Raw genomic sequence first — 72089 nt, 5'->3', positions numbered from 1 at the left:
ACTTTATTGCTAACATTTTATTGCTGTCAATGAAAATTATTTCTAGGGATTAATAAATTCATTATTACTATTACTATAATACATATTTACGGATTCTGTTGTAATGATCAAGTGTGTATGTCAGTAATATTCTTTATGCACGAACAGTAAATAAATTTTCGTTTCATCAATTTTTAGCTGGCAAAAATAAGTATTAATTGATGCCAGGTATAGTCGCTGCTCCAGTGAAAATTCTCTGTCTGTAAATCGAACATGATGGCTCCATTAAATTAGCGATTTGACCTATCAGGTCAAAGAATGCAGTTTCAGATCAACTCGTGTATGGAAAAAAAAGTCGGACATCGTATCCATGTGACCGAAATCATTTATTTACAATGAAACTAAGTTGCCTTTCATAACAATTCAATGAATTTATTTGTTGTATGTTATTCTAATCACTACTTAGTAATAATTACCAACTGCAACACTTCGAAAACAGATAAGTTATTCACAAGTGAAACACAGCATGACCGGATTGTGCTACCGCCATCATTTGCTACTAAGCAATGCATTTGTGTTTGTTTTTATTTGAAATTTCTTTTAAATTATACTTTTTAAGTTTCTTATAATGTAATATTTTTTTTGGACTTTCACTCTTCCCTGACGCATAAATTAGAGTGACGCCTAAACTAGAGATTTTACACTCTACTCATTCCAAGGTGTGATCCTACCAAATATGAATAAAATCGACACGGTGGTGGTTAAGATAACAACAAATAACTGCATTGATCTAATTTGCATATTTTGGGAGGGCGTGATCATTACTGTCAGACGTATATTGACTCGTTTGAAGGTGTGATCCTACCGCATATGAACTAAATTGGCTCAATGGTTGCTGGGTAAGAGCAAATAACTGCATTGATCTAATTTGCATATGTTTGGGAGGGTCTGGTCATTACTGTCAGATGCACATTTACTCGTTTGAAGGTGTGATCCTACCACATATGAACTGAATGGTTGCTGGGTAAGCGTAAATAACTGCATTGATCTAATTTGCATATTTTTGGGAGGGTCTTGTCATATTGATAATAACCTAAAAGATGACCTCCAAAGATGAGGAAGTAAGTTTGAAATTGAGTTCTGAGAAGTTGGTTCTGAGGTTCTGAAAAGTTAGTTCTGAGGTTCTGAAAAGTTGGTTCTGAGGTTCTGAAAGGTTGGTTCTGAGTTCTGAAGCTTTGAGATTCTGAGTTCTGAAAAGTATACATTACCCTTCACTTTAGTACTAGCGCGTATTTTGCTGTTATAATTATATTTTTGTATTTTTTTTTAATGCAGTGTAACACTTTCGGTGATCTTTTGTTGGTGCGCGACTTTACTTTGTTTTACGTTGCTTCATCAGCGTTTCTTCCAAAACAGATCCGGCGTTTAAGATGACCTAATCGCATGAATTGGTAGAACAATTTCTGCAATACTTGCTAGCACGGAAGCATGTATTATACTTACATTGATAAAGGCAACAACAGCTATTACAATATACAAAGTGATCATAAATAGTACTAGGCTGTATAGAAAATCCACAGAGCCATGTAAAGGCAACTAGCTTATAGGGAGCCAGTTCCAACGTGGTTTATCTACTTAATGTTGCTGAATCCAAGTAATTTGAATCCCGCATCCGACACCTGAACCTTCACCATTATAGCTAAAAGCTATTTTCATCTATATTTTGTTTGAACGTTCTTTTGATACAATTAACGTCATATGCAGCATTCATGATATTCACAAGACATTGAGTCAATTTATAGTTGTTTTGCCTAAAGTTTATTTTCTTATATATTTTTTTGTGATTAAGTGTTAAAAATCTTAGGGTGTCACCAAGTCACAGACTTACATGTGAGATATACTAAGCAACGATTGCAAGATAGACACTTAATCTGTTTTGAACTTGAGCATTTCCCATTAAGGATCATTTGTGGTGCTCGGCAAACTCTTGGATTGTTTTCCCGTGCACTCATCAAAATCCATACGTTCATTATTTTGCTCATATTGTAACTTCAACTTCGAATTTTCCGTTCTTCCTGGGATAGCTTTGTTCAGGACCAAATTAAAGCAGAATTCAAAGCAGCAATGTATGACGGGATTAATTGTAGTAAAGAGCTATGATATTGCGGATAACATTATGTTAATAAAAATATACTTAATTCATTCGAAATATAATCATTAAATATGAGAATTATTAATATGTGCATCCACTGATTGGGTTTGAACGGATTTGTCAATGTGTCACTGAAATTTGATTATTTATCTTTTATACTGTCAACATTCTCATTTTGCTAAATTGTTGGCGTAAACAGTAAATCAACCTGGCTGGTCGAAATCGAGGAGCCCTCAATTGTAGCAACAAAAACAAAACAGGTAAATACTATAGGGTAAATATGACAACGTGTTTAATAACTGATAGCTTTCCGGTCACTCATCATTGCTTAATGAGGACAATTATTAGTAAATTATGTGAGTGTACATGATGGTCTACAAACGTCTGACCAAATTTCGTTTATGGAAAGTAAACCTTGTAACGTGTAATGTTATACTCTGGTGATATGCATTCCACAAATGTCATGTGAGAACATGTATGTGATATGGCACCGGACTACATTCCGGGTTTGTTCACGGACACGTAATTCAACACAGTCAATCAGGCGTGAAACAGCCAGCACTACCTGTAATTTGGGCATAGGATTATATTGACCAGAATTAAAATTTAAATTTAAACAAAATGGCGGCGCCCATGAATCGTGATATTTGTGATGATAAAATTGCAAAAGTGTTCGGTGTTGGTGCCCTCAAGCCTAATCAGGTACAGGCAATCGACGCAGTTTTGTGTGGGAAGGACGTCTTCATAGCGACAAAAAAAGGAAGCGGAATTTTGTTTTATAATTTGGTACGTCCAACCTGATTGGGCTCCTTGTTTCAAGGCGCGTCCAATCAGATCTCACTGCTTAAGATACGCAAATAGCCTATGCGATCCCGCACGGTAGCGTGTAGAGACCTATAGGTCGAAGACACGGGATCGTGCGATTCGGACGATGTTCACAAACCGGCAGTAATCGGTTAATGTCACGTGTAAGAGATCAATTACCCTGAGATGACAATTTTATAATAAGGTTATATAAGTTTATAGCTATTGCGTAGGGCTGCTTTCGTTTGTCATTACAACTACATTGTACTACAGATAGTTATATCTATTTGCGTCTGATTCCATCGGTGAGGGCGCATGGCTCACGTTAATTGTCCGTGTCATCAATCTGATACCAACAAAAAATTAATATGCTCCATTTTCGTAATATCAAATTCTGACGTCACCTAGTAACATGATTATCCTTAAAAAAGAACTTAGATTTGAACACTAGATATAGAGGAAATTGATACCTGGCTTTAGTAGGTAACGTTCTCGACATGTGAGAAACTGGGAATCCATTAAAATGCCTAGAAACAGTTTGTTATACCCAAACATAGCAGTGATACGTGGGATCAATTGAAGCTGTTTTCAATGCACTGTCAGTAAAGCCCCTTTCACAATTGGCGCCTCACTCGTGCGATAATTTTTTTTTTCGAAAATATTTTTTCCGTCCTGTTGTAGAAGTGTTGTCTTTGAGTCGCAAGCAATATATAAAATCGTACGAGAGGTGAACGACCACTGCACCAGGATACAACAGTCGTGAGACGTAATCGTGCGATTATTTTCATGTTTCCGGGTGCAACAGTCGTAAAACGGCTGCAACGGTTGGACGATGATGCGAACAAGTAGCACGACATATGCGTTTTGTAGCGCCATATGTCGCGCGACCTAGCGACCCGTTGTACGACTACTACAACCGATCGCACAAGGCTACGACCCATTGTGCGACACACCGCACCACCTGTCGCGCGAGGTGTTGGCCTATACGACACGCTATGCGACTTTCTTCATTACAACCGCTGATGCCTGACGAGACGCTGCTACAGTAAACAAGACACAACCAAAATACAAGCATCGGCATCAGATTATCATACTGTCCAAACAGCACACGTCTCTCAATCCAGGGTTTGACCCACCACCTTCTTCTTTGCCTTGCATGTCTTTGACGTCTACGGATGAGTAAGGCCATCAATATGACATGTCTGTCTTGAACGTTTTGGATTTGCCTTCTCAGACTTAGCAAATGTAAGAGCCTCCCATGAGCTATTGGTCGAGCAGCAGCCATGTTTACAGTATGGATGGTCCAGACATTTGGGATGAAAGCTCAGGTGTTCTCGAGCTTATATTGGGGGTGAAAACAAATCGTACAACAAAGGGGGCAAGACAGGTCTTCCAATAGTCTTAGGGTGGTACAACGGACTCGTACGACAGGACGCATCATCGTACGACGTGAAAATACTCGTGCAACACTCGTTCGGGGTCTTACGAGTGCGTGCAAAGTCGCACAACACTCGTACTGCCTGTCGTGCAATTATTTTTCATCGCGTCAGTCGCTCAAAATATCGGAGCAGCACGGTTTTTTTCCCGACCGAGATGCGACCATTTTGTCGCATCTGGATCGTACAATAAGTGGTACAACGGCTACAACGAGTCGTACAACGGGAAAAATTTCGAGTCGCAAGCCGTTGTAGTCTGTTTGGCAACAATTGTGAAAGGGGCTTATTTCAGGGGTAAATTCTCCTCTCTCGGGGTTCTCCACACTTGTCAGGGGGGAATCTCGTCTCGTCTCTATTCTCGTCCCCTTGAGGTACGGGATCGGGAAAGTCACTTTAACTTTACAGTCAAATAAGACACACACAACGAAATACGTTTCAACTCTCGTCTTAGTCGGTCAATCGAGCACTCTATAAGACACAGCGCCCTGGGGAAAAAATCCCCAAGACTCTCGCAAGGCTGACCCAAGACTAGCCCAAGACTGGACTGCCTCAAGGCTCGCCCCTGGACTCTCTCGGACTGCGTCTGTCGTGGAGTATTCGCCAAGACCAACTCAAACTCTCTTTATTCATTTTCAAAACTCTAACCAATTACAAAGCAGTAAAAAGACTCTAGGGCGTAACCTTCAATCATAAAGCCAATCACACTAAGTACTGAATACGTCATATCTTTTGATTAATCGTTCACTACATTAATAACTACGGATGTCAGAATAGCGACGGTATCTCGTAATTAGTTCCAAATCACTGAGCCAAGTTCCGTCCAAAACTTCAATTAGGCCTAGACCATGACAGACATAACACAGCAATTCAGCTAATAATCAACTAATTAAGTCGGTTAACAGATACGCAAAAACAAATTCATGACACTTAAACCACATGCTATGAATTTTAAAGTCGTTTATGTTATGTAGATCATGAATAAGGTTCGTACCATCATATAGATCATTATGCACACAATTATGCACACGCGAAAGTATTACTGTCTTGAATATTGTCCATATGTCATAATTCTAGTTCAGATCAGATTTATTTGATTTGTACAGTTTTACTATAACACAGATTTGGAATCTTTCTGAAAAAGAGCAAAATATAATCATGAACAAAGCTACGTCGTTTGTTAATTGATTGTTGAATCGTTGTGCGTTCAAGTTTTTTTCCATAGCCGTTTTTTTTTTTTTTTTTTTTTGATATCCTTATTATCATATAATTGCGTAATTTGGCAAAAGGATTCACATCCTGTCAACAAGTGATTATTTCCTACCTACATAGCACCTTTTCAGTGTACGTGGCAGCCTTAGCAAATTACTGTTTGGCTGTATCGAAAAATGTACATTTCTGAGTAACCTAGGGGATTTTATTCATTCTAGTATCAAACTCACACACTGCAATGTTTTATAGCTTTTATGACTTTGTGTTATCAGACAACGTTCTTTGTTCATATGTTTTACTGCGTATTTCGTTATAAAGTATGTTAAAGTTACCTAGCAGACCATTGTGCACAAATTATGTAGTAGTGACTCACATAGATCAATTCACCTTCTGAACAGTTAATAAATAAACGCTGCTCGGACTGATAAATATGATATATAGTAGATAATATTTGGTAATCGTAGTCCTATGTAACTATTAAACATAGCTGGACGTTTCGAGCCATGGCTCTTTATCGATAGCATAGAAGTAAATGTTAAACCGTATAGGTAGAACATAAACACGTAAGAACACGCAGACAATTTTTGATTTCCAGTTGGAGGAAACTAGCAGAAAATAATTACTAACATACGTGTGTGACTCGGCAATTAGAGTTAAAGTTAGTGACAATGTACCCTGTATATTACGATCCTGACAATGCGGATAATGATACCTTAGAGGAATAAGTCATGGCCAAACATTTTCTTTGTTTTTATTTGGCTGCTTAACTTTGAACTTCGGTCATAACGTGATTATACATAAACACTATTTTTTCATGTTGTTTATCCAATTGTATAGTATATTGGAAGATTGATGACTCGTTCGCAACACAGAGCGATGCATTTATGAAATCGAAATACTGGTACAAAATATTAAAAATAGATGAATAAAGTCGCTCTTTGTGATCGCGACAAATATAAAACATGTGTCATTTTGTGACACAGGCTCAGAAGAAAAGTATGGGATTAATATTTTTCAATACTTACGTAATTGAACGTTCGTTGAAACATGGTCATTTCATTTTAAAGTAAATCTGAGTACTAGTAAAATATACTCGGTCTTCTCAATAACACTGGGTGTAAATACATTCAACACGAATGTGAAATTAACAATAGATGGAATTGTTTGGAGGTTTGATCAGAATATTATTAAGAATTGTTTGAAAATAATTCTTTTCGTTGTATATATATTTTTTCGCCCATTATGGGGTTTGACTTGATCGTACATTTTACAAGAATTTAACGAGAAAACCCAACTTCGCAGTGGTTGTTACATTTTAAAGGTATTGCTCATTATATCTGAATTATCCACATTGTAGTTCTTTGAAAGCCCTAAACAAAAACAATAATTAAATACACACTATCGCTTTTTGTGCAAAGCTGTGTAAATTTTGTTAAACATAAAAGTAATTGTTTTCTCATTTTGATGCCGTATGTAACTCGTTCAATCCTAATTGAAATTTAGATAACTGAACATATTTTCCTCCAATCGCATCATTGTTAATGAGATTCGTTAAAATTGTATACTGCCGCAGTGACATATATGTAAGCATAATTAAGTAAAAGTGTTGTATACCTTTATCGTTTCTACGTCACAAATATATTGATTTAGGCACTAGGGCGTGGTGACGTAAAGTCACGTGGTTAATGCATATAATACTACTTGTAATTCATTATGAGAGTTTTAACGAATCATTAAAAATGCTGGCTTCACTGAAAAATGAAGTGAATACACTTTCAGTACCTATATAAGCATTAGATATTATTTCAATTCGTTATACCGTTACAATGCCTCTGTCTACAGGAGATGCCACTTTTGCTGTAATATCAGCGATTGTCTACATAACCACAACAGTAGTTGGAACATCAGAAAATGTACTGGTCTGTTACATGGTATATGCCAACAAACCCTTACGAACTGGACCCAACTATCAGCTGGTATCATTGGCGTTATCAGACATTATAGTATGCTTAATACCATCTTCGATGCGGTTCATATTGACATTGGAAAGTCTTTGTGGCAGAAAAATCAGCATTACTGGTATGACATGTGAGTTTCAGTTATTCATACTCTATGCATCTCTGTGTACCACAGTACTTATGTCGGCAAGCATAAACATCAATAGGGCGATTAGCGTCACCAACAAGACATCTCTCAGTACCAAGAGGAATCTCAACATCGCTTTCATAATTGTGTCGTGGATTGTAGGCAATGCATACGGAGTATTCAAGGCGATTGCAGGTGAAGACATCACGTGCAATACATTCCAACCATTATCACCCATATCTCCACTTGCAACAAAAACTGGCGTGGGTGTGAGTTTCATTTGTTTTCTTAGCATATTCGCTTCTTATATTGTCCTCTACTGTATAACACACAAACACGAGCTTGCCGTAGCGGCATCTTTGCAATGTCCAGGTTCGCAGCGTCGGAGGAAACCACTGGATATTGCCACACTAACGACCGGTGTTCTCTTGCTTGCTTTCTACTTAATATCATACATGCCTTTTACTATTTTGAGTTTACTCCTGGATGTTGGCTTAGCGGACAGGGGTATACACTGCGCTAATTTCGTCGTATCCCTGGCATGTTTTGGTAGCCTGATCAACCCCTTGATCTATACTTTAAACTCTAATCAATTCAATGCACGTCTACCTTGGAAGAAAAACGCTGTTACTCCCATCGTATGAAGTAGAGCGGTAATGAAATATTTTAGCATCATGTCATCTGTCTCCTATTTATTCTATTATAGTTTGTAGAAAATTTTTATTGTTGATGCAATGTAAGAAATGTATTCCCTTTTTCTCATTTTCATACAACTTGAATTCAAGTAAGAAGTGCATTTCGTCTTCAATTTCATTTTGGTTACAACTAGTGCACTTCCTACCACTGCAATATATTTGTTTGTTTTGTCCTTTCTATATTTTCAAATTCTTAATTTTGTCAACGCTGCTCTATGTTACTATCGATAGATAATTTTCATCATGCGTTTGTTCTTGTTTCTTGTTTTCGAATAATTTTAGTTTGTTGTAAATTATTTTGATTTGATTTGTGCCACTATTTGGATCATTATTCACATAAATAGTGCAAAATATTTGTTACCATCATTCATTACCATCGATCTCTATACCAAGTCTGTATTCTTCATGAACTAGTATGTTTTCATTCTTTGTCTTTATTTTTAACTAATATTTTCACATTTATTCTTTACTAATAAGTAAAATATGCTGTTTATCTATTTCAGTACAGTTTACCTGTAAAATGTATTTTCAAAGTGGTGTAGTGTTGCTGTCTGATGCACGTTCATCATGTGGAAAATCCTTTCGTTAAAAACTAGCTGACTAGAATTTGGACACATCGCAGTAAAGAATCTTTTCCATTTACTTGCAGTTTTGAGCGAGGAACTATCTGATTTAAAAAAAAATTGGGATAAGTGTCACTTACAGAAAACAAAAGCAGAATTAGAACAATGGCGACGAGGCAAAGCAAGTGTCACACGCAACGTAATATTACCGTAATTGATATAGTACAGGTAAGAGGCAAGCAACAGTAACAGAAAGACTTCCCTGGTGGCGATGATAAAATACGAACACGGAGCCAACAGATGAGGTTTCAACTGGTACTGGTATTATTATACTCTGCAAACATCAAGTACAATAATGCGGTAAAACTTCACTACTCCAATAATTAGATAATTAAACTCCAATACAATTCAACGAGATCTCCGATCTGATCTCAGTGCTGAACAACTCCCCTATATATACCCACACTGTCTATAAATAGACCATTACATCAGCATACATAATGAGTCTGGAACTTACTACCAATTTCTATAATGTTCCACTACCTTCTATTGCCTACTACAGTGTTCTATTACCTATTCAACCAGTTTCTAAACAAAATCTAGAGTATTCCACCCAGACTCAGTACGGTTCTAGAACATTCTCAGTGGCACGGAAGTGGTACATAAGTCGTATGCGACAGCAAGATATACCCAAAACCGTACATATAGTGAATACACATGCATATTGTGTGACGTGCGCTATGAACATTCACATGATTTCTGAACCGAACATCATCCTATTGTTCATATGAACAAAAGAAGTTACATAATATACGCTCACGGCAACCACGGAGGGGTTCGTAGAAAATTCACCAAAAACCCGACTATAAAAACAAGCAAAATTCTCCAAATTCGTGGTATAACACAGTAAATACCCATATTCATGGAAATGAATTGTATTGTTTAGAGGACTCTTAGGTGCAACGCCCTTTTAGTTTTACTAAAAACAACTTTATTTATTTGCATAAATATCGTACACGTACGATATTATAGTACGGCTTTTGCGGCCCGAGGTCGTGCGGCGGAAGCGCCCGAGCTTGCGAGGGCGCGTAAGCCGTACGATCGAGGGCAGCAAAAGCCGTATCCAGTCCATAAAGGTTTTATCATATACCTTATATGAAAAAAAAAAGTCTTTAGTTATGTTATTTTTCGCTCGTCTGGCCCAAAAGAAAACCTATTCGATTTCACCCGGGTTTCGATACGGGCCTTTTTACTGGTGCGGATTTATACGGAGGATTCTAAATCCTCACACGACCGGTACCACATGACGTCAGTGACAGGGATCTATAGACAAACGAATGTCACCAAGTATATCCACAAATTACGTTTTAATGAAACAGCAAATGGACATAAATTTATAACAATATTTTAACGGTAATAAATACGAATTCATTATAAACTTGCCTTCTTAAGAATGGACACTACAGTCCAGCTAAGTTGGTCATTTACTGACCGTCCGACAACGGACGATTTCTTGGAGCTGATGTTGTAGCCACAGGTAAAGACGGGTAAAGACACGTTAATTTCACAGTTGTTCAAACCCGTAGTCGGTGAACGAGAAACAATTGCTTGACAAGAAGTAGTTTGGTTTACAGTTCCAGATTCTGGCGTAACCAACAATATCTGAAATGCGCCGACGCTCTTCCGTTGAGAGACAGTATCGTCAGACGGTCAGCTGGCATCGGTGTCGCTGGGTGTATCCCGCGACACCGATGCCAGCTGAATGTGAGTATCGTAGTGCTGTAAACTTGACACGTTTTTGTGACCAGTTATATTTATGATTGGTTGTGGTGGAATGTCGGCTTTCGTCAGGGTAATAATGAGTCCAACTGGTGTTTTCGATATATTTTCCATCCACAGAATAATATCGTCAGCCATTATCGAAGCACAGACGCAAATTACGCGCGTTGTTTATAAACAGAAAGTAGTTCCAGGAAATAGACGCGTTTACCAAATATGGTAAACGGGGCCCGGGCGTGATATGGAAAATTATTGCACGGCTCGCGCATCGGGATTCCCATAGCGTTACGAGGCCGGGCAATACCAGGTATATGATAAATAGAAGATAATATTTGGTAACCGTAGTCCTAAATAACTATTAAAAATAGCTAGACGTTTCGAGCAATGGCTCTTTATCGATAGCATAGAAGAAAGTGTTATAACGTACAAGTAGAACATAAGAACGTAAGAACGCGCATGAACTATAGGTTAGAATCACAAAAAAATCCACAATAGAACAAATAACGCGCCTTAAGTAGTGAGCTCAACAAATGAGTTGAACTGTTTGTTAATACCATGGGATTCTTTAGTTCCAAGGCGGAATATAGTTTCCTCCTCGACACGCCTGAGCTGATTTTCGTTGCCATTGACAACACATACACCAGAAATAGACATATCTGTAATATTATGTCCACTAGAATTAAAATGAAGTGAAACCGGAAAATAACGATTTTCTGTCTAGTTTGCCGTGGATGCTCAGCAAACCGATCACCCAGTCGACGAACTGTATAACCAATATAAAGTTTCCCGACTTTATTACATGAAACGCAATATACAACATCCATAGTGATACAACTGAACGGATATTTGACCGCAACATCTCCCTTGGGACCAAATATACGATTAGAGTCTGTAATAAAAGGACAAGTATTACACCTAGGACGATTACACGGGACAGAACCATATTTCTCAAGGTCTCCCCTTTCACCCGTATGCACCAATAACCTCCTTAAATTAGTGTCACGGCACCAGGCAGTAGAAGGCATTAGTGGAAACGTAGAACTTGTCTCCTCGCTGGTCTGTAAAATGTAAAAATGTTTGTACATAATGTTTTTAATCCTGACATTTAAAGGATGGTACATAAGTCTTCTATATATCATATTTATCAGTCCGAGCAGCGTTTATTTATTTATAAACTACTCATACACATACGTTTACTATCGGTCAACCAACGGGTTATTAGATTTAACCAACTTGTTTTCGGAAAATCGCCTGGGACCCGTGTGGCTCAAAGTTGCTAAAAACAATACAGTTCAATAGGTTTAATCCGGTAGCAGCATCACGACGAGTTTAGGTGTTTGTAGCCACGCCGTGGTTGTGTTCAGTATTTCCTTTTGTATGGAAGTGCAATTGAAACCAGGGTAATTTTACTGTTTCTTTAAATCTATGTAATTATCTTTATATACCTTGTTATAACGGGCCCGTGCGGTTTTTTTATTACGGTAACCCGTATTTGTGACATCATGGAAAAGTGCCTCATAATTGACGCTCGTTGAGACTCGATGCGGTGATTGGTGCGTCCAACGACGTCACGCCACTTCGGGCGCAAGAGGAAGGCTCTGAACAGAGGAAAAATATGGCAGGACCTGAAAGCGGTATAGCATTGGAAACGTGAACACGAACATGTTTTGGAAAGCATCAAGTCGGCGTACGAAAAGCTAGGAAAGAACTGAGTTCAGAGTGTTTCAGCCCGCGGATGAGTTGTCAGATGAGTTGTCGTACGAAGTTTTTGTTATTCCCGTGCCGGAAGAAATCAAAGTGACTGTCGAACCTGCGTTGCAGCAACTTGATGACATCCAGCGTTGGACTGTGTCGTCGTGATCGCTGGTGTGTGAAAGTTCATTTTTTCAGAATAACGGATACATGTAACCGAAATGCATTTGACTCATAAAATGTTTGAATTGTAATGTTGAGACAATGATTATGAATCTATATGTGATATTATTTGTACACAAATGTCAATCAAAGAAAAGGTAATTTAATCTCCATTTGTTAACATGCATATTCTAATAACAAAAGACGATGAATACATTATTAGGTTTGGTAAATTGTTAAATTGCATATATGAAGTGAATTGTGCAATATCGAGTCTGATAGTAGTTCTTTCTTGTTATATCATGCCAATTCCAATTCAAATGTAATTTTGAAAATTGCACATAAGTTTGAAACATTCAAGACACAAGAAAACGTTGTAACCGGAGTCGTGTTCAATGAAATAACGATTATAGATACATTGATCGGTGGCGAAAATTCGCATTCGCATTTTGGTGTTGCAAAGTTTTTTCGTGTAATTTCTTGTTAGCGGCAATGTTTATTGATGCAAATTTCAATAATGATGCCTTATGTCCAATTATTTTTTTGAAAAGCAGCAGTGTGTCCGGGTTCACAAGTGAGCCACGTAATTTTGATTTTTATTTAAATTTTTGATGCATCTTTTTTTCTTCTGAAATATCCTACGGATGTCCGCCGTTGCGCAACATAATATTTTTGCCGATATAATTGACATCACAATATACTACTACTGTATGTTAGTCACGTTTGAGGTTTACTTCAAACAGACGCACAAATGTATATTGCCTAACGACAACATGCGTAATTGGAAATCACCCTCTCGGCCAATCATTATCGCAATGGTGGTACATGTTTAATAAACCAACAACAGTCACGCTTTGTGATCGTGACAAAAAAATACGTCATTTCGTGATAAATTTAGAAGTCAATGACAAGACTAATAATCCCGCAATGTTACGTAATAGTCTTTAAACGCTTGTTAACACTTCAAAGGGGCGTCATTATATTTTAAACGACTATGTATTTTGTCATATGATTCTGACGGTAGTGTTTTAAACGTAAGTTGGGGGTCTCTAACCGTAATTGCAACCCAAGTTGTTATCTACCGTTACCGTTAAGTTTTTTTTTACATTACGCGCATCTGTCAATTGTTTATATCCACACACGTTGTTTTCTGTAACTGTTACTTGTTATTCTGTAAACGAAAACAAATCTTATGTTTGATTTCGTTGGTAATGGTACCGTCTCAACAAGAAGAAGAACAACGGGAGCAGGGGCAACAGTTACAGTAATTATGGGCCGGGAAATCCCTGTTCCAGAAGCACGGGCCGGGAAAAGACGACCGCTTCAGAGTATTGTTAAGGAAAGTTACGAGGCATATCTGGCTGTTATGCCGAGATTACCCATACCCAAATTTAGAGAAAACTGGAAAATATCAACAATTCCTTATAACCAAGTATATTGTCTTTACCTAAACAAAAACAATGCGTGTCATTTTCTGTTTGCAGTTTATTATTCACGAATGCAATATTTCATGTCATTCTGTTGGGTGCAGAAGCGGATGCAGATTCCAGACATTTACAGTGACGATATTAACGCAATGTATTGGCAAAAGTGTGTTTATGATTGAGAAATTATTGCCAAAATACGTGTATTTACAGTACAGGAATACCATTCACAAATGACAGATCACCTACCCGTATTTCTTTATGACCCTTTCAGATCCACGAAACTATTCCTCCACAATTGATTGTGAAGAAAATATGTATGTTCAAACATTCATTCATCCCTAAAACATTCAATAATTGAAAGCAACATAACGCTGCATAATGAGGGACGAGAAGGAAGTCATTTTGTTTCAACCAATCTTGAAAAAGATATAAAGGAATATATATATATATATATGAAGGAGATTTGTAAAACAGTTGAATCCCAGAGTGAATTTTACAGTGGTTATGCATATTATCATAGCTGATAATCGGTGCAATATCGCCGTTCTGTTCGCTTTGCTTCTGAAGACTGTTCCTGGCGAGGCACTCCACGTACACGTCCGAATGTAGACAAGGCAGATCACTGCACGTGGAATTAGCCAGCTATTGAACAGTTTTGAAATGATTCTGTATTTCAGACATTATATATTAGGTCTTTAATAAGCACCCGTAGTAGTTCACGTTCAGAAAAGTGTCAATACATTTATCCGAATTCTCTTATATTCTCCGCTGTAAAATTTGAGATTACATCGCGTCGCAATTATACATTTTTGATCGCTCACAGGCTTTGTTCCTTAGCGAAATATTAACAAGGGAATCACGAAAGCCATTTTATGTGATCTCTACAAATATAAAACATATGCGACACATATCAGATTATTATTAATAATCACACACGAGATTATTGAACCCTAGTTAACTCGACAGAAGAGTTATATAATAGTCGTTAAACGTCCGTTAATACTTAATATTCACGGCACGTTCTCATTATGTTGTTTGTCAATGAGTGAATATAAGCGACAATTGATTACATTGTGTCGATGTGTCAATGGGATAATGTTACGAATAGTTACATGGTTACAACACTACTGCAATCAAAGATATTTCATGGAATATTAGGTTGTACTTGTAATACATGCAAGATTCTTGAGCGCTTGTATTGGTTTCACCAAAACTGTGCTTAAAATGTCTTTGCTCTTGACATACGCATTATGGTTCATTTATTTTAATGATTTATTTGTATCATCGAAAATCGGTTCTTTTCCCTATGACAAAAGTTCAGCAGCAGGATGCACTGCGTATTTTTTGGACACGGAGTTGAAAACTAATAATCATAACCAGGCATTGACACTTTGCATGTGAATTCACATGTATATATGAATATTTGAAACAACATCTGTTCCATGCTTGTCTCTGTAAAGATTGTTTCCTGCTTATTAGTCCCCGTTCGGACGCAGTCCGAAAACGGGGACTTATGTTTTGCCCTGTGTGCGTCCGTCCGTCCGTGCGTCCGTGCGTCCGTGATCACCTGTATCTCGAACATGCATGGACCAATTAAGTTCAAACTTCACTCATACATCACACATTATATGGGACATATGCACATGCATTTTTTTCATGATCCGATTAACGATAGTCGAAAAGCGGCCATTTTAAGGCCGAAAATGCATCAAAATCGCACATTTTCACCATTCCGGACCCGGATCTCAGTTATGCATGGACGGATTTCATTCAAATTTGGTACATACATTAAACATAATAGGACCTTGATGCACGTCATTTTTTTTCGGATCAAGTTCGAAATGGCCGACTGGCGGCCATTTTGTTTTAAAGAATTCAGTTCTGGATCCGTATCCGAGACATGTCTGGATTGATCAAGTTCAAACTTCACACACACAAGGTACATCATGTCACAAATATGTATGTGCATTTGTTTCATGATCTCATTAACGATAGCCAAATGGGGGCCGCTTTAAGGCCGAAAATGCATTGAAATCGCACATTTTCACCATTCCGGACCCATATCTCAGTTATGCATGGATGGATTTTGTTCAAATTTGGTACATACATTAAACATAATAGGACCTTGATGCACGTCTTTTTTTTCGGATCAAGTTCGAAATGGCCGACTGGCGGGCCATTTTGTTAAAGAATTCAGTTCTGGATCCGTATCCAAGACATGTCTGGATTGATCAAGTTCAAACTTCACACACACATGGTACATCATGTCACAAATAGATATGTGCATTTGTTTCATGATCTGCTTAACAATAGCGGAATGATGGCCATTTTAAGGCCGAAAATGCATCACAATCGCGTATTTTCACAATTCCAGAACCGGATTTCAGTCATGCATGAATGGATTTTGTTCAGATTTAGCACAATGTACATATGCAGGTGCATTTCGGTCATGATCTGCTTTGAATGTATATGTCACTGAAATATGAACGGAACGGGGACGTGTCATTGACAATGACTTGTTTGTTTTGTTTCACGCAGAAGTTCCCATCTCATTTCTACGGTTTTTAAAATACACATATATTTGCAGGGAAACGAAACGGGGAGAGGAGTTTAAAATTAGACAGTCTCGTCTCACATGGAGTCCAAAATACGACGATATTATGTTAAATTTTATAAAACATTCCATAAAAAAATCATTTGATTTCACGCATTAACGCGAAATGTGATTGTTGAATATATTTACACTTTACACTCTGAGATCATTCATAAGTTGTATTGCGGTTTGGGGACTTTGTCTGACATGACGCCATGTGCTAACGGAAGTTTTCATGATTGGTTGAACATTAATATCAGTACAAGTCATTGCCATGTGATTGGCTAGTGTAACTTTAGAGGGCGGGGTTCATGTCAAAGATTTCTAAATGTATCCCGCATATGCTTTTGCTGAGTAAGAAATAATGATTCACAGTCAGTTCAAATTTGCACCACAAGTCGATTCGTTCCCATATATTTTCGTTCCTGTCAGACTCTCTACGGCCGCTATTACCGATGATCCAACTACTTTGAACTTGTGATAGAATTAGCTATTTTGTCCTTGCCACACATATCATGTATCAGTGTTACTATGTTACAAATATTTGCATAACGATAACAAGTATACTGTATCCTGCATTATCATCACTCATCTAAATATCATAGCAGAGGAGGACGCCCTCTATATACACTGATGTGTAAAACATAAAAACTTGTCGTTACTATTTACATTTACATGGAAATCAACAATTAAAAACGTTCAGACTGAACGATATATTATCAAGAAGCTGACTGTATTGTTTTCTTATTTTTGTTTTAATCCTTCCTCATAATCTGATCGTGAACTTCAGAATATCATGATTACTTCGATTTGATTTTTTGTTTTGTATTTGCATCACATTGATGATATTTGTAAGTTTTTGTTTTTTTGATACAGAATATTTGTGAGTTTTCCAATATACTGCTAACTTTATCAGAGAAAGAGACATACCAAGTATGTATGCCCATGTGATGAACGTACAATGGTTCTTTGATTAATGTGGTTGTGGATATTACTAGCACGCCAACAAAATGAGTCCGATCACTCAGGGTTGATACGTCACGACCATGTGACCAGTAAATGCTAGTTTTGTTTACATAAATTATTTTATTTTGTTGTGTACTTTATTTTCTGAAATAGTCTACATTACCTGAGTGCAATTTCATTAAATTGAAGGGCTGCGCATGTGCGACATTTGTGTTGATAAACATTGATTTTCTCACAAGCCAACGCGCTCTTCTAATGGAAATCACAAATATAAGGTTTGACCTGGGCGACTACTTCGATACCTTCCAATCACCTAAAAACTACCTAAATAACATGTGTATGACGCAGTGGGTGTCCTATAATGTACCAGAAATCGTCACAGCAATTCATGCCTGAATTATTATAGTTGAGACAAACGTGGGTAAACTACAGGCTTGCTTCGACCAGGATTAGACTCAAACACCATAACTTTTAAATTGTATTGGTTATGGCTTAATATTGCGTTTTCTGTTTAATTACTCGTATACAATTGTTGATCAAAAGTCATAAACAGTTTGAAGACGAGCAACATCGGGCGTAGTTATATTACATAGTCTAGGCACAGCTGCGTGTACTCAAGAATGATATTTTGCCGTTCATATGTATATTTTCACTATGTATATCACAGGGAGTCCAATAACTATAATCAATCAACAATCAATCAACACCGATCACTGGTAGCATAGTGGTTGTTGCATCAGACTCATGAACGGTAGACCTAAGTTAAAATCCTAACTTAGGCTGAACACCAAAATGGCTCGACCTCTAACCTTGGTGAGTGTGCCACAGACTCAATGGGAAGGCCAATTGCACTGGCCGAGATTCATTTATTAATGAATGCGACTTTGGGGGAACCTTGATTAAGGTCCGCAGGTGATTGTGTTCGACCTAGCCTAGTTGACGTCAGGATAGCGCGTTAAATTGCCATATGACAGAGAGATGGCCGCACAGGTGGCGTACTTCTTACACTAGTTACCAGCCGATATTTAGTCATATGCCATTTAGTCCCTGTCTTCCTTGCTTACCTCCAAACCATCAACCTAGCAACTGATATTGAAACCGATACCAACCCCGCTCCCTTTCTTCCATATTTCCTTCTACCCCTCACCTCAATCCTTCCACTCCAAACTATTGACCCGACATTCCATTTAGCTGATTCAATTCGCACCCGTACTCTAAAATATCTGAGGAGTGCACTCACCCTCTACACCCGCCCAGCCTTTACTAACATTACACGCCTACTAAAAGAATTCCCTTCCCTCCCCTCTGACTCCTTTACGCTCTTTATTAGCGCCCTTGCCCTCTCCACAACCCTCAATATTTACAAATCCAGCCCTCTATATCCCCACTTCACACATCCCCCCCCCACTCAGCACATGCTATCCCTCTCCCTACCACACACCCCAATATACTTGGTCCTCCTACCTACTCACTTTCTACACAACTTACCTCCCGAATCCCTGACATCGAACCTCAACTCACCAATTTTACCCGAAACAGCACCCTCACCCATACCCACTGTTCCCTCTCCAACAAACAAAGCCCCTCCAACCCACAGTCCAACTCCCAACCATGGAAAACAACCTCATCCTCCCACGAAAAATATCCAGAAAACCACCGGTCATCCTTCTCCTCTACCCACTACTTCTAAAAATACACCCACCCAACAATACCACCACCCTCCCACCTGTACAAAGTCTCAGCCCCCCAAAAATGCCCCTTCAACCTCTCACTAAAAAGTATTTCCAAATGAAACCACCTCAACCTCCTCCCTTACCGCTTATGTCTGTTCACCTTCCTCATAAATCTACCAATCCTAGACCTTATTACACCCCATACAACTGTCGCTAAATTTTTCATCCACTGTTCTCTTTTTCCTCAACAGTTTCCCAATCTGACCACTATGTCCACTACCCACCTGCAACCTACCACTGTACAATCCACCACCAATCAAAACCATTGTTCTGATCCCGCTCCTAACCCCCCTATCACCCTCAGCTCTGCTAACTCATCCCCTAGCCATCCCTTTAATTTACAAACACTATCAACCCCTACTGCCACACCTGACAGCCCTACCCTTGAACTTCTAATTGACCTTTACAATTCAACCAATCCCTCTTCCCAACCCCTCTCAACAGATTATTCAAACTAACCAACTCCTGACCCTACCACCTCTCCACCCATTCCCTATGCCAACCAAAAAACAAAACCCTTTAAAATCAAACGCTGCAGAGTCTTCAGAAAATTCTATTCTCCCAAAAACAAACTCCCTAAAAAAATACCAACTGTCATCAATTTGAGCTCATACAAATTATCTCCTAGTGAACTCAACCTACTCAACAAGGGTTTAAAATTCTGCCCCACTCCTCCTACAAACAAGGCTTCACTCCAAACAGACCTTCTAAACTTTCGCCGACGCCTACGCTTACAACAAAAGTATGGCCCTCCATCATCCCCACCACCACGTTTTACCCTTAAAAACTGCTGGCAACCCAAGACCTCACACCCTACCCTTGAATTATTCTACTCTAAAATCGAATCTGCAATCCTCAACACCAATATTCCCACAATCTCCAACCTTAATCATTCGGAAAACTTGCACTTAAAAGTCTCAAAAACAACAAAAACATCATCATCAAAAAAGCTGACAAAGGCTCTGCCACTGTCATCCTCAATAAATCTGATTACCTCCTAGAAGCCCAACGTCAACTCTCTAACCATCTACATTATAAACTACTCATATTTGATCCCACTCCCCTCCTAGCCAACGAAATTACACATTATCTGCAATCTCTCTCCAAGCAAAAGTTTATCACACGCACCACTTGCTGTTACCTCACCTCATGTCAACCACCCCGCACACCCCAATTCTATCTCCTACCAAAAATCCATAAAATCAACAACCCTGGCTGCTCAATTGTATCCGCAAATGGCTGCCCCACTGAACACATCTCTGAATTCGTCGATTATTTCTTGCAACCTCTTGTTGCTTCACTCCCTTCACATGTCAAAGACACCACCCATTTTATCCAAATTCTTAATAACCTTCCCCCATTAACCCGAATATCATTCTAGTCTCACTAGACGTCTGTAGCCTCTACACAAACATTCCCCAAAAAGAAGGCCTTCAATGCATCGCAAAAGCCCTAAATAACTCCACCCCTTCCTCCCCAAGACCCCCCTCTGACATCCTACTCAACTTATCCAACTTTGTTCTATCAAATAACTATTTTCTTTTTGACAACCAACCTTTCCACCAGACTCATGGTACAGCCATGGGAACCAGAATGGCCCCCTCCTTTGCCAACCTTTTCATGGGCGATCTAGAATCTCTTTTTCTAACAACCTACCCCCTTAAACCCCTCCTCTGGTTACGCTTTATTGATAACATTTTCATGATTTGGCCCCACTCACACTCCAGTCTATTCCCCTTCTTTCAATCTCTCAATTCCTTCCACCCTACCATTAAATTTACCAACTCTACATCCCACAAATCCATTGTCTACCTTGGCCATTCCTTCCCCAGCACTGGGAAACTGTCCTTCAACCTTCATGTCAAACCCACTGATACACATCAGTTCCTCCACAACTCTTCTGCCCACCCAACCCACTGTATTCGTTCCATCCCTCTTAGTCAAGCTATCAGAATTAAACGTATCGTATCCCACACACCCTTCCGCCACCACCACCTCAGAAACCTAGCCCATTTCCACTCCCTCCAAGGCCATGATAAAAATACCAACTCCAAACAAATCAATATAGGCCTCACAAAAAATAAAACATCTAACACCAACCCCAACTCACAAACTCTCTCCCGCCCACCATTTATTACCACCTTTGCCCCATCTCTTCGTGACCTGGCCAACATTCTCCATCAATATTTTCCCATCATTACAAATGACCCAGCAACAGAAACCAATTTCCCAACACCACCTCTAACCTCCTTTCGACGCCCCGCCAATCTAAAAGACATTCTTACCCGTTCCGCCTTTCGATCATCAACCACTAAAACAACTCTCCATTCTAGTTCCACCTGTAAATGTTGCCCCCACTTCCGTAACCTCCAATCCATTTGTTCTCAAGCTAACAATACAACACTTCCAGCTGACCAATCCCTCACTTGCAAATCACAAAATGTCATCTACATTATCACCTGCCTTCCCTGTCACAAACAATATATTGGTGAAACATCAAATCCTCTTCATACCCGCCTCCAACAACATAGATACAACTACACACATCATATACCATCCACGCTCAGCTGCCACTTTGACTCGCCAAACCACCCCACCACTCCCTCCTTCACCCATTATTATGATTCCGGACACCACTAAACGCAAAGCCTTTGAACGCTCCCTTATCCTTAAACTCAACACAACCTACCATCAAGCATTAATTACCATCCATTACACAATCATAACCCCACCCCCTCAACTCTTCCCAAGTAATATAAGCAACGAAAAAAAAAAACTCGATACCACACCTCCCACACCCTTTATCTATTACTCCATTCACACTTACCCCACAACCTCTGTCCCACCCTATCATCACACCGAACAACTAACCCACTTTTCCGTTTATACCACCAGCTCCACCAAGATGGATGATATAAATATGGAAAAATACTTCGAACAACCTCTTTCGCCCCCATCCTCCCTAGATTTGGAAGAATTTTTAGAAGATTTTTTGGATGACTCCCCCATGGATATATCCCCAATTAACTCTCCCTCGCAACCTTCCCCCAGACCCCTGCATCCCCTCCACTCCCTCAAATATATGCAAATCACCCAACAAAAAACTAACAAAAAACATTTCCCCTCACCCCTCATTCTTTCCACCACCATCGTCAGAACACAATAGCACTATCCCAGCTCCCCCAATCCCCGACTTAAGATCGATTTTTACCAGTCCTTCGCCCAGTCTAATTAATTCATTACCCCGTCACAAACTCTTCCCCACCCACCCCCTTCCAATAGAAGATCTGCAACAAAAGAGCATCGCAAGAAAGCACCGAAGAAGCCAACAGCACCAAAAATGAGCAGTAAACCAAGTGGAATTCCCTCCCTGATGGATATAAAAATTTCAAAACCCAGGAAGTTTTAATAAAAAGTTTCAACTTTTATATAAATATATATATTTATTATATATTTCCAGTGTATATATAACATTAAGTGTTATCAACCACTTTTATTTAACCCCTTATCGTTTTTATAAAAACCTCACAAGACACTTTTTAACTGCCTATACTTTACCCCATTTTATGAAAAGACACATATATTTATTACAAACTAAGCTTTATCTATATACCAAACTTTTATCTACAGCTTTTTACTGATGCTACTGATCATTTGTGTAAATACTCACTTGTAACCTTTTTACATTATCAAAGCTTTACCTTTATATGAAAACATATTTATAGCACTTGCTAAAATTTTATCATAACAACAAATTTTTATTTATGCCTTTTATTTATTGTGAAAATACTCACAATACACTTTTTAACAGCTCCTAAGCTAAGCTTTAGCTTGTAATTTGTATGGTTGTATTCAGTACATGCTAAAACTGTATTGTACTTTTACTGTTACTATCAAAAACTTTATTTATATTTTTTATCAATTATGACAAAACACAGCAAAAGAAGTTTCAACTATTCTGTCTTTAATCGTTCCATCCACATTTTCTAAGAAATTGTAATAAATGTTAAGCTTTCACTCAAACCTTGTGTTTCTTTTCCAATAATACATAAATCTCAGCCTTTTTCCCCTTATTCACATTCCCCATCCCTATTTACCCTTATTAAATCCACCCCCTCATATCATATCCACCCTACCACTTCTCACACCCTTCTACTATTATTTCCTACCCTGCCCCTTACCCTCACCTCAACCTTAACGTATCCTCCCCTCTCCACATTTTACGTTACCGCCACGTCCCCCCTCACGCCACTAGTACAAAGTATACAATTTATACGTTACTACCCGAGAAAAGAGATCCACCTCAAATTTATGATCTCTCATCTTTTAAATAAAACCCCAACCCTAACCCCTCCTCACACTTCACATAACTGCCACATCCCCGCCCCCACACCATCATCTTAATATATACAATATATACGTCACAGCCCGAAAAAAAGAAGATCCACCTCAAGTTTGGGATTTCCCTCATCTTTTAAATGAATACCTAACCCTAACCCTGTCATGTGAAGGTCTTTCAATGTGAAAAATCCTGCCAACATTCTCTTCTATTTGTCCCAACTACAAAATGAGTCTTTAGTGATTTTTACCTTTTTAAATTTGTTATGATTTTTAGCAAACATATTCTTTGAATTCCCCGCAAGTATAGGGAGTGATAATAAAGTTTTATTAAGTATTAATCATTTTTAAACAAATGAATACTATTAAAAATTGTGATTTTTCTCACTTCAGGGAGCCATATTATGTAATTTTGTGTGCGCTTCGTGAACTTCATTGAAGTCTTTTATTGATTAGTTACAAATAGTTGTATTTGCAGTTACCCCACTGATGGTAGTCGATTTTTCATAGTATATTTTATAGTAAAGTAATATTCTTATATCTTATATGCCCACGCTCTTTCATGTAAATGATATCCTTTGTTGATAACAAAGATGGACAATCAAACTTGTTGATTTATATTTTCCCGCAAATTTCAAAGATACCTCAAGAATTTCAATATTTTAATCATTAGCAGTGAGGAGAACCCGCAGTATCCTGGATGAAATATAAAAACGAAAGTTTACCAATCTTCTAACACTGGTGGCGATCTTAATCGTTGTCTTTCATTTCAATTCGATTGTGTATTTATTGTACTATGTCCAACATCAACATGCATTCTTAGGAAAGCATAGTCCTGTGTTCATATTATGAAAGTATGAAGAAGATGTATTTGACATAAACAACAAAACATCACACTGGGGTCAGTGGGTCTAATGCACGCAGCTGTGATTCAGGTGCACAGTGAAAAAGATTCGAAAGTATTCGTAGGGAAGCACCATATCGTACGTATGTTGTTTGGGGTGGGCCATTGAACACTCTGGCCATATTTACAATAATGAATTCGCTGGATATTTTTATTTCCTCTTTGTGCAATATTGTTTCCCTATGAAATAGACGTGGAGAATTTTTGTCATGTGCTTTCTTCAGTTCATCGCACCTAAAATTTTCTAAAGGTCCACCCTTTATGAAGTCATTTCTATAAAGTCATTGCTGCCAATACCTGCCGTATGATAAACGCAGTTGTTTATACATATGTATATAAATATACTGTCTGTGTCATGTCGTGCAAACATTTCCTGCTGATACCCTTAATCTTTTTTAAATCAACGTCCTTTTATAGGCCGGGAGTACAAATTATTGCAAAATAAACGAATTCTTGGCCATTAACTTATGAGCAGCCTTCTTTATTTGTCGTTGTGATAGACAACACCTTCAAAACAACATTAATAATAATTCTCCGATCAAAATAAACGGTTATTTTTTTATCCGGTTAGGATCATTAGATTATCAGCACCGATATATAGCAAATTTCATAAATTGAGCTGGGAAGTTTTTAAGATTTTGATTACACGGACATATGCAGACAGACATGCCAAACTCCTTAACGTTCTCGTGTGCTTCGCACAAATGAAAGCTTTAAGAGACCCTTGACTGCGCATGTTCGGAACTACCACGAATCACTCTGCACGGAGATATATCGACAGTGACGTCATTCCAAGCAAAACATTGATTATTTCATTTCCAGTTCTCCATATTGTGTTTATTCCATGGAGTCCAAAAAATACTGAGACATACAGAAAGGTGAGTAGAAGAATCGTGTTTCTTGTACACCAATACTACCCATAAACACTGGCCAGAATGTAGGGCGGCGTAACGGCTGGAACAATAGACATACACGCACAGGGACCTGACGATCTACTCTTGTCAATACATGAACGTCTATGGAACAGAACTAAGTCCCGTACAGGACCTTACTCTTGCTCAAAATAATACAAATTATAGAATTGAAATACTTTGATAATGTAAAGACAGCATATGTCATTAAATGTAATCATCCATGCTCGAAAACCCGGAAAATCTTCAATACTTGTCTCTGGCCGATCAGCCTGTACTATACTACTAACATATGGCAATGACAACTGGGGCCATGAAACTCATACAAATCCACTATAGAAGATGTCCATATCAGTTACCTTTGATAGTATATGATTTAGGGAAATAGAAAGCCAGTTGAGAAAACAAAAATCTTACTGATATTTTCGATTATGATAATACTCTAGCAAATTCACAAATAACAAACGGTAAACATCAATTTGAAAATTTCTTTGAGACTCCCTGGAACAAAAAAAAATCACAATGACATTAGTAACAGTAAACACATTAATGAGAAAAAACAATCTAAGAACATATAAAAATTTAAATAAATTATTCAAAGTTGAAACATATATGGAAAATATTAAAAACATTGAATTACGAGAACAAATGAGTAAATTCAGATTGTCTAACCACAACCTGAAAATGGTGTCGGGCAGGCATACAAAACCGGTTCACAGGAGGACTTCAGACATATGGGCAAAATTTGAGATGAATTTCATCTCATAATGGGTTGCCCAAAATATTCACAACTTAGGGAGTCACATATTAAAGAGACAACCAAAGTAAACAATGACTTTGACGATTTAAGGTAGCGAGAAGGTTTTGTGACGTTTTTAAATAAAACATTCTCTGTCTGTTGTCTCGTTCAGAACAGTAATTTAGGTTATATATATCAAAAGACTAAGTATAGAGGTGCAAGTTCGCACAAACTGGACAGACATTGTTTACATAATTATCACGTGACATCAAAAATGGCGAACCTTGTAAAAATGACTAAGTACGCGATTGCGAGAGCACACTGCGGAATTTCCTGGTGAAATTTAAGTTATGCATTGTCCGTAATCAAGTCCATTGAAATGCGTCTCCGATAATCAAAAGACCTATTATTCCGATTTCTATGCAGGTTTGTTTTTTGTCCCCAAATTATTTCATACTTGGCACCTTTAACAGACTATTATTCTGTGACAAAGCATTTTCTTTAAAAACCCAGACATATTTCGCACCATCATTATCTTTTGAACGATAACTGCGAGTTTCAATGTCCTAGTCCGAATCCACTTGATTTGGCGGCGGTCCCAATGAGTCGTTCTCGATCAAAACTTCAACTCGAGAAAAACGCGAAAAACAGTTTTGGTTAATAAAACACTGTAGATTTGCTGCATTATTATAAATATACACTAAAAATGGCCAAACATATTAACCACTGATATCATAGAACTCATAAAGAGTGTCAGATAATGAATAATTTCAAGCTCGAGCGTGAAAAATGAAGAAAACTGCTGGCATTTGAGTCCGTACTCCAGGAACGTTCGGGTTTTCCATTGTTATGCAAACGAACAACGAGGGATAATCCTCTGACAAACATTACTGTCCCACTGTACACGCTGACAGTTTACAAACAAGCTAATCCTTCAAGTGTCTCAGATAAGACATCTAATAAAACGGTTTTCATGGTGAAACAAAATGGCCGATGTTTGAAAAGAATTGGTGTGTCAGAGTGCGACACTGAGTGGCAGATTTTTCTTTGCCTCGTCTGTCAACGCTTTCTTTCTTTTCTTCGCCATTGCGTTAGAAAAAAATGTATTAATAAAATAGAATATTGACTTGGAAAATAAAACGATTTAAAAGAAAGTTGTGCAAAGTTACAGTACTCCTTTCGCACAACCTCCCGCCCGCTTCCGCTTTCCAATCACCTTTTTCTCTCGCTTTTGCGACCGCTTGTTGAATTCAACCGGACAATTTCCGCTTTATTTTCGACCGCGCAAACCCCGAAATATCACCGCCCACCTGCTCGCTCGCGCGCATTTAAAATTCGGACTAACAGAATAATTTCCGAGGTTCACATTGTCTTATAATTGTCTTTCTGGTTTTTATAGATGTTGAACAGCTGACAAAAGTTCAAATACTTTTTTGTTTTAACTATATATAATTATATGCACGCAACCTGACCCTTTGACCTCGATTTGGCTTGGACTGAATATTTTATTTTAAACAATATTCTGACGTGAAATACAAAATGTATTTCAACACAAGTACGACATGGTTGTCTGGGGTTTATTTCCTGATTGTTGAGTCTTCGCAATGTGTTTTGTATAATTATTGTTGTTTTCCCCCGATGCCGAAGAACCGTAAAGCTAAATGGCAGTTACATGCATGGGCTGAGTGAAAGAAAATATTTCTAAGCCTAAAATAAAACCTAATATTACACCTCTTTGTGTATTTGTTAATTTTACATATGTTTGTCATGACAGTATGTTTGTAAATATCTAGAAAAATCTCGTCTTTCGTTGATAATTTCGATTGTTTGTTTGGAATGTCGATCCCCATTGGTTTCTCCATACTGAGTTTAGGAAGGGCGTCGATCAACACCGTGACAATCAGCTGAGAGAAGACAAACATTGACCGTAATTCATGGAGATCATGTCCGTATTTTGTGGGCTGAAACCCCAAATAATTAATCAAGTATTATTATTTTAATATATATTTTATTTTACATCGCAAAACTAAACCATGCCCAAAACAGAGCTAGAGTTGTTCGCGGTGAAACAACCGCATTGAAGACGATGCAACTTCAACTAGCCATTTCTTACCTTGAAATAAAAAAAATAAAAATTCGAAGAGCATCGGGGAAAATATTAATAATCATCCTTATCAATCGCTTGCTTTATTGTATTCGAATCCATGAAATTCACGTTTTTTTTACATTTGTTGGCAACTTCCGCGCTAAAAAAGATTGAAAATGTGGGTGTGGTTATACGGACAAATATGGTTCTGTGACCCAGTTCGTGCTCCGATCAGGTGACTCTCAGCCAATCAATGATGTTGTAACAAAGCATATTTGACGCTAATTGAAGGGTCGTCGTACAATCCAATCACCGGCGTCGATTCACATAGTTGTTTGTGCTGTGACAGGCTTCAAAATTATTCGCTGAAAAACATATATTTTGACAAAACTGATGGAATTTGACCTTAGTTCAAAAAGAAAATACTAGGCTAAGATACATTAGAACTCACGCGAATCAGTTTTCTCTGCAAGTTGTGAAATAAAGTAAACCAGAGTAGCGTCGATGATTTTCAGCCCTGAAGGACTTCCGTGTGAATCCTGAGTTTCGAATTGTTCATCGACTGGCCACCAAATAGTTATGGCTATAACTAAATTTGACACGTTTTTCTTTTAAGCCCAATAAATTATTCATACATGTCAAGCTCTGTTCGATTTTTTCAGGGCATGTGGCCGTTTTTAGTCAACAATATTTTTTGTGGGAACACTTTTGCGGTACGTACTAATACGGTATAGACCGAGCTCATTCAATGATCGTGACTTAATTTTAAAAATTGAATGTCAAATTTTACCAGACGTGGACCGATGTGGATTCGATATCGTTATTTTTGGAATTAATCACTAACATTTCCTCGCTTCTCTGCTCTGTCAAAAGAAGTTACCTAGGCTTTTTTCACGTAACTGTCTCATTAAAATAAAAATAAAAATATTACATCTAGAACAAGCACCCAAAACACGTAACAAGAGGTCCCAGTTCAGTTGCTTTCACGATACAAGTGTAATACAGCTATTAGATTTGAAGTGTCGTTCAGAATGTAATAATAGTTAATAGTTAATACTAGTTGTATTTTCACACTTTACTGTCAAAACCACCATTTCGACCACCCATGTGCCAGTTTTCAGTGTTTGGGCGAGCGGTCAATGTTTTCAATGAGCGAGCGAGCGAAAAAAAAACGCGATTAAAATGCGGTCGGTTCCCGGTCGGACAAGACCGCGTGGTCGGAAATTAAGCGATAAGCGGTCGATGTAAAAGCGGAAGGTTGGGCGAAATGAGTACTGTATGACCATGTTTCTCCGACGAAGTCTCGACTGACAATAATGCTGACAATGGACGTTAGATAAACACGCATTGTTTGCAACTGGAAGCTTATCACCCGTTATATCAGAATCGTCAACAACAGAGTATACAGATAAGATTTTATCATTTAATTCCTTCCAAAGATAAACACTATGCAAATATCCACGAAACGGCAGTTGTAGTCTTTTCTGCTAGTGTATTAAAACACTAATTTGAGCAACGTTATTTCGCAATTTCGATCTTTTGTAAACCTGGGGTGATGTATCAAGGTCTAAAGTAACCGTTTTATCAATTTTTGAAAAATCAAGAAAAAAGTGAAAATTTCCCTTCTCGCTACCTTAATGATGATAAGGTTTATGTTATGTGAAAAAATACCTTAGATGAGAATTGAGTACTGCAATGATGTGCGATTTCACTCTGAATATATAATTGTTGTGACTTCAATACTGCAGCGGTGTGGGATTGCACTCTGAATACATTATTGTTGACAATTCAATACTTCAGCGGTGTGGAATTGCACTCTGAATACATAATTGTTGACTATCCAATAATGCAGCGGTGTGGGATTGCACTCTAAATACATTATTGTTGAGAATTCAATCCTGCAAAGGTGTGTAATTGCACTCTGAATACATGATTGTTCAGAATTCAATACTGCAATGCTGTGGGATTGCACTCTGAATACATAGTTGTTGACTATCCAATAATGCAGCGGTGGGGGATTGCACTCTGGATACATAATTGTTGACAATTCAGTACTGCAGCGGTGTGGGATTGCACTCTGGATACATATTTGTTGACAATTCAGTACTGCAGCGGTGTGGGATTGCACTCTGGATACATAATTGTTGACAATTCAGTACTGCAGCGGTGTGGGATTGCACTCTGAATACATTATTGTTGACAATTCAGTACTGCAGCGGTGTGTGATTCCACTTTGAATACATAATTGTTGAGAATTCAATCCTGCAAAGGTGTGGGATTGCACTCTGAATACATTATTGTTGACAATTCAGTACTGCAGCGGTGTGGGATTGCACTCTGAATACATAATTGTTGACTATCTAATAAGGCAGCGGTGTGGGATTGCACTCTGGATACATAATTGTTGACAATTCAAAATAGCAACAGTGTTAATTGCACTCTGAATACATAATTCTTGAGAAGTCAATACTGCAACAGTGTGTGATTGCACTTTGAATACATAAATGTTGAGAATGCAATACTGCAACGGTGTGTGATTCCACTTTGAATACATAATTGTTGAGAATTCAATCCTGCAAAGGTGTGTAATTGCACTCTGAATACATAATTGTTGACTATCCAATAATGCAGCGGTGGGGGATTGCACTCTGGATACATAATTGTTGACAATTCAGTACTGCAGCGGTGTGGGATTGCACTCTTGATACATAATTGTTGACAATTCAGTACTGCAGCGGTGTGGGATTGCACTCTGAATACATAATTGTTGACAATTCAGTACTGCAGCAGTGTGGGATTGCACTCTGAATACATTATTGTTGACAATTCAGTACTGCAGTGGTGTGGGATTGCACTCTGAATACATAATTGTTGACAATTCAGTACTGCAGCGGTATGGGATTGCACTCTGGATACATAATTGTTGACAATTCAGTACTGCAGCGGTGTGGGATTGCACTCTGAATACATTATTGTTGACAATTCAGTAATGCAGCGGTGTGGGATTGCACTCTGAATACATAATTGTTGACTATCTAATAAGGCAGCGGTGTGGGATTGCACTCTGGATACATAATTGTTGACAATTCAGTACTGCAGCGGTGTGGGATTGCACTCTGAATACATAATTGTTGACTATCTAATAAGGCAGCGGTGTGGGATTGCACTCTGGATACATAATTGTTGACAATTCAAAACAGCAACAGTGTTAATTGCACTCTGAATACATAATTCTTGAGAAGTCAATACTGCAACAGTGTGTGATTGCACTTTGAATACATAAATGTTGAGAATGCAATACTGCAACAGTGTGTGACTCCACTTTGAATACATAATTGTCGAGAATGCAATACTGCAAAGGTGTGTAATTGCACCCTGAATACATAATTGTTGAGAAGTCAATACTGCAACGGTGTGTGATTGCACTTTGCATACATAAATGTTGAGAATGCAATACTGCAATGGTGTGGGATTGCACTTTGAATACATAATTGTTGAGAAGTCAATAATGCAACGGTGTGTCATTCCATTTTGAATACATAATTGTCGAGAATGCAATACTGCAATGGTTTGTAATTGCACTCTGAATACATAATTGTTGAGAAGTCAATACTGCAACGGTGTGTGATTACACTTTGAGTACATAAATGTTGATAATGCAATACTGCAATGGTGTGGGGTTGCACTTTGAATACATAATTGTTGAGAAGCCAACAATGCAACTGTGTGTGATTCCACTTTGAATACATAATTGTCGAGAATGCAATACTGCAATGGTGTGTAATTGCACTCTGAATACATAATTGTTGAGAATGCAATACTGCAACAGTGTGTGATTGCACTCTGAATAAATAAATAATTGTTCGGAATTCAATACTGCAATGGTGGGTGATTGCACTCAAAAGACATAATTGATGAGAATTCAGTACTGCAATGCGTGATTACACTCTGAATATAATAGTAAAAAGAATGTAATACTGCAACTGTTTGTAATTGCACCCTAAATAATAATTGTAAATAATTCCAACCTTCAACAGTGTGTGATTGCACTCTGAATAAACAATTGTTCGGTATCCAATACTGCAACGAAGTGTGATTGCACTCTGAATATATAATTGTGAATAATTCCAACCTGCAACAGTGTGTGATTGCACTCTAAATACATAATTGTTTAGAATTCAATACTGCAATGGTGTGTAATTGCACTCTGAATACATAATTGTTTAGAATTCAATACTGCAATGGTATGTGATTGTACTCTGAATACACAATTACCGAGAAATAATTCCTGCAACGTGATTGTGTGATTGCACTTTGAATACATAATTGATAAAAAGTTAATACTGCAAGGGCAAGTGATTGCCCTCTAAACACATACTTGATGAGAATTCAATACAACAACAGTGTGTGATTGCACTCTGAATACATAATTGTTGAGAAGTCAATACTGCAACGGTGTGTGATTGCACTTTAAATACATATTTGTTGAAAAGTTAATACTGAAACGGTGTGTGATTGCACTCTAACCACATCATTGATGAGAATTCAATACAACAAAAGTGTGTGATTGCACTCTAAGCACATCATTGATGGAAATTCAAAACAGCAACAGTGTGCGATTGCACTCTGAATACATAATTACCGAGAATGCAATACTGCAATGGTGTGTAATTGCACTCTGAATACATAATCGTTGAGAATTCAATACTGCAACGGTGTGTGTTTGTATTCTAAGCACATCATTGATAAAAATTCAAAACAGCAACAGCGTGCGATTGCATTCTGAACACATAATTGTTGGGAATTCAATCCTGCAACTGTGTGTGATTGCATTCTGAATATATAATTGTTGAGAATTCAATACTGCAATAGTGTGTGATTGCATTCTGAATAAATAATTGCTTAGAATTCAATACTGCAATGATGTGTGATTGCGTTCTGAATAAATAACTGATTAGAATTCAATACTGCAATGGTGTGTGATTGCATTCTGAATAAATAATTGGTTAGAATTCAATACTGCAATGATGTGTGATTGCATTCTGAATAAATAATTGCTTAGAATTCAATACTGCATGGTGTGTGATTGCATTCTGAATGAATAATTGCTTAGAATTCAATACTGCAATGGTGTGTGATTGCATTCTGAATAAACAATTGCTTAGAATTCAATACTGCAATGGTGTGTGATTGCATTCTGAATAAATAATTGCTTAGAATTCAGTATTGCAATGGTGTGTGATTGCACTCTGAATAAATAATTGCTTAGAATTCAATACTGCAATGGTGTGTGATTGCATTCTGAATGAATAATTGCTTATAATTCAATACTGCAATGGTGTGTGATTGCATTCTGAATAAACAATTGCTTAGAATTCAATACTGCAATGGTGTGTGATTGCACTCTGAATAAATAATTGCTTAGAATTCAATACTACAACGGCGTATATTTTCATTCTGAATACATAAAACGTGGAGAATTCAATACTGCAATGGTGTGTGATTGCACTCTCAATACATAATTGTTTAGAATTCAATACTGCAACTGTGTGTGATTGCATTCTGAATAAATAATTGTTCAGAATTCAATACTGCGCATGCGTGTGATTGGACTCCGAATACGCAGCTATGATGTTTGAATTCCTTATATACCTACTTACATTTGACTATAAGAAGTAGATTGAAAGTCATTTTGGTGTCCCAAACTGAGCATAACAAATTTCACCTAGGTAAAATCATGTCTTGACAAAAAGGTCTTCCATTCTCAGGAAAATTAATAATTTAAAAAAAAAAGAATTATTAAATAGCACTGGTGACAAAACCCAATGTACATAATGATAACTGTTTACAACCAATCAATATTTCAAAAATCAAAAGAATTTATGAGAAACGTTTTGGCATGTAGTTTTGATTTATTCTGTATATTTAATTCTAGATCTACCTGGTTCTTAACCAGACAGGAAATTAATTACAAGGGCTTCCCTTAGTAACGAACATGCAAGGTGCATCACTACCTGGGCAAAATGTAATTTTTTTCTATCAACTTGCAGGGAGATTCTATGCCAACCAGTAAGTTGATCTCATCATTTTGAGTAACTGTATAGAAAGTTTGGTGTTAATTGTTTTAATGGTCTTATAATGGTCAAAACGAATTATTCATGCAGTTCTATCAGTACTATGTTTGGGTGTTTTACTACACAGATTTGGAACATGTACATTTTGGTACATGAGGAATAATATCTGTCCTCAATGTTGTTGTTGTTGGTGGTGGTGGTTGTGGTGGTGACTTCATTGTAAAATTTATTTGTTGTGGTAAATATAACTTGGATATATTAACCGGTTCTGATATCAACTAAGTTCAAACTTGCTTTGTGTTTAATATGTGGTTAAATTATGGTTACATTAACTCAAACAATTATCAATTACTTGTCCATGTTTGAATTGTATTTTTCGCGCATAGTGTTGAGATATATTACTACATTGTTTCAGAAATGTTATTTTCACATTTGCTGTGCAAAGACAACATCTTTTTTGTTAGTACACTTAAAATATGAAAAAATTACTAGTTCTGGGTTAAAAAAAGATTGCTTTGGGTTTCATCTCTATAATGTGAATTACAAAAATCAATTAAATAATGACTAACTAATAAATGTTAATATTCTGGTGATTGATATGTCGTGAACCTGTTGTATTACACTGTTAATTATTTTGACATTACAGGTCTTGACATGACTGGAGTGTCTCAGAACTCTACTGATGATGAGTTGTGCACAACAAAGAAATCACCACTTCTGTGAGAATATCATATCTACATCATAAGGAGGAAGTATCAAATTACAGGAGGTATCAGTTTCCAGTATATGCAAAGCGTTCTGTAATTTAGTCAATAATAGGTTATGTAATTATTCAGAGAAGGATAATATTATAAATAACAATCCGGCTGGGTTTAGGAAAAGTCGTCAGACTGTTGATCTAATTCTTACTCAAAAAACAATAGCTAGTAAACACCTTAAACCAAATGGTAAAATATCTACATGCTTTGTAGATTTCCATAAAGCTTTAGATACTGTTTGGTGGGATGGCTCATTTCACGATTTATGGGAATGGAATTATTGGGACACTTTATTATTTAGTTAAACACATTTATTTGCTTTGGCAAAAAATATCAAGAACATTTAAAAGACAACATTTATTTAATAATACCAGTAATCCAGAACAATGTCCAGATATTTAAATATATTACGAGTTCTAGAGAAAACATAATAATAAGACAAGTTGGTGAATACGAAATCATTAATAACAGTAACTGATATTTCTCTTTGGTATTATATTTATTGTACTTTATTACTATCAGTTTCTTGCTCTTACCCAATGGAAAATATTTCTAAGGATGCAATAAATTTATTATTACTATTATTATATCACATGTTTACGGATTCTGTTGTAATGATCAAATGTGTGTATGTTAGGAATTCTCTTCATGCACAAATAGAAAATAAATTTTCGTTTGACCAATATTTAGCGCTTACAATTAAGTATTAATTTATGCTGCTGCTCTAGTGGTATAGTCGCTGCTCCAGTGAAAATTCTCTGTCCCACTTTGAAGAAATAATCCCTTAATATGAAGTGAGTTAAATAGAGTCATGTGTGAAATTTACAACTTCTATACGTATATTATAATTTCTTGACTACTATTCATTTGAAAATGTTTAAGAAGTTCACATGAATTTGAAGAAACTGACCACTTTCACCCTTTACAATGACCTTTTTACGTTCTAATTACAATTTGTAACCTTACGCCATCATGTTTTTGCTTTCCCGTTTGTTCCAATCATAGCGGGCTTTATCGCTGCAAAATGTGTCGTTTTGTTAGAGAGTTATATCCATTCACAGAAATCGCAAATTTTCTGACTAGGAACCGACCGACCCCCTTTCTGCTCAATTTCTGGCCGAAAATAGAACAATTGCCCGATTGCCAAGCGCTGAAAATATGAATTTGACTGCTTTATTACTGTGTATTTAATGGCAAAGTTTCAAGATACTATAAAATCTTTAATTTAGGGGTAATTTTTTTTTTCAATTCAATCTTGCCTGACGCCTAGCTTAGAGTTTAATTTAGGTTTTTGGTTGATATTGACACCTATTCAAGAGTATGTTTATCGTGGCTAAGCGTGAATGGGTAAACATCGTTTTGACAATTAGATGTTATCATTCCTAAATAAATGTTAAATGAGTTTTCGTATTATATCGTTTGTGCATGGGTGATGCAGGTTGTGTAACCTATATTTAGACATTTACATATTCATGGCCATCGTGCTTATATTACAAGTAGCTATATAGCTAGGTCAATCAACCACGACACAATGCTTATTTGTCCTACCTGTGTTCATTCATTCATTCATTCATTCATTTACTTTTTTTATTTATTTATTACTTTTAACATTGTAAAAATGACAGACACGGAACAATAATCAATGTAAACATGGACGGTCGTGTTAGTAAGAAAGGGAGCGACCTAATAAAGGTACGAAAATAATTGAATAACGCTGTTTATTCTGTGATCAATACACGACATTTTCTGATTGTTGAACAATCCCAAAAGGTTTCAAAACTCTTTGTAGTTTCTATGTACATAAATGTTTAGCATACACAATTGTGGCACTGTTGTAAAGGCAACTTTTATCATATTAAGTGAATTTCAAAAGAAAAGGTGTTGTTATTAGTCCAATTCACTAACTATGGTCACTACAAATTTACAACCTTTTATTAGGACTGTTAGAACTTATTCAAAATATATAATGTAAAGGATGGGGCGCCATTGTATCTGTTGAAAAAACAGATAGAGAAATTACTATATCAGATTACTGATCGCTATGTGGAGAGAGACAAACTTTTATTTTTATCAGAATCCTTCGCAAATTGAGAGTAGTATCAACCGCCATCCATTGCAGTTAAGGTATAGATGCAGGTTCGTGGGCACTAGGAGTGACATTTTTTTTTGCTTTTTCTTACCCAGACAGTCTTGGCTAGATAGTGTTAAAATTTCGGAGCATTGTCAATGCTGGAACTCGAAAAATCCCGAAATTTTGTTTACGTTGCTCTTTGATTTACAAGTCACTGTTGATGTTATATGTGTAAATGAGTTGCTGGACTCAGTTACGGTACGGCGATGTGTAACGATCCTGTGTCCGCGATCCTGTTTATTTTTAATACCTCAAGCGCTATAAACTAGTCTCGCAAACTACCAAAAAACACAGACAAGACGTAGACGCTTCCAGCATGCAAGCGGAACACAAAAAGCATACAGTTGTGAATGATAAGTAAAATTGTTCACCCTTATCACGCAATATGTCGACAACTTCTAGGCCTGGCATCTTCCACTGGTGTACTGTTAACTGTTTTTTTACGCATTTCTTTTCTCCGAAAACAATATAAAACTGACTAATTATACACTTTTCGTTTCGCTGAACAATCACCGTGCTGATAGCATTGCGATGCAATGGATAAACACCATTGCTGTGCTGTCATCGATAACTAACTTTTCAGTGGCAAAATACACATGCACGGTTAATTAAAACTAAAAAAGTACCACGGAAATTACCAAAACATCGGCAACGAGATGCTGTTTTTAAACACCGCGGAAAAATCACGCACTCTACGATGCCATCTCAGTTACCTTAATCGGGAACCCCCTTGTCAGCTAGCATATATCTGTAGCGATGTCGCAAAGTACGGTGTACGGACATGCTCGGCGACCTCTGGTACAAAGGCGCTCAATGAATGAAGTATTTTTAGAGGTCAGGGTTCGTTTTAATTGTTATCGACCCGTCTCCTCTGCTCGTAGTTGAATAAAACCTGTTTCGATTTACAATAGTTGTCTTACATTTCGACTTTTTCTCACCGGCGTTTGAGCGATTGAGTACAAAAACTGCGAATAGCCGTTGTGTAGCAAAATATTACGGCCCATTTCAACCTGGCCGTCTAACTTCGCACGATCCATTTCACTGTGTCATACAGAGTATATTTTTAAAGGTTTGAGGAAAAGTAAATTTAGACTCAACCCACCCAATGGCGATCGCTATGTTTATATAACTGTATGAATATCTCATCCGCTTTACGTAATCCATTGCGCCCCTTCCTAAGTGGAAATAATAACACGACAGTTTTCATGCAAGGTTTTTACACCGCGGACGATTTTACGTCCGTTTCCCTGGTATTTTCAATATTTTTTATCTGACAATTGAACATCAGCAAGCGTCGGTGTATGATGGATTTTGGCATGTCGTCGTGATGCAATAGCCATTTTTGTGGACGATTAACGTCACTTTCATAAAACAGGCATTATCTCCGTTCGTGTTTTCTGGTTGGTTAGAGAGATTGGAAATTAATTAGCTCCCACAGTTTTTGTCAGTTTGTCTTGAGATTTTCACACTATTTTGACAATGTCTCTACGAACAAAAGGACGTCTGGGCTTTTTTTAAAGCTTTGCATTCTAGGACAATGACATTCGAAGTGTGAAATACTGACCGGGATTGAATATACGTCACGCATCCTGCTTGATAACTTTGTAATATGAAAACAAAACACATTACATATACGCCTAGACGTCCTTTTGTTAATAAACAACTGATAGACGTTGTGTGAAAGTTTCCCTCAAAATAAACAAAAATTGTGTGAGCTATTTAGATTTGAACTTACATGGTAAACTGAAAAACACAAGTGGAGATAATGGCTAATTTGCATAACCATTCACTCAGTAAGAAGTTTGCTAATGCTCATAATAAAAATGGCTGTAACAGTTCCAAATTTAAACCTATTATCTTTTTGTAAAAAGTTAAATATAGTGCATAATATGGAGATCCCGTCATTACATTTTTTCACCATGTTTCTTTTTGATTATTTATGTACAGCCTTGCTAAATCTTGCTAAGCATTCAAAAGAGAGAATGTTTGTACATGTTTTCTATATTTTAGAATCGTTTATTTTAGCATGTTCCACTATTCATAATGCTGCTAAAGATAAGATTGGTTGGGCCTGCGTGCTTGAACTGACAGCATAAACAGCACTTAGTACTATACGCATTATATGTCAGAAAGATGATTAGGAACAGTTTTATATATCCTACATTGACATACACAACATGAATATATTATGAATATATATAAAATATTGCAGATGGGATGATGCCAGATACAGATAATAGATATCACAGAACGTGATCATATGGTGTGATCTCTTGTCAGTGTGCAACATAGTCAAAATAAAAAAAAAACATGATTGTTTTAATACTTATAATACAAATATTTTACCACCCAATTTGAGTAAAGGTATAAAACCTGCCTACCAAGTATGAGCGAAATTGGCCAAGACAAACAAATAACAAAAGTGTTAGTCTTTCTCGGTGTAAAGTTATCCTAACTTTGAAAACAAATTTCGCGGGAAAAAAAGATATCAAACAAATAAATCGGTACTTTGCATCGACACTAAAGCTGAGTAGAATGAGCTATGTCTGTGATTATTAATCATAGAAATGTAGGATGAGATACATTTAGTGCAAAGATAATCATTGTGGGCCAGGATTTTCCCGATTAGTGACGGTTTGATTATGGCGGTATAAGTTTGAATAAAATCGGCGAAGCCAAAAAAAGTTATCCAAATTTGATATCAAATTTCTCGGTAATAAAAAACGATATCAAAAGAAACAAACAAACACAAACAGTAAATTTGTGCACACACTGAGCGGTATTTCATCCTACATTTTAGGAGGAGACACATTTTGCGCGACGCAAATCAAAGATCATTTTTTTGGACTTTTTCTATGACAACGGTTTACCTACTAACTAGAGTGAAAGTATAACCTGCCTGCCAAGTTTGAGCGAAATTAGCCAAGCATTAAAAAATACTGGAAATCACACACACACAACAGTGATTTTAAGAGCAATCCTAGTGGAGCGGATAGCTAGCAAAATTGATTTTAAGGTCAGTCCTACCGGAGCGATAACAAAAGCCATTTTGACTGTTGCCATGGCAACGGCGGGCCAGCATTTTTTCAGCTTTTACCAACAAACTACAGTGAAGGTGTGACCTGCCTGCCAAGTTTGGGCAAAATAGGCCCAGCCAAAAAAAATCACAGGAAATTAACATGTGAAGACATAAAAAGTCACAAACAAACACAGACAAGGGTGATTTTAAAGGCAATCATTGCGGAGCGGATCGCCAGTTATCAGGTTCTTGCTCGATTACGTGCAGTAATATTTTACATGTACAGAACTAAATAAAATTATGTTGTAGGAATATTCCAGCATTCAATTTTTAATTAATATGTCATTGTTAACATCAGGGTAGTCAGAATGAAAATAATGCTCCAATGACCTATAAACGCGTGAACACCCAGACATGCAAATTGCATCTAACTAAAGAAATCTCATGGGAGTGGGTTAAAGGTGAATTTAGCACCAATATATACTTCGTTCTTCATTATTTAGTGCTCGGTACTATTATGTGAATGCAGTCGTGTGTGATGTCATGTCTAACGCAAATAGATTGAGTGAATACATGTATGTATGTACAGTGCCATATCAGGTAGGTTCTGGATTTGAACACGTTGTTAGGCTGCGGGACATATCTGGCATAAATATTGAGTAATTATATCCAACAGGCTGTAAGATAATTGTATGAAATGTGAATCGTTTTGAAAGGTCCGGAGAAAACAACTTGAATAACAGGAACTTGTCCGCCAATTCGAGTTAAAAGCAAATGAGCTCGTAAAATCTTTTGTCCTTGCTGTGCCAATGTGATAATATATTTTCAACTATCCCCATTTCATGACAGTAACAGTGCAGAAGAAAAAGGAATATCCATGAGATAAGCTTGCTAACTAAAAAGTGTATTATCAGATCTGTATTAAAGAAAATATTATAGTAACGCAATTCCCCTTTCCCTCCCTCCATGTACTCATCGCAATATGTAATATGGTTCCAATCACCAATAATTGTGAGCCGAAGTGGCGAACAAATTCCTGTTATTCAAGTTGTTTTCCCCGGACCTTTCAGCGTGTTCACAGCAATGTATTCACGCAATATATTTGCGTTAGACATGATATCACGCACGAATACATTTACACATAGTACCGAGCACTAAACAATGAAGAACAAAGTATATATTGGCGCTAAATTCACCTTTGACCCATTCCTGTGAGATTTCTTTAGTTAGTTGCAATTTGCATGTCTGGGTGTTCACGCGTTTATAGGTCATTAGAGCATTATCTTTATTTCGCTGTAGACTACCCTGATATAAACAATGACATATTAATTAAAAATAAAATACTGGAATATTCTAACATCATAATTTTATTTAGTTCTGTACATGAAAAATGTTACTGCACGTTATCGAGCAAGCACCTGGCTATACACTCAAATCACTTTCATCTCAGTTAGTATGTAATTTTGTTTTATGTCTTCACGTGTTAATTCTCTATTATTTTTTTTGGCTGTGTCGATTTTGCTCAAACTTGGCAGGCAGGTCAGACCTTCACTGTAGTAAGTTGGTAAAATCTGAAAAAAATACTGGTCCGCCGTTTCCATGGTAACAGTCAAAATTACTTTTCTTAGGAATCCGCTCCCTTAGGTTTAACCTTAAAATCACTTTTGTTAGTGATCCGTTACACTTGGATTGCCCTTAAAATCACTGTTGTGTGTGTGTGAATTCCAGTGTCTTCACGTTTTAATTTTTCAGTGATTGTTTGGCTTGGCCGATTTCGCTCTAACTTGGCTGGAAGGTCACACATTCACTCTAGTTTTAGGTAAATTTAAAAAAACGTTTTGGCACACCGCTGCCATAGAAATGTATCTCCTTGTGTATGATCATGTAGTATGAAACACCTAGAATAAAACTCATTCTGCTCAAAGTGTGGGTACAAGGTTACTATTTGTTTGTTTTTTTATATCGTTTTTCATTACCGAGAAATTTGAAATATTTGGTATGTCAAATTTGGTAACTTTTCACCACTTTGTTTTTGCTTCGCCGATTTTGTTCATACTTAGCAGGCAACTCATATCGTCATTAATCGGGAAAAAACCTGGCACACTATGATTACCTTTGCGCCCAATGTATCTCATCCTACACTTCTATGATTAATAACCTCAGACACAGCTCATTCTACTCAGCTTGAGTGTGGACACAAATTTAGCATTTGTTTTTTAATATCTTTTTAATACTGCGAAATTTGTTTTCAAACTTTTCACCGGGAAGGACTATTTAATCCTTCTGTGATGTTTTTGACTTGGCCGATATCGTTCACACTTGGCAAGTAGGCAGGTCATACCTTTACTCTAATTGTCCACATTCTGGCCCATTGCAACGGCCTAAAAACTGACTTTTGAATACTTTTACGCCCAAATGTATTACCTGCTATCAGTGTTGAAATAATCATGTTTTTATTTTGGCCATGTTGCACACTGACATGAGATCACACCGAATGAACATGTTCTGTGACGTATATTATATTATCTGTATCTGGCTTCATCCCATCTGCAAGATTATACGCTATATTCATAAAGTATTCATGTTGTGTATGTCAATGTAGGATAGACAAGACTGTTTCTAATCATCTTTCTGACATATAATGCGTATAGCAATAAGTGTTGTATATTCTGTCAGTTCAAGCATGAAGGCCCAACCAATCGTATATCAATCAGCTTAGCCCTCACAGGCGATCAGCTACGGTCTCATTCACATTGTTGTGATAGACTTTAGTTACATTTGGTCACTGAGATATCGTTGCGAGTGAGAGAGCTTTGAGTCTTGCATTTTGCTCTCCAAAATAGTGTTTCATTTTAAATAGGTGGGATAACGGGAAGAATGATGAAAGTAAGTCTCGTGTTTCAGGTTTAATTAAAAGAGTTAAAAGGAAAGAGTTGCTGAAAGCCCCAACCGCTAACATTAACCCTAATCCTAACACTTCAGCCCCCGATGTAATTGTATATATAATTTATAAGTACTTATCATGTGTCTATTACCTGAATCATTATGTCAGTCAAAAAGCATTCAAACCTCACTTACACATTCAAATTTCCACATACAAATACACATACAAACAAACACGAATTCTGTCAGGAAATGAAAATGAAATATTTTACAAGAGTTGGCTGAGTCCTCTGCGTGCTGGCAAAAGTGTTGGCTGCAACGGATGGTGTCTGATACCTCTTTCAATTTGCAAAGGATTCTGTTGAAACTTAAATTTTGTCGCACACCATATAACAATTCATTAATAAGTTTTTTGTTATTGAAAATTACTTTTTTTGCAAATATACAATGGCGTCCAATCCTTTACATTATATATTTTTAATAAGTTATAAACAAGTTACTAATAAAATGTTGTTAATTTGTAGTGACCATTGTCAGTGAATTAGACTAATAACATCCTCTTTTCTTTTCACGGAATATGATGAAAAGTTGCATTTACAACAGTGCCACAATTGTGTATGCTAAACTTATATGTATTAGAAACTACAAAGAGTTTTGAAACATTTAGGGTTGTTCAATAATCTGAACATTTGATCACAGAATAAACGGCGTTATTCAATTATTTTCGTACTTATAGTGGGTCGCTTCCTTTCTTACTAACACGACCACAAATGTTTACATTGATTATTGTACCATGTCTGTCATTTTTACAATTTTAAAACTAATAAATAAATAAACAATCAGTGATTCAAAAAAGCAAAAACGGCTGTTGAAATACACGTAATAAAAATAAGAACTGTGTCGTGATTGATTGACCTAGCTATATAGCTACTTTAAATACGATGGAAGTGAATGTGAATGTACAAATATAGGTCACACAACGTGCGTCATCCCCCGCGTCATCCATGCACAAACGATATATTACGAAGGTATCTTATTTATTTGATGGGAAAACGACATGATTTAACATTTGCTAGGAATTATAACGTTGTTGAAACAAAGTTCACCCATTTACGCTTAGCCACAATAAACATACTGTTGGATAGGCGTTAATGACTAACGAAAACCTAAAATAAACTCTAAGCTAGGCGTCAGGCAAGATTGAACTATTCGAAAAATGACGCCTAAGATTTTATAGTATCTTGAAACTTTGCCATTAAAACTTCCATTTCACACACAGTAATAGAGCAGTCAAATTCGTATTTTCAGCGTTTGGCAAACAGGCAATTGTTCTATTTCCAGCCAGAAGTCGAACAGAAAGTGGGTCGTTCGCTCTTAGTCAGAAAATTGGCGATATGTGCGAATGGATATCACTCTCTAATAAAAATTTGCAGTGATAAAGCCCGCTATGATTGGAACACATGGAAAGGCAAAAACATGATGGCGTAAGGTTACAAGTTGTAAACAGATCGTCAAAAGCTCATTGTAAAAGTCACTTTTAACGGTGTGAACTTCTTAAATATTTTCAACTGAATAGTAGTCATGAAATTATAATATATGAATAGAAGTTGTACATTTCACAGAGTCACTATTTAACTCAAATTATACAAAGGGATTACTTCTTCAAAGTGGTACAGAAAAATTTGATCTGGGAACATTGCTTACAGAGTCTGGTGTTTTGTGTTGGGTTTGTCTACCCTTATCTATTTCAAAAACATGCCTGCTTATTCTGAAACGAGTCATTATGATTTTATGTTTCAGATTACATGACAGCAAATGGTTCAAAAGTGTATTACTCTTTAAACTTTATATACTTTCTAAGTTTTCTATTATCATTTGTTACACTCAACTTCCAGAACTCCACATACCTTTGTTGGGTATTATTTTACTGTGTGGTAATTTTTGAGGTGTGAAGACAAGGGTAAATTTGCAGTACTTTCTGAGACCATGTTTTTACTGATGTAAACCATGTAAATTATGTTTTTGTTTTAAAAAGTTGTTTTGTAATATCATAGTCTGGTAAGCCACTAATGCGGTGATAGTAGTTAATGTAATTTTCCTGAATATCTATGAATAATGGAAATTTAACATTTATTTTTTGGCAAAATAACTGTTCAATTTTGTGCTATCCCATCTAAAATGTATATTACGTTCTGCCGCCAAGTTGTTGATCCATATAACAAAATTGGTTTAATACATACCTAAGAAGATATAAATGTTCTACAGTCAGCCTCCTTGGCATGGCTTTTAACAGTGCTTACATTGCTCTAGAAGATTTGTCTAATTGTAAAAGCTATACCTAATTAAATATATGAATTGACACAACAATAGCTCTTTTTCTTTTTCATCGTTCCTTTTTTGAAAATCATATCTTTCGTTTTATTACCTGGAGTTTCCATTTGTGGCAGTACTCAGATAAATAATTTAATGCATTTTTCAAACCTAATTATGTTGTTGAAATCAATACTGGGTCATCTGCATAAAATAGGGAGTTAATTGTAGAGTTGTTTAATGTTATTTGGTTTATTGAATCTTTTAATGTATCATCCAATTCATTCACATAAAAGATTAATAAGAAGCATTGAACTTATAGTACATCCCTGTCTCACATATTTATATGCCAAAGCGAATACATGTCTTAGCATTGTTATATATGTGTTTAACCAAATGATAAAGTTTCCCATTAATTCCATTCTTCAATAAATCATTTAATAAGCCATCCCACCAAACAGTATCAAAGTCTTGTGGAAATCTAAAAAGCGTGTATATTGTTTACCATTTTGTTTAAGGTATTTACTAACTATTGTTTTAGATAACAAAATTGATCAACGGTCTGATAACCTTTTCTAAACCCAGCCGGGTTGTTATTTATAATATTATATTTCTCTGAATAATTACATAACCTACTATTGACTAAATTACAGAATCCATTGCCTATACAACTGGAAACTGCTACCCCATATAATTTGCTGCTTCCTCCTTATAATGTGGATATGATATTCTCACAGAAGTAGTGATTTCTCTGTTGTACACAACTCATCAGTAGAGTTCTGAGACACACCTGTCATGTCTGGACCTGCAATGTCAAAATAATTCACAGTGTAATACAACAGGTTCACGACATATCAATCACCAGAATATGAACATTTATCTAGATAGTCATTATTTAATTGATTTTTGTAATTCACATGATAGAAATGAAATCCAAAGCAATGTTTTTTAAACCCAGAACGAGTAATTTTCATTAATATTTCGTTCTTTGCATGGCAAATGTGAAAATAACAATTCTGAAACAATGTAATAATATATCTCAACATTACGCGTGAAAAATACAATTCAAACATGGATAACTGTTTGAGTTAATGTAACCATAATTTAACCAACATATTAAACACAAAGCAAAATCGAACTTAGTTGATATCCGAACCAGTTAATATATCCAAGTTATTGTTACCACAAAAAATAAATTTTACAATGAAGTCACCACCAAAAACAACAACTAGTATTACAACAACAACAACATCGAGGACAGATATTATTCCTCATGTACCAAAACCTTCATCTGTGCAGTAAAACACCCAAACATAGTACTGATAGAACTGCATGAATAAATCGATTTCACCATTATAAGACCATTGAAATAATTAACACCAAACTTTCTTTACCGTTACTCAAAATGATGAGATCAACTTACTGGTTGGCATGGAAACTCCCTGCGAGTTGACAGGAAAAATGACATTTTGTCCAGGTAGTGATGCACCTTGCATGTTCGTTACCAAGGGAAGCCCTTGTAATCCATTTCCTGTCTGGTTAAGAACCAGGTAGATCTAGAATTAAATATACAGAATGAATCAAATTATAACATAAACTACATGCCAAAACGTTTCTCATAAATTCTTTTGATTTTTGAAATATCGGTTGGTTGTAAATAGTTATCATTATGTACATTGGGTATTGTCACCAGTGCTATTTAATAAATTCATAAATTCTTTTGATTTTTGAAATATCGTTTGGTTGTAAATAGTTATCATTCTGTACATTGGGTTTTGTCACCAGTGCTATTTAATAATTCATTTTTTTTAAATTATTATTTATCCTCGAAGACCTTTTTGTCAGGATATGTTTTACCTAAGTGAAGTTTGTTATGCTCAGTTTGGGACACCAAATGACTATCAACCTACATCTAATAGTCAAATGTAGCTGCGTATTCAGAGTTCAATCACACGCATGTGAAGTTGCAGTATTGAATTCTCAACAATTATATATTCAGACTGCAATCACACACCATTGCAGCATTTAATTCTCAACAATTATATATTCAGAATGCAATCACACATCATTGCAGGACTGAATTGTCAACAATTATCTATTCAAAGTGCAAGCACACACCATTGCAGGATTGAATTATCATCAATTATGTATTCAGAATGCAACATCACTCCATTGCAGGATTGAATTCTCAACAACTATGAATTCAGAGAGCGATCACACACCATACTGAATGCTAAACAATTATTTTTTCAGAATGCAATCACACACCATAGAATTATTGAATTTGCAACAATGAATATCACACACCATTACAGTATTAAATTCTCAAAATTTATGTACAGAGAGTGCAATCACACACCATTGCAGGATTGAATTCTCAACAATTATGTTTCAGAGTGCAGTAACACGCGGTTGCAGTATTGAATTCTCATCAATTATGTTTCAGAGTGCAGTCACACACCATTGCAGTATTGAATTCTCAACAACTTTTTTTCAGAGTGCAATCACAGGCCGTTGCAGTATTGAATTCTCAACAATTATGTATTCAGAGTGCAATCACACACCATTGCAGGATTGAATTCTAAACAATTATGTTTCAGAGTGCAGTCACACGCCGTTGCAGTATTGAATTCTCAACAATTATGTATTCAGTGTGTAATCACATACCATTGCAGGATTGAATTCTCAACAATTATGTTTCAGAGTGCAGTCACACGCCGTTGCAGTATTGAATTCTCAACAATTATGTATTCAGAGTGCAATCACACACCATTGCAGGATTGAATTCTCAACAATTATGTTTCACAATGCAGTCACACGCCGTTGCAGTATTGAATTCTCAACAATTATGTATTCAGTGTGTAATCACACACCATTGCAGGATTGAATTCTCAACAATTATGTTTCAGAGTGCAGTCACACGCCATTGCAGTATTGAATTCTCAACAATTATGTATTCAGAGTGCAATCACACACCATTGCACGATTGAATTATCATCAATTATGTATTCAGAATGCAACATCACACCATTGTAGGATTGAATTCTCAACAACTATGAATTCAGAGAGCGATCACACACCATACTGAATGCTAAACAATTATTTTTTCAGAATGCAATCACACACCATAGAATTATTGAATTTGCAACAATGAATATCACACACCATTACAGTATTAAATTCTCAAAAATTATGTACAGAGAGTGCAATCACACACCATTGCAGGATTGAATTCTCAACAATTATGTTTCAGAGTGCAGTAACACGCGGTTGCAGTATTGAATTCTCAACAATTATGTTTCAGAGTGCAGTCACACACCATTACAGTATTGAATTCTCAACAACTAGTTTTCAGAGTGCAATCACAGGCCGTTGCAGTATTGAATTCTCAACAATTATGTATTCAGAGTGCAGTCACACGCCGTTGCAGTATTGAATTCTCAACAATTATGTATTCAGAGTGCAATCACACACCATTGCAGGATTGAATTCTCAACAATTATGTTTCAGAATGCAGTCACACGCCATTGCAGGATTGATTTCTCAACAATTATGTTTCAGAGTGCAGTCACACGCCGTTGCAGTATTGAATTCTCAACAATTATGTATTCAGAGTGCAATCACACACCATTGCAGGATTGAATTCTCAACAATTATGTTTCAGAATGCAGTCACACGCCGTTGCAGTATTGAATTCTCAACAATTATGTATTCAGTGTGCAATCACACACCATTGCAGGATTGAATTCTCAACAATTATGTATTCAATGTGTAATCGCACACCATTGCAGGATTGAATTCTCAACAATTATGTATTCAGTGTGTAATCACACACCATTGCAGGATTGAATTATCATCAATTATGTATTCAGAATGCAACATCACACCATTGCAGGATTGAATTCTCAACAACTATGAATTCAGAGAGCGATCACACACCATACTGAATGCTAAACAATTATTTTTTCAGAATGCAATCACACACCATAGAATTATTGAATTTGCAACAATGAATATCACACACCATTACAGTATTAAATTCTCAGAAATTATGTACAGAGAGTGCAATCCCACACCATTGCAGGATTGAATTCTCAACAATTATGTTTCAGAGTGCAGTCACACGCCGTTGCAGTATTGAATTCTCAACAATTATGTTTCAGAGTGCAGTGACACACCATTGCAGTATTGAATTCTCAACAACTATTTTTCAGAGTGCAATCACAGGCCGTTGCAGTATTGAATTCTCAACAATTATCTATTCAGGGTGCAATCACACACCATTGCAGGATTGATTTCTCAACAATTATGTTTCAGAATGCAGTCACACGCCGTTGCAGAATTGAATTCTCAACAATTATGTATTCAGTGTGTAATCACACACCATTGCAGGATTGAATTCTCAACAATTATGTTTCAGAGTGCAGTCACACGCCGTTGCAGTATTGAATTCTCAACAATTATGTAATCATTGTGTAATAACACACCATTGCAGTATTGAATTCTCAACAATTATGTTTCAGAGTGCAGTCACACGCCGTTGCAGTATTGAATTATCATCAATTATGTATTCAGAATGCAACATCACACCATTGTAGGATTGAATTCTCAACAACTATGAATTCAGAGAGCGATCACACACCATACTGAATGCTAAACAATTATTTTTCAGATTGCAATCACACACCATAGAATTATTGAATTTGCAACAATGAATATCACACACCATTACAGTATTAAATTCTCAAAAATTATGTACAGAGAGTGCAATCACACACTATTGCAGGATTGAATTCTCAACAATTATGTTTCAGACTGCAGTAACACGCGGTTGCAGTATTGAAATCTCAACAATTATGTTTCAGAGTGCAGTCACACACCATTGCAGTATTGAATTCTCATCAACATTTTTTCAGAGTGCAATCACAGGCCGTTGCAGTATTGAATTCTCAACAATTATGTATTCAGAGTGCAATCACACACCATTGCAGGATTGAATTCTAAACAATTATGTTTCAGAGTGCAGTCACACGCCGTTGCAGTATTGAATTCTCAACAATTATGTAATCATTGTGTAATAACACACCATTGCAGTATTGAATTCTCAACAATTATGTTTCAGAGTGCAATCACACACCATTGCAGGATTGAATTCTCAACAATTATGTTTCAGAATGCAGTCACACGCCATTGTAGTATTGAATTCTCAACAATTATGTTTCAGAGCGCAGTCACACGCCGTTGCAGTATTGAATTCTCAACAATTATGTTTCAGAGTGCAGTAACACGCGGTTGCAGTATTGAAATCTCAACAATTATGTTTCAGAGTGCAGTCACACACCATTGCAGTATTGAATTCTCAACAACTTTTTTCAGAGTGCAATCACAGGCCGTTGCAGTATTGAATTCTCAACAATTATGTATTCAGAGTGCAATCACACACCATTGCAGGATTGAATTCTCAACAATTATGTAATCATTGTGTAATAACACACCATTGCAGTATTGAATTCTCAACAATTATGTTTCAGAGTGCAATCACACACCATTGCAGGATTGAATTCTCAACAATTATGTTTCAGAATGCAGTCACACGCCATTGTAGGATTGAATTCTCAACAATTATGTTTCAGAGCGCAGTCACACGCCGTTGCAGTATTGAATTCTCAACAATTATGTATTCAGAGTGCAATCGCACACCATTGCAGGATTGAATTCTCAACAATTATGTTTCAGAGTGCAGTCACACACCGTTGCAGTATTGAATTCTCAACAATTATGTAATCATTGTGTAATAACACACCATTGCAGTATTGAATTCTCAACAATTATGTATTCAGAGTGCAGTCACACACCATTGCAGTATTGAATTCTCAACAACTATTTTTCAGAGTGCAATCACAGGCCGTTGCAGTATTGAATTCTCAACAATTATGTATTCAGAGTGCAATCACACACCATTGCAGGATTGAATTCTCAACAATTATGTTTCAGAGTGCAGTCACACGCCGTTGCAGTATTGAATTCCCAACAATTATGTATACAGAGTGCAATCACACACCATTGTAGGATTGAATTCTCAACAATTATGTTTCACAATGCAGTCACACGCCGTTGCAGTATTGAATTCTCAACAATTATGTATTCAGTGTGTAATCACACACCATTGCAGGATTGAATTCTCAACAATTATGTTTCAGAGTGCAGTCACACGCCGTTGCAGTATTGAATTCTCAATAATTATGTATTCAGAGTGCAATCATACACCATTGCAGGATTGAATTATCATCAATTATGTATTCAGAATGCAACATCACACCATTGTAGGATTGAATTCTCAACAACTATGAATTCAGAGAGCGATCACACACCATACTGAATGCTAAACAATTATTTTTTCAGAATGCAATCACACACCATAGAATTATTGAATTTGCAACAATGAATATCAAACACCATTACAGTATTAAATTCTCAAAAATTATGTACAGAGAGTGCAATCACACACCATTGCAGTATTGAATTCTCAACAATTATGTTTCAGAGTGCAGTCACACACCATTGCAGTATTGAATTCTCAACAACTATTTTTCAGAGTGCAATCACAGGCCATTGCATTATTGAATTCTCAACAATTATGTATTCAGAGTGCTATTCACACACCATTGCAGGATTGATTTCTCAACAATTGTGTTTCAGAGTGCAGTCACACACCATTGCAGGATTGAATTCTCAACAATTATGTTTCAGAGTGCAGTCACACACCGTTGCAGTATTGAATTCTCAACAATTATGTAATCATTGTGTAATAACACACCATTGCAGTATTGAATTCTCAACAATTATGTATTCAGAGTGCAGTCACACGCCGTTGCAGTATTGAATTCTCAACAATTATGTATTCAGAGTGCAATCACACACCATTGCAGGATTGAATTCTCAACAATTATGTTTCAGAGTGCAGTCACACGCCGTTGCAGTATTGAATTCTCAACAATTATGTATTCAGTGTGTAATCACATACCATTGCAGGATTGAATTCTCAACAATTATGTTTCAGTGTGCAGTCACACGTCGTTGCAATATTGAATTCTCAACAATTATGTATTCAGAGTACAATCACACACCATTGCAGGATTGAATTCTCAACAATTATGTTTCAGAGTGCAATCACACACCATTGTAGGATTGAATTCTCAACAATTATGTTTCAGAGTGCAATTACACACCATTGCAGGATTGAATTATCAACAATTATGTACTCAGAGTGCAATCACACACTATTGCAGTATTGAGTTATCAACAATTATGTATTTTGTATGAGCACAATCTCACGCCATTACAATATTGTATTCTCTGCAATCATGTATTCAGAATACAATCACACATTGTCGAAGTATTGAATTCTCAACAATTATGTTTCATAGTGCAATTACACACCATTGCAGGATTGAATTCTCAACAATTATGTATTCAGAGTGCAATCACACATCATTGCAGGATTGAATTCTCAACAATTATGTTTCAGAATGCAGTCACACGCCATAGTAGTATTGAATTCTCAACAATTATGTATCCAGTGTGCAATCACACACCATTGCAGGATTGAATTCTCAACAATTATGTTTCATAGTGCAATTACACACCATTGCAGGATTGAATTCTCAACAATTATTTTTTCAGAATTCAATCACACACCATAGAATTATTGAATTTGCAACAATGAATATCACACACCATTACAGTATTAAATTCTCAAAAATTATGTACAGAGAGTGCAATCACACACCATTGCAGGATTGAATTCTCAACAATTATGTTTCAGATGCAGTCACACACCATTGCAAGATTGAATTCTCAACAATTATGTTTCAGAGTGCAGTCACACGCCGTTGCAGTATTGAATTCTCAACAATTATGTTTCAGAGTGCAGTCACAGGCCGTTGCAGTATTGAATTCTCAACAATTATGTTTCAGAGTGTAGTCACACGCCGTTGCAGTATTGAATTCTCAACAATTATGTTTCAGAGTGCAGTCACACACCATTGCAGTATTGAATTCTCAACAACTATTTTTCAGAGTGCAATCACAGGCCATTGCATTATTGAATTCTCAACAATTATGTATTCAGAGTGCTATTCACACACCATTGCAGGATTGATTTCTCAACAATTGTGTTTCAGAGTGCAGTCACACACCATTGCAGGATTGAATTCTCAACAATTATGTTTCAGAGTGCAGTCACACACCGTTGCAGTATTGAATTCTCAACAATTATGTAATCATTGTGTAATAACACACCATTGCAGTATTGAATTCTCAACAATTATGTATTCAGAGTGCAGTCACACGCCGTTGCAGTATTGAATTCTCAACAATTATGTATTCAGAGTGCAATCACACACCATTGCAGGATTGAATTCTCAACAATTATGTTTCAGAGTGCAGTCACACGCCGTTGCAGTATTGAATTCTCAACAATTATGTATTCAGTGTGTAATCACATACCATTGCAGGATTGAATTCTCAACAATTATGTTTCAGTGTGCAGTCACACGCCGTTGCAATATTGAATTCTCAACAATTATGTATTCAGAGTACAATCACACACCATTGCAGGATTGAATTCTCAACAATTATGTTTCAGAGTGCAATCACACACCATTGTAGGATTGAATTCTCAACAATTATGTTTCAGAGTGCAATTACACACCATTGCAGGATTGAATTATCAACAATTATGTACTCAGAGTGCAATCACACACTATTGCAGTATTGAGTTATCAACAATTATGTATTTTGTATGAGCACAATCTCACGCCATTACAATATTGTATTCTCTACAATCATGTATTCAGAATACAATCACACATTGTCGAAGTATTGAATTCTCAACAATTATGTTTCATAGTGCAATTACACACCATTGCAGGATTGAATTCTCAACAATTATGTATTCAGAGTGCAATCACACATCATTGCAGGATTGAATTCTCAACAATTATGTTTCAGAATGCAGTCACACGCCATAGTAGTATTGAATTCTCAACAATTATGTATCCAGTGTGCAATCACACACCATTGCAGGATTGAATTCTCAACAATTATGTTTCATAGTGCAATTACACACCATTGCAGGATTGAATTCTCAACAATTATTTTTTCAGAATGCAATCACACACCATAGAATTATTGAATTTGCAACAATGAATATCACACACCATTACAGTATTAAATTCTCAAAAATTATGTACAGAGAGTGCAATCACACACCATTGCAGGATTGAATTCTCAACAATTATGTTTCAGATGCAGTCACACACCATTGCAAGATTGAATTCTCAACAATTATGTTTCAGAGTGCAGTCACACGCCGTTGCAGTATTGAATTCTCAACAATTATGTTTCAGAGTGCAGTCACAGGCCGTTGCAGTATTGAATTCTCAACAATTATGTATTCAGAGTGCAATCACACACCATTGCAAGATAGAATTCTCAACAATTATGTTTCAGAGTGCAGTCACACGCCGTTGCAGTATTGAATTCTCAACAATTATGTAATCATTGTGTAATCACACGCCGTTGCAGTATTGAATTCTCAACAATTATGTATTCAGTGTGTAATCACATACCATTGCAGGATTGAATTCTCAACAATTATGTTTCAGTGTGCAGTCACACGCCGTTGCAGTATTGAATTCTCAACAATTATGTATTCAGAGTGCAGTCACACGCCGTTGCAGTATTGAATTCTTAACAATTATGTATTCAGAGTGCAATCACACATCATTGCAGGATTGAATTCTCAACAATTATGTTTCAGAATGCAGTCACACGCCATTGTAGTAATGAATTCTCAACAATTATGTATCCAGTGTGCAATCACACACCATTGCAGGATTGAATTCTCAACAATTATGTTTCAGAGTGCAATCACACACCATTGTAGGATTGAATTCTCAACAATTATGATTCATAGTGCAATTACACACCATTGCAGGATTGAATTCTCAACAATTATGTTTCAGAGTGCAATCACACACTATTGCAGTATTGAGTTATCAACAATTATGTATTTTGTAAGAGCACAATCTCACGCCATTACAATATTGTATTCTCTACAATCATGTATTCAGAATACAATCACACACTGTCGAAGTATTGAATTCTCAACAATTATATATTCAGAGTGCAATTACACACCATTGCAGGATTGAATTCTCAACAATTATGTTTCACAATGCAGTCACACGCCGTTGCAGTATTGAATTCTCAACAATTATGTATTCAGAGTGCAATCACACATCATTGCAGGATTGAATTCTCAACAATTATGTTTCAGAATGCAGTCACACGCCATTGTAGTATTGAATTCTCAACAATTATGTATCCAGTGTGCAATCACACACCATTGCAGGATTGAATTCTCAACAATTATGTTTCATAGTGCAACATCACACCATTGCAGGATTGAATTCTCAACAACTATTTTTCAGAGTGCAGTCACAGGCCGTTGCAGTATTGAATTATCAACAATTATGTATCCAGAGTGCAATCACACGCCGTTGCAGGATTGAATTCTCAACAATTATGTTTCAGAGTGCAATTACACACCATTGTAGGATTGAATTCTCAACAATTATGTATTCAGAGAGCGATCACACACCATACTGAATGCTAAACAATTATTTTTTCAGAATGCAATCACACACCATAGAATTATGGAATTTGCAACAATGAATATCACACACCATTACAGTATTAAATTCTCATAAATTATGTACAGAGAGTGCAATCACACACCATTGCAGGATTGAATTCTCAACAATTATGTTTCAGATGCAGTCACACACCATTGCAAGATTGAATTCTCAACAACTATGTTTCAGAGTGCAGTCACACGCCGTTGCAGTATTGAATTCTCAACAATTATGTTTCAGAGTGCAGTCACAGGCCGTTGCAGTATTGAATTCTCAACAATTATGTAATCATTGTGTAATCACACACCATTGCAGGATTGAATTCTCAACAATTATGTTTCAGAGTGCAGTCACACGCCGTTGCAGTATTGAATTCTCAACAATTATGTAATCATTGTGTAATCACACACCATTGCAGGATTGAATTCTCAACAATTATGTTTCAGAGTGCAGTCACACGCCGTTGCAGTATTGAATTCTCAACAATTATGTATTCAGAGTACAATCACACACCATTGCAAGATAGAATTCTCAACAATTATGTTTCAGAGTGCAGTCACACGCCGTTGCAGTATTGAATTCTCAACAATTATGTAATCATTGTGTAATCACACGCCGTTGCAGTATTGAATTCTCAACAATTATGTATTCAGTGTGTAATCACATACCATTGCAGGATTGAATTCTCAACAATTATGTTTCAGTGTGCAGTCACACGCCGTTGCAGTATTGAATTCTCAACAATTATGTATTCAGAGTGCAGTCACACGCCGTTGCAGTATTGAATTCTTAACAATTATGTATTCAGAGTGCAATCACACATCATTGCAGGATTGAATTCTCAACAATTATGTTTCAGAATGCAGTCACACGCCATTGTAGTAATGAATTCTCAACAATTATGTATCCAGTGTGCAATCACACACCATTGCAGGATTGAATTCTCAACAATTATGTTTCAGAGTGCAATCACACACCATTGTAGGATTGAATTCTCAACAATTATGTATTCAGAGAGCGATCACACACCATACTGAATGCTAAACAATTATTTTTTCAGAATGCAATCACACACCATAGAATTATTGAATTTGCAACAATGAATATCAAACACCATTACAGTATTAAATTCTCAAAAATTATGTACAGAGAGTGCAATCACACACCATTGCAGGATTGAATTCTCAACAATTATGTTTCAGAGTGTAGTCACACGCCGTTGCAGTATTGAATTCTCAACAATTATGTTTCAGAGTGCAGTCACACACCATTGCAGTATTGAATTCTCAACAACTATTATTCAGAGTGCAATCACAGGCCATTGCATTATTGAATTCTCAACAATTATGTATTCAGAGTGCTATTCACACACCATTGCAGGATTGATTTCTCAACAATTGTGTTTCAGAGTGCAGTCACACACCATTGCAGGATTGAATTCTCAACAATTATGTTTCAGAGTGCAGTCACACACCGTTGCAGTATTGAATTCTCAACAATTATGTAATCATTGTGTAATAACACACCATTGCAGTATTGAATTCTCAACAATTATGTATTCAGAGTGCAGTCACACGCCGTTGCAGTATTGAATTCTCAACAATTATGTATTCAGAGTGCAATCACACACCATTGCAGGATTGAATTCTCAACAATTATGTTTCAGAGTGCAGTCACACGCCGTTGCAGTATTGAATTCTCAACAATTATGTATTCAGTGTGTAATCACATACGATTGCAGGATTGAATTCTCAACAATTATGTTTCAGTGTGCAGTCACACGCCGTTGCAATATTGAATTCTCAACAATTATGTATTCAGAGTACAATCACACACCATTGCAGGATTGAATTCTCAACAATTATGTTTCAGAGTGCAATCACACACCATTGTAGGATTGAATTCTCAACAATTATGTTTCAGAGTGCAATTACACACCATTGCAGGATTGAATTATCAACAATTATGTACTCAGAGTGCAATCACACACTATTGCAGTATTGAGTTATCAACAATTATGTATTTTGTAAGAGCACAATCTCACGCCATTACAATATTGTATTCTCTACAATCATGTATTCAGAATACAATCACACATTGTCGAAGTATTGAATTCTCAACAATTATGTTTCATAGTGCAATTACACACCATTGCAGGATTGAATTCTCAACAATTATGTATTCAGAGTGCCATCACACATCATTGCAGGATTGAATTCTCAACAATTATGTTTCAGAATGCAGTCACACGCCATAGTAGTATTGAATTCTCAACAATTATGTATCCAGTGTGCAATCACACACCATTGCAGGATTGAATTCTCAACAATTATGTTTCATAGTGCAATTACACACCATTGCAGGATTGAATTCTCAACAATTATTTTTTCAGAATGCAATCACACACCATAGAATTATTGAATTTGCAACAATGAATATCACACACCATTACAGTATTAAATTCTCAAAAATTATGTACAGAGAGTGCAATCACACACCATTGCAGGATTGAATTCTCAACAATTATGTTTCAGATGCAGTCACACACCATTGCAAGATTGAATTCTCAACAATTATGTTTCAGAGTGCAGTCACACGCCGTTGCAGTATTGAATTCTCAACAATTATGTTTCAGAGTGCAGTCACAGGCCGTTGCAGTATTGAATTCTCAACAATTATGTATTCAGAGTGCAATCACACACCATTGCAAGATAGAATTCTCAACAATTATGTTTCAGAGTGCAGTCACACGCCGTTGCAGTATTGAATTCTCAACAATTATGTAATCATTGTGTAATCACACGCCGTTGCAGTATTGAATTCTCAACAATTATGTATTCAGTGTGTAATCACATACCATTGCAGGATTGAATTCTCAACAATTATGTTTCAGTGTGCAGTCACACGCCGTTGCAGTATTGAATTCTCAACAATTATGTATTCAGAGTGCAGTCACACGCCGTTGCAGTATTGAATTCTTAACAATTATGTATTCAGAGTGCAATCACACATCATTGCAGGATTGAATTCTCAACAATTATGTTTCAGAATGCAGTCACACGCCATTGTAGTAATGAATTCTCAACAATTATGTATCCAGTGTGCAATCACACACCATTGCAGGATTGAATTCTCAACAATTATGTTTCAGAGTGCAATCACACACCATTGTAGGATTGAATTCTCAACAATTATGATTCATAGTGCAATTACACACCATTGCAGGATTGAATTCTCAACAATTATGTTTCAGAGTGCAATCACACACTATTGCAGTATTGAGTTATCAACAATTATGTATTTTGTAAGAGCACAATCTCACGCCATTACAATATTGTATTCTCTACAATCATGTATTCAGAATACAATCACACACTGTCGAAGTATTGAATTCTCAACAATTATATATTCAGAGTGCAATTACACACCATTGCAGGATTGAATTCTCAACAATTATGTTTCACAATGCAGTCACACGCCGTTGCAGTATTGAATTCTCAACAATTATGTATTCAGAGTGCAATCACACATCATTGCAGGATTGAATTCTCAACAATTATGTTTCAGAATGCAGTCACACGCCATTGTAGTATTGAATTCTCAACAATTATGTATCCAGTGTGCAATCACACACCATTGCAGGATTGAATTCTCAACAATTATGTTTCATAGTGCAACATCACACCATTGCAGGATTGAATTCTCAACAACTATTTTTCAGAGTGCAGTCACAGGCCGTTGCAGTATTGAATTATCAACAATTATGTATCCAGAGTGCAATCACACGCCGTTGCAGGATTGAATTCTCAACAATTATGTTTCAGAGTGCAATTACACACCATTGTAGGATTGAATTCTCAACAATTATGTATTCAGAGAGCGATCACACACCATACTGAATGCTAAACAATTATTTTTTCAGAATGCAATCACACACCATAGAATTATGGAATTTGCAACAATGAATATCACACACCATTACAGTATTAAATTCTCATAAATTATGTACAGAGAGTGCAATCACACACCATTGCAGGATTGAATTCTCAACAATTATGTTTCAGATGCAGTCACACACCATTGCAAGATTGAATTCTCAACAACTATGTTTCAGAGTGCAGTCACACGCCGTTGCAGTATTGAATTCTCAACAATTATGTTTCAGAGTGCAGTCACAGGCCGTTGCAGTATTGAATTCTCAACAATTATGTAATCATTGTGTAATCACACACCATTGCAGGATTGAATTCTCAACAATTATGTTTCAGAGTGCAGTCACACGCCGTTGCAGTATTGAATTCTCAACAATTATGTAATCATTGTGTAATCACACACCATTGCAGGATTGAATTCTCAACAATTATGTTTCAGAGTGCAGTCACACGCCGTTGCAGTATTGAATTCTCAACAATTATGTATTCAGAGTGCAATCACACACCATTGCAAGATAGAATTCTCAACAATTATGTTTCAGAGTGCAGTCACACGCCGTTGCAGTATTGAATTCTCAACAATTATGTAATCATTGTGTAATCACACGCCGTTGCAGTATTGAATTCTCAACAATTATGTATTCAGTGTGTAATCACATACCATTGCAGGATTGAATTCTCAACAATTATGTTTCAGTGTGCAGTCACACGCCGTTGCAGTATTGAATTCTCAACAATTATGTATTCAGAGTGCAGTCACACGCCGTTGCAGTATTGAATTCTTAACAATTATGTATTCAGAGTGCAATCACACATCATTGCAGGATTGAATTCTCAACAATTATGTTTCAGAATGCAGTCACACGCCATTGTAGTAATGAATTCTCAACAATTATGTATCCAGTGTGCAATCACACACCATTGCAGGATTGAATTCTCAACAATTATGTTTCAGAGTGCAATCACACACCATTGTAGGATTGAATTCTCAACAATTATGTTTCATAGTGCAATTACACACCATTGCAGGATTGAATTCTCAACAATTATGTTTCAGAGTGCAATCACACACTATTGCAGTATTGAGTTATCAACAATTATGTATTTTGTAAGAGCACAATCTCACGCCATTACAATATTGTATTCTCTACAATCATGTATTCAGAATACAATCACACACTGTCGAAGTATTGAATTCTCAACAATTATATATTCAGAGTGCAATTACACACCATTGCAGGATTGAATTCTCAACAATTATGTTTCACAATGCAGTCACACGCCGTTGCAGTATTGAATTCTCAACAATTATGTATTCAGAGTGCAATCACACATCATTGCAGGATTGAATTCTCAACAATTATGTTTCAGAATGCAGTCACACGCCATTGTAGTATTGAATTCTCAACAATTATGTATCCAGTGTGCAATCACACACCATTGCAGGATTGAATTCTCAACAATTATGTTTCATAGTGCAACATCACACCATTGCAGGATTGAATTCTCAACAACTATTTTTCAGAGTGCAGTCACAGGCCGTTGCAGTATTGAATTATCAACAATTATGTATCCAGAGTGCAATCACACGCCGTTGCAGGATTGAATTCTCAACAATTATGTTTCAGAGTGCAATTACACACCATTGTAGGATTGAATTCTCAACAATTATGTATTCAGAGAGCGATCACACACCATACTGAATGCTAAACAATTATTTTTTCAGAATGCAATCACACACCATAGAATTATTGAATTTGCAACAATGAATATCACACACCATTACAGTATTAAATTCTCATAAATTATGTACAGAGAGTGCAATCACACACCATTGCAGGATTGAATTCTCAACAATTATGTTTCAGATGCAGTCACACACAATTGCAAGATTGAATTCTCAACAACTATGTTTCAGAGTGCAGTCACACGCCGTTGCAGTATTGAATTCTCAACAATTATGTTTCAGAGTGCAGTCACAGGCCGTTGCAGTATTGAATTCTCAACAATTATGTAATCATTGTGTAATCACACACCATTGCAGGATTGAATTCTCAACAATTATGTTTCAGAGTGCAGTCACACGCCGTTGCAGTATTGAATTCTCAACAATTATGTAATCATTGTGTAATCACACACCATTGCAGGATTGAATTCCCAACAATTATGTTTCAGAGTGCAGTCACACGCCGTTGCAGTATTGAATTCTTAACAATTATGTATTCAGAGTGCAATCACACATCATTGCAGGATTGAATTCTCAACAATTATGTTTCAGAATGCAGTCACACGCCATTGTAGTATTGAATTCTCAACAATTATGTATCCAGTGTGCAATCACACACCATTGCAGGATTGAATTCTCAACAATTATGTTTCAGAGTGCAATCACACACCATTGTAGGATTGAATTCTCAACAATTATGTTTCAGAGTGCAATTACACACCATTGTAGGATTGAATTCTCAACAACTATTTTTCAGAGTGCAGTCACAGGCCGTTGCAGTATTGAATTATCAACAATTATGTATCCAGAGTGCAATCACACGCCGTTGCAGTATTGATTTCTCAACAGTTATCTATTCAGAGTGCAAGCACACGCCATTGCATGATAGAATTCTCAACAAATATGTATTCAGAATGCAGTCACACACCATTGCAGCATTAAATTCTCCACAACTGTGTATTCAGAGTGCAATCACACACCATTGCAGGATTGAATTCTCAACAATTATGTATTTTTTCAGAGTGGAATCGCGCACCATTGCAGTATTAAGTTCTCAACAATTATGGAATCAGAGTGCAAGCACACGCCATTGCATGATAGAATTCTCAACAAATATGTATTCAGAATGCAGTCACACACCATTGCAGCATTAAATTCTCCACAACTGTGTATTCTAAGTGAAATCACACACCATTGCAAGATTTAATTTTCCCGAACTATATATTCAGAGTGAAATCACACATCATTGTAGTACTCAATTCTCATCTAAGGTATTTTTCACATAATATAAACCTCAATAATTGCTATTCATGTACATCAAATACACGAGGGAGTTGTCGTTACATGGAATGTAGTGTGGTATAATAATCACCTGCACTGGTTGTGGTCTGCAAAACGATACAGCATTGATGAACTTCTGGAAAACAGACCCTGCGTCAATGCCCTGTAGTAAAATGTAATATAATGTGTCAACCAGCATTAAAAGATAAGTGTGTAATGAGCTAATGGTTTGAATAACATATCAAAATTCTCAAAAGACAGTTTAATACTGCTCAAACATCTACCCAGCTGCCGATTTATTACCACGATTCAGATACAATTATAAACATATATTTATTACAAAAAAGTAAGATGTAGGACCGAAGAGGTGGTTTTAGTGTAATTGATTTTGTTTTACTGACATTTGTGTATTTTGTTTAGTCTTTGAAGATAGTCCTTGTCACCAGAAATATCACTACATCAGCAAGATAATCAGAGTACCCGCATAATATAGTTGTACTTGGCCAAATTGTGAGCGGATGTCAATTTTAGCAATACTGGGAAATATTATGAGCTCTATCGAGAAGAATGAAATAAATTATCCTTGAATTGCCTATTTAATCTAAGTATATCGATGGATAGATAACGAAATAGCATTCATCAGCTAGAGGTGCTGAAATTTGTAGACTATTTTGTATGTGAATGGAAACACACTGTATTCTATTCAATCTGAGAAAGACAGAAATGACACCAATGTGAGTAAATAAAAATGAGAATAGTCAGAAAATCTTAAAATTACTGAGTGAACAAACACACATGTATGCAGCTAAGATTATTTCTAACTGTGCCAAGGGTAACCACCTCAGCAATATTTCGTTTTATTTATTGCTTTTCCTTTTATTGTCTTCATTCCATTTCATAGTGAACAGATATTTAATTGACAGAGAATTACATGTGCACGTGGTGAATTAGTTGCATTACATTAGCATAAATTGGACACCTACAATAATCATACTTTTCATACGTTTCATACTTAGCATTCATAGTGACATCTGTTATAACTTGAATAGGTATTTATAGGCATCAAGTGTATGTATTACGTGAATCATAATATAAATGTTTCATTGAAGCTTCATATGTTGTAGTTCTGTAAATAGTTTCCATATAATTATACATAAAATAAGTCATACATATATACAATTCAAAACTCACCATTTTCCTGTCTTCACGAACTGGCTTTTTCGACCCATCATCGGTACGTTCCGCGTCACCATGGTTACCATCACAACAAATTCCTTTGATTCCATAGCAACCATTTATCAATGATATTGCTATATCAACTACAGCAATGAGTATAATATATCCATCAATGGCTCGTTTTTTGGACTACAAATGTAAATTACAATTAAGTCAGAGAAGTGATTGTGGCTACACATGTCAACACATATGGAATTTATAATACACACACTTGTATACATATGGCGATTGTAACCAAAAATTTTGTGTACAAAATGTGGGATATATAGCCACACACATATATTCCTATATAACACATTGAGATTAGTAAAGTACACATATGCAGATTGTAAATCATAGACTTTGTACACTTTTGGAGATTAAAAGCCACACTAACACACACATGCATCGAGTGAAAGACACACATGTTTTCATTTGAATATTGAAGGACAGACACGTGTTTTTATTTAGAGACTGTAAACCACACACTTGCATTTATATTGAGAATTTAAACCACTCATATTCTATTTATATGAAGATTGTAAACCACACACATGTATTACTACAGAGTTCAACATCACAATTTGTATTATATAGAGATTGTAAAGCACACGTATATGCAAATTGTAAACCATATACTTTCTTTTATATGGAAATTGTGCACACATTCACACACATTCATACGAAAATTGTGAGTTTGTTTGATGCTTGACACCAGTTTGGTGTACCAGTTGTGTCTAGTTATTTTAACAGAGATATTTACGTCATAAAGTAAAAGTTGTTTAACTTTAAAACATGCTTTCAAAGCCCTATTTTCAAAATCATCTTGTGCCTTATGACGCTTGCCTGAACTACTTAATTTGACTCCCAGGTAGGAATAATTATAAATTGTTTCAAGTTCATCATTATTAAAATGAAATTTATGCTTGGTTAGCTTGTTTCCTGTTTTATTGAATATAATAATATTGGTTTTTGATATGTTGATGACCAGTTGCCATTTGTATGTGTGTCTGTCTGTGTGTGTGTGTGTATCTCTGTTTGCGTGTGCGATTTTCAGTTGCTACACTTATTAATTCGTCTGTGATTTATTTTACGCTGGGCAGCTTTTGCTTAAAATGATCATGCTTTTTTATTTTGGCTGTATCAACGTAATTCAAGTGCAACTTTGAACTTTTTATGAACTGTAAATGCTGCGTTTCATTTAGGTTAAAGGGTTAACTTGCATGAATATAATATCGATAACAGAACGTGCATTGACGTGCTAGTAATAAAGTAACAAACGTTAGCTACACATTCATGTCCTACCATGGCAACAGCCAACACATGTTAGTTTTTTTAGTGGAGCGGACCACTGACCAGCCTATCGGCTTGTGGACATTGTAAACCACAAAATTTGTATTCTTATATCAAAATTGTAAATCACACACTGTGTAAATGTGTTTTTTTCATGTGTACTGTACATAAACTACATGGCTTGTGCACGTTGTGCATTGTGAACATTCCTTATAATTACTTACTATCTCATGTTCACACTTCTCAATTTTCAATAGCTTCTGTTCATAACTAAGATTGCTCAAATGGTCAGAACAATAACGTACTCCATGTACCCTTTCTTCATCTATAGGTACTGCACCAGTTACGAGTACAAAGATAGCCATGAAGAATGACACAAATGACAAAACCATTGCCACGTTTATCTTGTGATCAAATTGAAAAAAAAAACTTTGATATACAAAATGAATCAAACAATTGTCTAACAATTGGTGGATGTCGACACCGTATGGCAGACAATAGGTGAAAGTAAGATTTTGCAGAATGCATGAAAGGCACTGACCAGACTGTCGCAAAAATTTAACGAGTTAATTTCGATTTTAATTTGGAAACACAACTTTAGTAACATTTCTGGTGTATGTTTACTCGTTTTGCTAGCTCAATGTCGAAATGCTGCTGTATGAAGTGGGAAATATTGCATTGAAATGTCTTTACTTTATCAAATGCTATCGTCAAATCTTATATAGGTACATACATTATTTTTTTTTGTATTAGAAATACTTAAATACTTGTGGTTTAAGGTCATTGCATCAGAAAACAAAACTCACAGGTTTTCCTTCTTTCTTCAAAGCAGCAATGATTCCAAATACTCCAGCACTTCCAGTCTGTGGAAATAATAATAATAATAATCTATCACTAAAACAGTTTTACATTTACGTTAATCCAATATTGATATCTAACCTTTGCCTTTTGTCCCCTTTAATAGTGAGTATCGAGGAAGGGAAGTCAACACACTTACTACAATACCACCCCATATAGGTGCAGCTACGAAGGCAAATTTCATGTCGTTAACAATAACGAGGTAACCAGTGATGAACAATGCAACGGCCAACACCAGCTGTGTAATACTTAATCCAAGCACTGCATTGTTGGTTCGTTGCTTCATTTTTACATTAGACACGCCGCCTTCAATTGTTACAGGATCCATCTAAGACAGATAAAATAATCTACAAATTATTGATATCAGACTACAAATGTTATGATTATTTTTATTTTATATTTACAAACCAGTTTCTCGTCTTAGCTGCTGCAATTTATTTATTTATTGTTGGTTCGTTGCTTCATTTTTACATTAGACACGCCGCCTTCAATTGTTACAGGATCCATCTAAGACAGATAAAATAATCTACAAATTATTGATATCAGACTACAAATGTTATGATTATTTTTATTTTATATTTACAAACCAGTTTCTCGTCTTAGCTGCTGCAATTTATTTTCACAAAAACCAGTAAAATATTCAGAATTATAAATAATGTAAAAATAAAATCAATAAATAAATAAATGCCCTCTTTTAAACATATTTCTGTGAAAATTTAACTTCGTTCAAACTGAACTGAAGGCGAAATTACAGAAAATTACCCACTCGGATCGATTAAATCGACATTTTCCAAAAAAAAAAAAAACTATCAACAGAAAATATACGCCGCCATCTTGTTCTTATTTATAAACAAGACGTCGTTTCGTTGCGTAATTAAAATATAAACATTCAGAGAGTGATATATGTTCATGCAAAGTTGAGGGTGAAGCTTTGTTGTTTATGTTATTTCACTATCAGTCTCTAAGAAATACAGGACTGTGAATTTTTTAGGGGGTCGAGGATGAATGAACCAACCGCCATGGTGTACTTGCCTGGGTTGTGTTAGCTATTTATAGCCTATTTATAGCATAGGGTTATCTAGAGTTTGTAGCTAGTTGTAAACTGAACCCAAACAGTTCGACGTTGCGACGCCTTTGGTCTCAAAAAATTGCTAAATTGCTAAAATGACAGAAAATATTAAAATACTGAGACTGCCGTATTCATTTATCTCTCGGCAGAGTACAGTCCTGTCGGCTGGCCTCCTTACATGGAACAGTCGGCAACACATAACCGAGAAGTCGTAAAAACCGGGGATGCTATTCTATTTGGGGGCTGTATAGGACGATTTAAGAACCATTCAGCGTTGCAGGTAAAACAAATAAGTAGATCGATACCTATAACTATCCCGAATACCTAAACTGGAGGCGAAATTACCCTCTCGGATCGATCAAATCGACATTTTCCTTCGAAAATCTATCAACAGAAAACATACGCCGCCATCTTGTTCTTTACCTATTTATAAACAAGACATCGTTTCGTCGCGTAATTAAAACTAGCTTTCGTCTGTAGGTTTATTTTTCGGCTACCTGAAAGCTATTTTGATATCTAGATTTATCGATCCAAGTTTCAGCTGATCATAATTATATAATTGCATGAAAGGATATTCCCCATAAATTTGTAGTCGGGTTTTGAATCCCCGGTTTGTACGATTTTCCCATGACTGTGGGACCGAATTAGCCTGAGGGGTCTGACGATCTATTCCAGTTAATACTTGGGCGTCTACAGAACAGAAGAATAAAATATGAGTGCAACTAAAGTAAAAAAACGCACAACAATATAATGATTTTATCAAGTTCACTAAAAAGGAATAAAACAACCTGGTGAAATTATCTTGGTGACTAATAACACAAAATAATGACTGAAGTTAAAATGAGTCAAAATACACACTTAAAATTGAAATCACATAAAATATTAAACAAAACAAATTCTATCACGACAAATTCAAGTTGTTACAGTCTTCTTCTCAGGCTCCTTCGAATGAATTGTGCAGTGTGAATCACCACAGTGTTGTTATTCATTAGTGAGACACATTCATTTTTTTATCTTTCAACTGCGAATATTTTTTTTTCAATTTCTTAATTTGTTTGTCTCATCACTGCGTTTGTTGCCTCTAATGTCATTGTTAATTTCTTTGTTCGAGTGTGTCGATAATATCAGTAAGATTTATGTTTTTTTAGCTGGCTTTCTATTTTTTTACCATTCACTATTCATGTGTTTGTTTGTTCAACTGTGCAGCTGCCGTCAATAAAGAGTTACTGTGGTCATTACGTGATTATAATATTTAATTAGTTGTTTTTTTTCATGAATGTGTCTAATGGGAATCTTCCAACGCCCCATAAACACCAATTAATGGTGTATTTCTAGTTACACCAAGAAGAAATCAAAGTTAATTGGCATGGACATCTTCTTTAGTGGATTTGTATGAGCTTCCATGGCCCCAGTTGTCACTGCCATATGTTAGTAGTATAGTACAGGCTGATCGGCCAGAGACAATTATTGACGATTTTCCGGGTTTTCGAGCACGGATGATTAAATTTAATGACATATGCTGCTTCAAACTTACCAAACTGCTTCAATTTTATAATTTATATTATTTTTAGAAAGAATAAAGTCATCTACCGCCCATAGACGTCCATGTATTGACAAAAATAGATCGCCAGGCACCTGTGTGTATATGTCTGTTGTTCCAGCCGCTACGCCGCCTTACATTCTGGGCAGTGTTTGGGTAGTTTTCGTATACAAAAAACACGATTCTACTCACCTTTCTCTATGTCTCTGTATGTTATGAGACTCCGGAGAAGAAACACATATGGAGAACTGGAAATAAAATAGTCGATGTTGTGCTTAGAACGACATCACTGTCGATATAACTCCGTGCATTCGTGGTAGTTACGAACATGCGCAGTTAGGGGTTTCTTATAGCTCCTATGTGTGGAAGCACAAGAGAATGTTAATGAGTTTGGTATGTCTGCCTGTGTGAGCAAAATCTCAAAAACTTCAAAATGGGTGATATTGTACAGAAACGTTTACTTTTAGAAAAACGTCCATGCACAAAATATCTCATTTCAGTTTGTGTAAGCACAAATTCTCAAATAATTGTCAGCTCAATTTGATTGATTTTTTCTATATATTGGTTCTGATAATTCAATGACCCTAACCAAGTGAAAAATAACCGTTTATTTTCATCGGAGAATTATTATTATTAATGTTAGTTTGACACCGACAAATTAAGAAACCTGCTCATAAGTTAATGACCAAGAATTCGTTTATTTTGCAATAAATTGTACCCCTGGCTTTTAAAAGGATGTTGATTTAAAAAAGATTAAGGGTATAGCTTTTTTTAGAGAAAATTAAAAAGTAATGGTTATATTTTAGTCTTAAAATACCGTTATCATTGGTTTCTACGGTGAAAATATCATGCTTTATCTCAGATTGTAAGCTAACATAGCACAACTATTATGTATCGAAAATCATGGTTTTAAAAAGTGGTAAAAAAGTTTTGCTTTAAAATTGTATTCAATGCAACCGTTGCTATTTAGGAGAACGTCTTCGGTAGGATTGTAAACTCCTATACATTTCTATAAAGCGTACAATTGAATGACAGCGAGATAATACGTCATCATTATCGGCCAATGATTGTATGCTACTGACATGACCACGTGGTCAAACTCACGGGAAAGCATTGCAAAGTTGCACTACATGATACAGACAGTATATTTATATACATATGTATACAAAACTACGTTTATCATACGGCAGGTATTGGCAGCAATGACTTTATAGAAATGACCTCATAAGTGATGGGGGCGATTAAAAAGCACAGGAAAAATCCTGCAGGAATAAAAAAGACAAAACACAAATTCTCCACGACTATTTTTCCGAAAGAAAATATTGCACAAAGAGGAAATAAAAAAATACAACGAATTAATTTTTGAAAAAAACAGGACACAACTAAGTGAAAGAAAAAACATATTTTACATAGTTGTTTTACCACCTGCCAGAGTTTTTAATGGCTCACCACTAACAATGATAGAAAAATGTAAAACCACGACATGATGCTGTTTTATGACTAGTGAAAAGCAACATGATCGGATATAATAATCCAATCAACAGTACTCGTTAAATAGAGAAAATCTTTTTCACTGTGCGCCTGAATCACAGCTGCGTGCATTAGACCCACTGGTCCCAGGATTGTGTTTTTTATGTAAAATGCATCATCGACTTTCATATTTTATAATGTGAGTACACGACTATGTTTTCATAAGCATGGCTGATGTTGGGGGAACTACACTGTACAAGATATACACATTAGAATTGAAATGAAAGACGACTTTTTCAAAATAACGATTAAGATCGCCAGTGTTAGAAGATTGGTAAACTTTCGTTTTTTTTAATTTCATCAAAGGACTGCGGGTACACCTCGGCGCTAATGATTAAAATATCGAAATTTTACCAGAACAGTACGAGGTATCTTTGTTAACTGGGGTAAACTACAAACACAAATATTCATCTCTTTCATAAACAATGGATATGATTTACATAAAAGAACGTGTAATATAAGATTAAGAATAAAATTTTACTATAAAATATACTATCGACTACCACAGTGGGTAACTCTCGTTACAAATATTTTCTAATATGGCAGTGTGAAAATACCAAGTGAATACCGCAAAATTACGGCACGCTGTAAATAATGGCGTTACGGTGACAGATGTATAGTACTACTTAATAATTTATTAATATTCCCTATACTTGTGTACCTATACATGTTTCATTTTGTAGTTTGGCGATGTTCAAATATATGAATAATACTCCCTCAAAGCCGTCGGAAATAAATACAAAACTTGCTACAAGTAGTTGGAAAATTTTAAATTTGAAGAATATGTTTGTTAAAACAAAATTATATAAGGTAAAACTCACTAATGCCTAAACTTGTAGTTAGCCTAATGTTGGCAGTATTTCCTCTATTGAAGAACCTTGTGACAGAATACGTCAGATATGGACTGTCAAAGTCGGGACTTCTTTTTTGTTTTACAAAAAGAAATAATTAATTGTTCTTTTAGTCCTTTTAGCGTGATCACGGAAACTAATCTGACCGCTAAAGAAATCCCGACTGGACGCATCTGGTGGCATTTTACTGCTACTAATTATTTATGATGTCATTGATTATTCATGAGTGGTTGTGTGAAAGTAAACGTGTCCTTTTAAAGATGCAAAGTGCAAAGGCGATACTTTCATCCATGTTTACTGAAAACAAGTCGACTTAAGTCTTTCAAAATCACCGGTACCTCAGAAGTGAAAGGTTACGTACGTTAACATAGATAAGATATGATGTATCAGCAACACTCTGAGACGCTGCCAATGCTAGTCAACAACTTTTAATTAGCATAATAACCAGGGTGATTCAAATCCGGGTTTCATTCCCATGCAGGGGGTCGCCTGCGGATGAGTCCATTCGGAATTTCTTTTGAAGTCACGCTAGTTTTCGCGATCATGTAAAAAAGGCTAAATTGACAATTATATTTTTTTTTGTAAAACAAAAAGGAAGTCCCAACTTTGCCAGTTTACCCTTGCCCGCAATTCCTGAGTTGCGATTGTGTATCCATGTAGTTCTAG

The 72089-nt window shown here is 36.2% G+C and overlaps 2 protein-coding genes and 1 long non-coding RNA gene across 3 annotated transcripts; 2 read left to right on the top strand and 1 right to left on the bottom strand.

Annotated features, from left to right (window-relative positions):
* Nucleotides 1-7406: 7406 nt before the first annotated feature.
* LOC144348367 (melatonin receptor type 1A-like) lies at nucleotides 7407-8309 on the top strand. Its single transcript, XM_078007753.2, has one exon. The coding sequence runs from the start codon at nucleotides 7407-7409 to the stop codon at nucleotides 8307-8309; it is 903 nt and encodes a 300-aa protein (XP_077863879.2).
* Nucleotides 8310-25270: 16961 nt separating this feature from the next.
* LOC146735680 (uncharacterized) lies at nucleotides 25271-35770 on the top strand. The gene is made up of 3 exons (XR_014931180.1): nucleotides 25271-25395; nucleotides 34189-34322; nucleotides 34974-35770. It is a non-coding gene; the product is annotated as an uncharacterized LOC146735680 (long non-coding RNA).
* An 8368-nt stretch (nucleotides 35771-44138) lies between these two features.
* LOC102802664 (uncharacterized) lies at nucleotides 44139-69368 on the bottom strand. The gene is made up of 8 exons (XM_006817733.3): nucleotides 69235-69368; nucleotides 66573-66761; nucleotides 66382-66438; nucleotides 65800-65979; nucleotides 64259-64432; nucleotides 63159-63230; nucleotides 46852-46984; nucleotides 44139-46233 (listed from the first exon to the last, which is right to left on the bottom strand). The coding sequence occupies exons 2-8, from the start codon at nucleotides 66759-66761 to the stop codon at nucleotides 46160-46162; spliced, it is 879 nt and encodes a 292-aa protein (XP_006817796.2). The 5' UTR covers nucleotides 69235-69368; the 3' UTR covers nucleotides 44139-46159.
* Nucleotides 69369-72089: the final 2721 nt, after the last annotated feature.

This window comes from Saccoglossus kowalevskii, chromosome 12 (genome assembly GCF_978046115.1).
Source record: "Saccoglossus kowalevskii chromosome 12, keSacKowa6.1, whole genome shotgun sequence".
In the NCBI taxonomy this organism is placed as follows: domain Eukaryota; kingdom Metazoa; phylum Hemichordata; class Enteropneusta; family Harrimaniidae; genus Saccoglossus; species Saccoglossus kowalevskii.
This window is presented reverse-complemented; position numbering and strand designations above follow the sequence as displayed.

What these genes read in the sequence shown, in the direction of transcription:
- LOC144348367 (XM_078007753.2), top strand. Translation starts at nt 7,407, where the DNA reads ATGCCTCTGTCTACAGGAGATGCCACTTTTGCTGTAATATCAGCGATT.
- LOC102802664 (XM_006817733.3), bottom strand. Translation starts at nt 66,761, where the DNA reads ATGGATCCTGTAACAATTGAAGGCGGCGTGTCTAATGTAAAAATGAAG. An exon ending in GCAGACCACAACCAGTGCAG is followed by an intron (nt 46,985 to 63,158) that starts GTGATTATTATA and finishes ATTTAATTCTAG; the next exon opens with ATCTACCTGGTTCTTAACCA. An exon ending in GGGAGTTTCCATGCCAACCA is followed by an intron (nt 46,234 to 46,851) that starts GTAAGTTGATCT and finishes TTGACATTGCAG; the next exon opens with GTCCAGACATGACAGGTGTG.